We start from the raw sequence: 72,089 nt of genomic DNA on the forward strand, positions 1-72,089 counted from the left end.
TTTTTTTATATACAGTAAATTAAATGATAATGGAAATGTACAAAAAAAATGCCACCTACATAAAGTACAGCTCGTCCCACAAAAAAATGTCTCATAGAGCTCATACATCGAATAAAAAAGTTATGAGCGCCGAAATGAAAAAAAGAAGAAAAAAAACAGTTGTTCTGTCCCCAAGGCCAAAATTGGCCTGGTCCTTAAAGAGGCTCTGTCACCATATTATAAGTGCCCTATCTCCTACATAATCTGATCGGTGCTGTAATGTAGCACAATCTTGCGAGATCATGCTGTGCTGAGCACAAATGGACATGAATGGTGAGAAGTGTATGACGCTGATTGGTCAGCATCATACACTTCTCTTTACAACGCCCACTTGGTCAAAAAGTAAAACACGCCCAGTTGTCTATTAAGAAACAAATTAGCATAAATCTAAAATTGCTCATAACGTGCTAAAAAATTATCGTTTTTCAAAATAAAAACCACTGTTATTATCTACATTACAGCACCGATCAGATTATGTAGGAGATAGGGCATTTATAATGTGGGGACAGAGCCTCTTTAAGGGGTTAAACACTTCTGTCTAACTTCAAGCCACCTTTTGGTTAGCTTATTTAAGACAACTTTTTTGCATTAGAATTTTGACACAATATGGTGCATCTGAAGTCACATTCCCTTTTCATTTGATCACTTCCCCTTTCCGGCTAAAGAATGTCCCCTTGTCGGGTAAGTCATAAAAAGTGTCTAAAAAACACTTTATAAATGTGGCGCGTGGCATGTGCGCCAGAATTCTGGCTCAATTTAAGATAGAATTCTAGCACATTTTTATTAGTAAATCTGCCTTAAAGTATATTTGAAAGTTGCAGGACTTTTTAATATAAGATTGATACACTTTATTTACATAAAACCGGAACACTAATTATATCGTGATAGAGATAGAGATATGTCACCATATACTGTATGTAGTTACATTTATGGTTTGAACAGCTGAAAAAGCTGTATGACAAGTGCTGTTACACAGGTTGAAAAAAGACAGAGGTCCATTAAGTTCAACTCTTCTCTTAAATGTCATTTATTGCTTGATTAATTATAGCCTTCAATGCCATTCATCAGTACATAAGCATCTAGACTTTTTTTTAAAATGCTGACATATCTGCTATTACTTCCTCTTGGGGTAGGGCATTACATAGTTTGACTACTCTAACTGTAAAGAACCCTTTCCTATATTGATATCTGAAACGCCTTTCTTCCACATGCAATGAATGTCCCCTGACAGAAGGAACAGATCATGTGCTAGTTCTTTGTATTGACCACACATCTACATATTAATAAGATCACCATTAAGAAGGTGTCTCTTTTTTCCAAGCTGAACAAGCCGAATTTCTGTAGCATTTCATTGTAAGGGACATCTCCCATCCCATTTAATAATCTATTACCCCCCTTTAAACCCTCTCTAGTTCTCCTATATAATTTTTACAATGTGGCCTTACAAGGGATTTATAGAGGGGTAATATTACATTTGAATCAAAGGTTTTTATCTCTCCTTTTATACACCCTAGCAGCTTGACATTGAGTGCTGCTGCTTAGCTTATTTGTAACCAGAATACCCAGGTCCATCTCTTGCTCCATTATCCCCAGTTTTATTCAATTTAATGTATATGCATTAATACTATGACTGCGTCCGAGGTACATTACTTTACAATTATTGACATTCATTTTCATCTGCCATGTTTTTGCCTATGCTACCAGCTGATCTATGTCTTACTGTAATATTTTATAGTCAAGCTGGGTTTTAAGAATCCTACAAAGTTTTGTATTGTCACCAAAACTGAAACCTTGCTATCAATCCCATCCACAAGGTCATTAATAAAGAGATTAAAAAGAATTGGGCCTAACATTGATCCCTGTGATACCCCATTCCTGCAAAATTCAGACATACATCAATCACATGACCAACTTCCAAATTTGCGCTAACCTCCTCATAGAAACCGAGCATGTTGGTTAGGCATGACCTGTTTTTTCATGAATCCATGCTGGTTATCAGTTATTAGACTTTTCTTCACTATATACGTTTGCAGTTCATCTCTTAGAACACCCTCAAATATTTTACATATCACAGATGTCAAACTTACTGGACGGTAGTTACTCGGTTCTCCCTTCTTACACTTCTTAAATATTGGTACAACATCAGCTGTCCTCCAATCCTGTGTCTCTGATCCTGTTACAAGAGTGTCTAAGAAGATGAGATACAATGGTCTGTCCAATACTGAGCTCAATTCCCTTAACCCCTTAAAGAACAAGCCAATTTTAGTTTTTCATTTTAGTTTTTTCCTCCCTGCGTTCCAAAAGCCATAACTCTTCTATTTCTTTGTCAACATAGCCATATGAGGGCTTGTTTTACGCGGGACAAGTTGTAGTTTTTCATGGCACCATTTATAGTACCGCATAATGTACTGGAATCTGAAGAAAAAAAAAAATTGTGGATTTAAATTGATTATATATCTGTATATTCAATCCGTTTTGGTAAACAGTTAAAATGCCAAAACTTGTGTCACTGTCCAAATAATTCTGAACCTAACTGTATATATGTAACTGCCTATTTAGCTTCAGTATCCCTATTTACCATTAAATTTTTAGTCAACAAGACTAAGTGATTCACTCAGTTGATTGAGTTTTTCTTTCCTAAAAGTCCAGGTTTTTGTAGCTCCCCTGGGCCCTGGTGTCTAAGGAGGCCAAAAACCACACAGAAAAAGACACCAATATTATAAATGCCCCATGGTAGATGTGAACCCTGTTACAGATTTTGCATTGGGGCCCAACCTCTTACTACTGTGTAGCTAAGATGTGGCTGTAGCACAATTTTCTGTTCAGTGATCAAGCAGACAATCATCACAACTTTAAAAAATCATATTTACAGAACAAGCTGGTGACTGTATGCGGAAGTGTGTGTGAGTCTATCAAAATATTTCACAAAGCTGCAGGCTGTGTTCAGTGATCTCCAAACATAAGATACTCACACACAGCAGCAGCCATAAAGGGTAAAGAGACATCAAGGATACAACTATATTTCCCCTGCCCTCTCTGTCTATGGACATACATAAATAAACGTCAGGCAGCCTGCTTGTTTACATCTTAAAGGGAATGTGTTGCCAGAAAAACATGTTGTTTTTTTTTTAATTAAACATTTAGTGTATAGGTGATTAAACATTGTTCAAATTTTTTTTATTTTTTTTCACGAGTCAGGAAATATTATAAATTAATTCTAATTTATAATATTTCCCATTGCTGGTCACTAGATGGAGCTATTCCCAAAATTGCAGCATTGCAAAATTGGGTAAAAAGCCCTCGCTCTAGTGAGCTCTCAGCATCCCCCCCCTCCTTTATCCTGGCTAGTGCCGGGATAAACGAGGGGTTTGAACGGTCTAACCTCCTACACTGTGTGTCGCCATTTTTTGAGCTAACACACAGTGTAGTAGGTTTACATACAGTAGTAAACGTACACAAACACGAACATACATTGAAATCTCTTACCTGCTCCTGCCGCCGCGGCTCCCTTCGGCCCGTCCGCTCCGTCTGCTGCCGCTGGTCCAAGTGCACAAGTCCGGAAGCCTCGACCGGAAGTAGTAATATTACTGTCCGGCCGCGACTTCCGGTCCACAGGAAAATGGCACCGGACGGCGCCAATTTCAAATTGAACTGTGTGGGAGCGGCGCATGCGCAGTTCCCACACAGACAGCGTACACAGAAGTGGATGGGACGGGACCCGTTCGCAGTCCCTATGGGACTGTGGCTGCCGTATTCCATGTCTGTATGTGTCGTTAATCGACACATACAGAAATGGAACAAAAAATGGCAGCCCCCATAGGGAAGAAAAAGTGTAAAAATAAGAAAAAGTAAAACACAAACACACAAATAAATATAAACGTTTTTAATAAAGCACTAACATCTTTAACATATTAAAAAAAAAATTGTGATGACACTGTTCCTTTAAGCAGCCCCAGAGTGATGAAGCAAAAGCAGATCTGGAAAATTAGTGGGTTTTGTCATATGTATTGTAATGGTCGCGGTTGCGGACCACCGGCATCACTTACCCTCCAGCGGCCGAAACTGCACAACAGTGAACTCTAGCCGGCGTCTCCCTCTTCAGAGACGCCAGCACACACTGCTCCTCCTGCTGTGACTCATACTGTGCACACCTGCAACTTAGTCCCTGTCCAATCCCTACACACCGGGACTTTAAAAAGGACTATGCCCACTTCCTCCTTGCTTGAGCATTGTTGTGTCTTCCCATGTTTGTTTGCAAATGGTTCCTTAGTTGTATCCTGTGTTTCTGTATCCTGTGTCCCGTATCCAGTAATAGTGTTTGTTCCAGTGCGAAGTCTAGTGTCGGATTTGAGTTCATCCTCTGTGCCATGTGTCATGTGTCATCTGTGCCAAGTGTCATCTGTGCCAAGTGTCTGCCACGCCAAATGACTGCTATGCCAAGTGTCTGCCAAATCTTCTATCCTTCTCCTCTTGTCCTAAAGACTTTCATTGACTCTTGTTTGGCCAGCTGCTACACCGCTACAGCGGAGCGGCCTAGTGGGCCCACATACCCCACAGCCTTGACATGTATGATTACTATTAAATGTTTTTTTCCTAGAACAGAGAGAACACTTTAGTTTACAGCCAAGCTCTCATCACACAAATATTTTACCCCTCTGTCCTAGAAACTAGATACTTATAGACTCTTATACCTTGAAATCACATTTAGATCCACTAAACCTTGTTCCATAAGTCAAATGTAATATTTTGACCTGCAGATACATTATTTTGCTCCTCAGTGATGATGTGGTACCATTCATTTAATTAGTATGGTTAGAGATCCCATAAAAGATCATTTAGTTGAAGTGTCTGTTCACCTTCAAATATTATTTTACAGTGTACATATAGAATTAATGTAAAATAAATGTATTGTATTGTATTATTGATCCTGATTTGCAGCTTGTGTTATAGTCTAGAGCTGCAATAACAATTCTGCTGGCTTCAGAGTTGAAATGTCCTGGAATTCTTTACTGATTTGATGTCTTCACACAGCTTATTCAGGCATTCTGGATTTCATTATACCAGGCACTGTACAGTAATCTAATGTGGGGGGAAAAAACCTCTCCAATTGATCTATAGGAGCGCAACTTAGATCAGCCGCCAGAAGAGCTATAGCTACACAAGTTGTAACTCAGGACCAGCTCAAAACAGTAATACACTGAATAAACGTCTGGAGTTACTCTTTCGAATATTATATCTATATTTATAATGTTATCTGGTGTTCAAATGTGACCATACTCTTTATTCATCAGTTGATTGATTGATTGATTGATTGATTGATTGATTTGATTGATTGATTGATTTATTGAGGATTGATAGATATACACTACATTTGAAATTTTATATAGAGAACAAAAAATTGGGAGGTGTATATCTAGGTGAATCATGTAAAAGTACAAGGGACTATGCATTATGCACACTAGTCATCCATACCAGTCAACAGTGCCGTCCATCCATGAAGGTGGAGGTTTATGCAAATTTGCAAAATAACAAATGTGTCTAGGCTGTTTTGGGGTGGTATGGTGGTCTCTCACTACTAATTCTTCATGCAATTGAATAAAAATATTTGTCAAGGTCTGCAGCAGATACAATCCAGTGGCTGAAACTGTCTGGCAGGGGGTGATAATAGAAAGAGTAGTCAAGTAATAGCCTAGGTTTGGCACACAGATAAGCAACAGGTCATAGCATAAGGCAGAGACGTGGTCAGGAAACTATATAAGTTCCGTACGTAGATAAGCCACAATAGGTTGTAGCGTGAGGCAGATGGGGGGTCAGGAAATATTTCAAGTTCGGTACACAGATGAACAGTACCAGTTTGTAGAGTAAGGCAGAAAGCAACTAGATTACAGGTAGGAAGCTGAAAAGTCTGGTAAGGAGAAAGAGCAAGAGTCAGACGTTTATAGTTAGCGAAAAAGGGTGAGACCAATCAAGCAATCAATGCAAGGAATCTACGGGGGCAAAAGTCATTCCACTACAAATACTCAAAAACTACATTTTTGTTCAACATTATCCTTTGGGACTGAGTGCTGTCGCTAACTTTAGCATTGGAACGCTCAGCAGTGGAGATGTCTGGCCGCAGTGGTTCAGTGACAAGGGCTGCTACCTGGGATGCAGTACCCCCTTTGTTTAAATCCTGACAATGTTATTTTACTGGACCTTTTTAACCCTTTACCCTAGATTATAAACTTAAGTGTGGTTGGAGCCTAAATGTGTGTGCACTGTTATATCCAAGGGCTCAGTTGTGCTATGAATTTTCCTCCAACTTTTCTATAAAAAGTTGAAAGGAATAGACTCGACCCCTGGACCTATATGAATGCACCTGGAAACTGTTCTATACTAAAGTAAACTAAGCATTTACACCACCTTTTTCAGTGAAATACTGATCTTGATGTCCCATGACTTCCACATAGTTTAGTTTCCTGAATACTATTCAGTATATGATCTAAACTCATATCTGTCTTATAGTATTTGTATTAACAGGTTCCCGACCGCTGGCCGTAAATATACGGCCAGCGGCCAGGGTCTCTAAAGTCCGGCGTATAGTATATATACGGCCGCACTTCAGAGACTGTGCACGCGCGATCGCGTGCACACAGCTCTATGCCCTGGCTGTTGCTAACAGCCATGGGCACTGGGCAGAATGTCAGGGGTCAATCTTTTGGCCCCTGAACATGTGATCGCTGTGACAACCAATCACAGCGATCACATGCATTTCTGCATAGAAAACAGTGTGCACGCGATCGCGTGCACACAGCCCTGTGCCCACGCTGTTACCAACAGCTCTGGGCACTGGGCAGAGTATCAGGGACCAATCTGATGGTCCCTGATCATGTGGTCGCTGTGAAAACCTATCACAGCGACCACATTTGTTTTATTTTGACTTTTCTGGCAGTAAATCTCCTGCCTCTTTTCTTCTCCTCAAACATTGTTTCAGTTTGAGGAGAAGAAGAGACTCGGGAGAATTGCTGCCAGAAGAATACAGTGAAAAAAAATACAGTTACACTAAAACATTCTCTGTATAGATAGATTTCTATCTATCTATACAATCTATCTATCCATCTATCTTTTTTTCTATCTATCTACCTTTCTTTCTTTTATTCTATTAGAATAGGCAGGTAGGGAGTATATGATTATATATATATCCACATATATATAATATATATAGCAATAGCGGTTTATTTTTTTGTTAGCGGTAGTGTAGATATATATAGCAGTTAGTTTGTGTGTTTTATAAAAAAAAAAAAAAAAAAAAAAAATTTGTTTAGTTAGTGTTAGTGTTAGTTACGTTATGGCGAGGAAGTTGTTTAGCGCCGAGGAGGCATACGCCATGCTGTGGTCTGAGTCGGAGACCGCATCAGAGATGGCGTCCGAGATGGAACCTGTTTTAGGTAGTGACGATGACAGCGTCACTTCAGGTTCATCTTCAGGGGACGTTGTCCCTGATGCAGTCGAAACTGCAGAACATGAAAGTGCAGGGCCAAGTAGCGCTGTAGCACGGGACAGCCTGGTCCCTCCAGTCCAGGCTCTTGTATGGGCACCTGCCCCATCTTTTGGGCCTAGAATCCACGGATTTACGGCCACTCCTGGCATAACCGTGGACAATACAAATTTTGTCCAAATGGATTACTTCCATTTATTTATAACGGACGACATCCTAAATCAGATTGTCCACGAAACAAATTTATATGCCACGCAATATATAAGGCAGAAACCTTCATCCACCCATGCCAGAGATTGGACGCCCACCAATTTGCAGGAATTAAAAAATTTTTTGGGGCTCACCCTAAATATGGGTATTGTCAAAAAGCCCTCCATTAGGTCTTACTGGTCAACAAGACCCGCCCAAGCCACCCCAGTATATTCTGCAGTAATGCCCAGGTCTCGTTATGAGACAATAATGAGGTTCCTCCACTTCAATGACAACGCACAGGCCCCCCCAAGTACCGATGCAAACCGGGATCGGTTGTTCAAAATAAGACCGCTAATAAATTCCCTGAATAATTTATTTCTGCAACTCTACACCCCTGAGCAGAATGTAAGTGTGGACGAATCCCTCCTCAACTTCCATGGCAGACTTAGCTTTCGCCAATATCTACCTTCAAAAAGGGCAAGATATGGCGTTAAGCTCTACAAATTGTGTGAAAGCGGGTCAGGATATACCACCGCCTTCAGGATTTATGAAGGGCGGGACCGCACAATAAATGTTCCTGGATGCCCCCCTGATCTTTCCACCAGCAGTAAGATCGTGTGGGAGATAATGCAGCCTCTGCTTCACAAGGGGTACCACCTGTACTGTGATAATTTTTATTCCAGTGTGCCCCTGTTTAGGCATTTGCATGCTGCAAGGACTGGGGCATGTGGTACCATGCGCAAAAACAGAATTGGTTTTCCACAGCAATTAGTGGGGAAGCGCATGGTAAAGGGGGACTCCTGTGCTTATGCATCTGAGGAATTGCTGGCGGTCAAGTTCAGGGATCGCAAAGATGTGTATGTGCTAAGCACGATTCATACCGCAGGAACAGTGGCAGTGAGGGAAAGAGGGGCAACATCGGACAAGCACAAACCAGTGAGCGTGTCCGAATATAACAAGTACATGGGGGGGGTGGATTTAAGCGACCAGGTTTTACAGCCCTATTTAGTAAAACGCAAAACTAAAACCTGGTACAAAAAGGTGGCCATTTATTTGTTACAGGTGGCCATCCACAACTCATTTGTGCTCTATAAAAAAAACAGAGGCAGAGACACATACCTGGATTTCCAGGAGAAAATTATTGAAGGCCTCATTTTTGATGTTCAGGACACCCGAGAATGCCCCCAGTCTGAGGATGTCACGCGACTGACTGAAAGACACTTCGTCAGTCGGATTCCCCCAACAGCAACCAGAAGCAACCCCCAGAAAAAGTGCCGCGTCTGCAGAAAAGACGGGCACCGCAAAGATTCCCGATATTTCTGTCCCTCATGTCCCTCGCAACCAGGCCTGTGCATTGAGCCATGTTTTAAAAAATACCACACTGTTCTGAATTATTAGATTTTAGTTAATTTGTTGAAAATATATTTGCCCTACATTACGTTTTTATTTTTCCCCTGATTTTACTCCAAGGGTGAGGGAGGGAATGGGTGGGGGGTGGATGTCATGTTTGATGTTTTCTAAAGTTCATCTGCTGGAGAGCTCCATTTGCATTAACCTGAAATTTCTTATTTTAGAAAACCCCAAAAAATAAATTCCCATTATACCCCTAGATGAATATTTTGGGATCTCTGCTTCGAGAGCAGATATTTTGGAAGTGTTATAGAAACTCTGTTGAGTTTTGTAAAACCAGCTTTGAAAAAAAGCGATTTGTGAAATAATCTTCTTCTATCGTCCGCCCTCCTACATCTCTATGTGATAAATAAGGCCCACATATTTGGTATCCCCATGCACGGGAGAAGTGGCAGAATGTGAACGGAGATTAATTTTGACCGTGGTCTATACCGTGTGTGAAAAATGCTGGTATAAACTGACGCATTTGCTAAAAAATTGCTAATTTTATTTTGATCCATCTTATTCAAGAAACTTTCAGAAGAAAACGGGACTGTCTAAAAATATGATAAACCCCTTGAAGGAAACCTTGTGGGGTCTACTTGTGTGAATGAAGTCATTTATGGGGTGTTTCTAATGTTTCAGCAGCATTAGGCCCCCCAGAAAACAGTATGCTGCTATAAAATCAAGTGCAGAATTCCTGGACCGAAAAGGCCAAAAAGCCTCCTTTTATGCCAAGCCCTGGCACATGCCCGTGAATAAAGCACACATATTTGGTATCCCCATGCACGGGAGAAGTGGAAGAATGTGAAATGCGATGAATTTTGTCCGTGGTCCATTTTGTGTGTGAAAAAGCTAGCATAAACTGGCGCAATTGTTAAAAAAAAAAGGTAATTTTATTTTGTTCCATCTTATTCAAGAAACTTTCAGAAGAAAACTGGACTGTCTAAAAATATGATAAACCCCTTGAAGGAAACCTTGTGGGGTCTACTTGTGTGAATTAAGTCATTTATGGGGTGATTCTAATGTTTCAGCAGCATTACACCCCCCAGAAAACAGTATGCTGCTATAAAATCAAATGCAAAATTCCTGGACCAAAAAGCCTCCTTTTATGCCAAGCCCTGGCACATGCCCGCACAGCGAATAAGGCACACATATTTGGTATCCCCATGCACGGGAGAAGTGGAAGAACGTGAAAGGAGATGAATTTTGGCCGTGGTCTATACCGTGTGTGAAAAATACTAGCCTAAACTGACGCATTTGCTAAAAAAGTGCTGATTTTATTTTGTTCCATCTTATTCAAGAAACTTTCAGAAGATAACTGGACTTGCTAAAAATATGATAAACCCCTTGAAGGAAACCTTGTGGGGTCTACTTGTGTGAATGAAGTCATTTATGGGGTGTTTCTAATGTTTCAGCAGCATTAGGCCCCCCAGAAAACAGTATGCGGCTCTAAAATCAAATGCAAAATTCCTGGACCGAAAATGCCAAAAAGCCTCCTTTTATGCCAAGCCCTGGCACATGCCCGCACAGCGAATAAGGCACACATATTTGGTATCCCCATGCACGGGAGAAGTGGAAGAACGTGAAAGGAGATGAATTTTGGCCGTGGTCTATACCGTGTGTGAAAAATACTAGCCTAAACTGACGCATTTGCTAAAAAAGTGCTGATTTTATTTTGTTCCATCTTATTCAAGAAACTTTCAGAAGAAAACTGGACTTGCTAAAAATATGATAAACCCCTTGAAGGAAACCTTGTGGGGTCTACTTGTGCGAATGAAGTCATTTATGGGGTGATTCTAATGTTTCAGCAGCATTACACCCCCCAGAAAACAGTATGCGGCTATAAAATCAAATGCAAAATTCCTGGACCGAAAAGGCCAAAAAGCCTCCTTTTATGCCAAGCCCTGGCACATGCCCGCACAGTGAATAAGGCTCACATATTTGGTATCCCCATGCACGGGAGAAGTGGAAGAATGTGAAAGGAGATGAATTTTGTCCGTGGTCTATACCGTGTGTGAAAAATACTAGCCTAAACTGACGCATTTGCTAAAAAAGTGCTGATTTTATTTTGTTCCATCTTATTCAAGAAACTTTCAGAAGATAACTGGACTTGCTAAAAATATGATAAACCCCTTGAAGGAAACCTTGTGGGGTCTACTTGTGTGAATGAAGTCATTTATGGGGTGTTTCTAATGTTTCAGCAGCATTAGGCCCCCCAGAAAACAGTATGCGGCTCTAAAATCAAATGCAAAATTCCTGGACCGAAAATGCCAAAAAGCCTCCTTTTATGCCAAGCCCTGGCACATGCCCGCACAGCGAATAAGGCACACATATTTGGTATCCCCATGCACGGGAGAAGTGGAAGAACGTGAAAGGAGATGAATTTTGGCCGTGGTCTATACCGTGTGTGAAAAATACTAGCCTAAACTGACGCATTTGCTAAAAAAGTGCTGATTTTATTTTGTTCCATCTTATTCAAGAAACTTTCAGAAGAAAACTGGACTTGCTAAAAATATGATAAACCCCTTGAAGGAAACCTTGTGGGGTCTACTTGTGCGAATGAAGTCATTTATGGGGTGATTCTAATGTTTCAGCAGCATTACACCCCCCAGAAAACAGTATGCGGCTATAAAATCAAATGCAAAATTCCTGGACCGAAAAGGCCAAAAAGCCTCCTTTTATGCCAAGCCCTGGCACATGCCCGCACAGTGAATAAGGCTCACATATTTGGTATCCCCATGCACGGGAGAAGTGGAAGAATGTGAAAGGAGATTAATTTTGGCCGTGGTTCATACCGTGTGTGAAAAATGCTAGCATAAACCGACGCAATTGTTAAATTCTTGCATTTTTTTCCAATTTTGCCCACTTTAGTGAAAAAAAAAAAAATGATATATACTGACAAATGCCACTAAAACAAAGCCCTATCTGTCCTTTAAAAAGAGTGTAAAATTCAAAGATGAACTTTATTCACCTGCTGAGTTATAGTCATGTAAAGAAGCGCATAGCAAAATTGTGAAATTTGCTCTGGTCATTTAGCTGTAAAACAGCCTAGTCCTTAACCGGTTAAACTTTACCTCCAACTTCACATCCCCTTATGAACAAAAGGAAAGCAAAATGGTATTGATAAAACACTATATTCTGCGAGCTGGTGACCGTTTGAGAATTTTAACTTATTAGTTCACGCAATTTTTTTTATGAACTTTAAAAAATAAAAGAAACAAGGATTTCTGCATACATTTAGTCCTGTTTTTTCAATGCTTTGAACTCTACACAGACACATTAGAATGCTGTTTTATATGATTTATGGTTTTTATAACTGGTTGCGGATGCTTTATACACTGGCTTGAACTTCAATAACTAGATTAATTTATTGAACGTTCACTTAGAAATAAGAATTGTGTTACTTGGCTCTCACGTCTGTGCAGCACTGGTTCACACCGTCAGCTGACAGCACTTACAAACAGATTTGTGACACCTGAGACATAGCAGATTTGTGTGACATGTGTGAAAGGGAGAGAAGAGATACTTGAGAAGTGTATACAGATAGCTTTCAATATAATATATGTCTGTGTGAATCATTGAAAATATGATGTTTATGTATAAGATCATTTCATTTTAAGTACAGTGCTTTATAGGAATGTTCGGACAGCGGACCAAAATTAACACTTTGCTAATATAGAAATACCTACTAGAGTATTAAAATAGGTGCTCCTGGCTCACTCCTTACTGAGGCTCATTTACATTAGTATATGTGAGGCAATTACTTGATAATGTGTCCTTACTGGTGATCGACTTGTTCTTCACTCTTCACATGCATTAATAAGCCTTTAATTTAACTCCAGTGATGTCATAATCTAGAATTTGGGGGTGGTCCATTTACACATACTTCTAGTAATGTTGTAATCTAGGAAATGTTTGTGGCTTATTTACATGCACTTCCTGTGATGTCATGATATAGGCATAACTTGTTATGAGATCATTACATAAGGCCTATAAATATGGCTTTCTAACCTTGACAAATGTGTCAGTCTTTTTTTGTTTCTCAATATGTTGGCATGCTGGGGGATGAGATGGTTCAGAATAGAGAAGTCCTGCACCAGCAGCTGTCAGTAAAATCTTCTGAGTTATTTAACTACTCATATTTAAAATCCAAACAGGATAACAGGACATAATGCAAAATATCGCTTACGCATTTCAGACATGCAGAGTGCCCTCAGTCATAGTATAGTTTAGTTAAGCAAACGTGGTATATTTAAATGTTCAAGCAGCCAATAGGAAGGCTGATGTATGGCTATTAAACAGATGTTCAGCATGATAATACACAACAAAGGACAACACGAGATTCAAAAATACAAGCGAGCATAATATAACAGGCATTGGAACAAATTTACAAGGCATTATTACATTACATATTTAACAAAATTAATAATTACATTATGACTGTTACCAAAAGAAAAGAGGAAAATGGAAATACTGAAATATTACAGAGGAAAATGGAACTGTGAGGGTATATTAGTACACAGAAGATTTGTCACAGATTATCGAGCGACTGAAAATCAGATCCATTTGTCCAAAGGGTGTTATATGGCAGTAGACAAGATTTTCAGGACCCAATTCCAAGGAGTTGGACAAATGCAGAAACTTTTGCAATAAATCTGCCTCATGTGAACACAGCCTGATAATGTTAAATTAGATCATGTCTCTTGTTTTAACCATATGGTATACAAGTGGCTAATAGACACATTCAGTAAAACTCACGATTGAGTAGTAACAGCCTGTGAATGCCACCACAAAATGGTCTGTATATTTTTCTCACTGCTTGAAAAGTAAAGGAGGAAACATCACTATTATGTTTCTCCATAACCCCTTCCCTCCATAGCCATTTTTTGGATTTTTATTTTCTTTTTTCCTCTCCAACTTCCAAAAGCCATCATTTTGTTTTATGTTTCCGCTGACAAAGCGGTATGATGGCTTGATTTTTGCTGGACGAGTTGAAGTTTTTCATGGCACCATATAATGTACTAGGAAATTGGAAAAACAATCTTTGTGGGGTGGAGAGGGAAAAAACAGTGATACCTCCATGTATTACTACTTTTAAAAGGAAGTAACTAATTGTTAAAATAAAATTTGCTTTGTGTCGCCATATTCTGAGAGCCATAACTTTTTTATTTTTCCGTCAATTGAGTGGTATGTAGGCTTTTCTTTTTTGAGGGGTAAGCTGTAGTTTGTATCGGTATCATTTTGGGGTGCATTAGACTTTTTGATCTTGTTCCATATTTTGTGGTAAATCAGATGACCAAAAAAACAGAGATTTTTTTTTGGGCGTTTGAATTATTTTTTCTTTTTACGCCATTGACTGTGTGGGTTAAATAATGTTATATTGTAATAGTTCAGATGTTAACTAGTCCCCCTAGGAGACTTGATCGCTTACACAATATACTGCAATACTAATGCTGCTATGACGACCATCGGTACCTTGCGATCGCCTCATTCTAATGGCTTAGATGCCACGGTCGCTTTCGACAGCGGCATCAAAGGGGTTAAACTAGCGGGATCCCGCTCAAATGCGATTCCGCTCATTACACTGAAGTATCAACTGTAGAACACAGCCGACACCCTCGTTCTATAGACGAGCACGCTCCATACTCCCCCACCCGACCACCGCCGTTATCGAAGTAGTCCTCGAATCCAACGTAGTCCAACAACCAAACCTGTAAAAAAAAAAAGACAAGCACACAAAAATAAACATTAGTAACACATGTGGTAGGCTAAAATACAAGGCCCATGTGTGATACTGTCTGTTGAGCCCTGTATCTAAGCCTACAATGTGTTAGGCTTAGCTACAGGGCCCCAGCAGACAGTAATCTAATACAGTATAAGATTACCGTATGCTGGGGCCCTGTATCTAAGTCTACTATGTGGTAGGCTTAGATACAGGACCCTTCAAACAGGATCAGACATGGGCCATGTATCTACGGCTGCAATGTGTGATCCTGTCTGCTGGGCCCTGTATCTAAGCTTACCACATTGCAGGCTTAGATACATTGCCCATGTGTGATCCTGCCTGCTGGGCCCTGTATCTAAGCCTACCACATGGTAGGCTTAAATACAGGGCCACAGCAGACAGTAACATCATACTTATCCATCTCTTCAGCTCTGGTTGCAGTGGAGGTCCTGACGCCATTCAGCGTTGTGACGTTGTGCACGGCGCACAGCATCGTGACGTCATGAGGTAGGAAGACGTCAGGACCTCCGCTGTGCTCGGTAACGAGAATGGTAAGTATACTGTCAGTCACTATAGTAACAGGGGCCCGTGTATTTTATTACATAGGCCCCAGTTACTACAGTAACTTTTTATAGATGTGGTGTGGGGGGCCGTGGGCTCCGGTCACAATAGCAACTGCTGTGACCCCTACAGCTAATGTGGCTATCATCCGGGGGACCGATTCAAAAGTCTGGCGCTTGGGCCCCGAAAGCCCGGTGCTAGCGACGCCATTGATGGAATATATTAGTATTTACTATAACAGACATGTCAGGAGAGGTCACAGCTCCTCTATAAATCCAGTGACTCATAGGTGATGTCTTTCATTTCCTTCTCCATCTGGCCCATACCTCTATGACAACTTCTCCTGACGACTGCAGTTTGCTTCTGCAGCCATCCCCAACCTCTATAACAACACACAGAAATTCAGATCCTAGACAAGATACCTAAATAAACTGAAAATCCAAACCCCTAAATTATTCCAGACCCCAGACCAGACAGCTAAATTATTCCATACCCCAGACCAGACACCTAAATAAATTAAAATCCCAGACACCTAAATAAATTCAGTCCTCAAATCAGCCCCCTTTATTAATGCAGACTCCAGACCAGACCCCTATATTCAGACCCCAGACCCTAGAATAATTACAGTTTCCAGACCAAACCACAAAATAAATAAAGACCCAGGAATAAATACCGACCTCAGACCACCTAAGCTATTACATTGCCGAGACCAGACCCCCATAAACAAATACAGTCCCCAGAACAGACACTCTAAATAAGTTCAGAACTCAGACCAGACCCTCTAAATACAGATCCCAGACCTATCCCCCTAAACTATTACAGACCCCCAGACCAAAACCCCTAAATACAGACCCCAAACCAGAACACCTAAACTAATACAGACAACCTAAATATATAAACCAGAAAAGGCCCCTAAATCCAGAAACCTTAAATACAGAGCCCTAATCTGACCCTCATACACTAACACCACAGCTTACACTCTCCTGCTCTGTGGAGCTTTGCTTCTCTGCCCTCTGGTTTCAGGACATGTACAGATTTAGTCATGTGACCTAAAATGTGCAGATCGTTCTGCAGGTCCTGCACATATTTGTTTCAGGGATAATTGCACGAATCAGTCTTGTTGTTGTTTTTGCCAACTAATTGCAACATAACGCGCATAAACCACCCATATTATAAACCAAAACCATGGGTGAAATTAAGGGTGGGTATTTTCTTGACTTTCTTGATCTCCATCCTTAACTGCAAATATTAGATAGAACGCTAGATTACTGTAATCACAAGGGTATGCATAATTGCTATTGAGAACTACTGGTTTAGGGTGACCGTACATGCTGTGGCCCAGCTGTGATAGTTGCTGCATTGCAAAACTGCGGTAATTCACTGTAAAACCACGTGCAGTTTTGTGGCTTGGTACTAGGCCGCGGGGAAACTACGGCAGCTCGGCAGCAGCATATAGGTGTACCCTTACACTGAAATGGAACATAGTATTGCCTGGACCTAGAAAGAATTTTCTACTTTCCTCTGCAGCCTATTTTAATGTATTTATTTTTTTATTCAGGATGTTGATCTACAAAGTAAAATTCTAAATTACAGGCGAACAATTGTGTTTAGGTTGTAACTTTTAAAACTGGTAATTTATGATTTTGATTTATATGGTGAAAGTAACTAGATTTTACCTCGTGCACACTGTATTTCTGAAGATTATGTTATATAATAACTCTTTCTGGACCAGGGCTATATTGGCCTAAATGACCAGGCATTTTTTTGTAATTTTTTCATCATCGTTTTCCTAGTCTTAACTTTTTTACTTTTCTGTCAACATAGCCATATAGGAGCTTGTTTTTTGCAAATGAATTATTTTTTGGAACATGTTGAATTTTTCAAAGTCACTATATTTGGATACATATAATAAATTTACATTGTTCCCAATGCAGTTTAAATAAAATGTTACCTTTATTCTATAGGTTGGTACGACTTTGGCAATACCAAATATGTATAGTTTTTTTATGTTTTACTACTTTTGCTCAATAAAGACATTTTGAAACAGAAAGCTAGAACGGGGTTTAGGGGCCCCCGTTCTAGAGATAGGTGCGGGTCCCAGAGGTGATAAGGAGAACAGGGGAGCGAAACTCACCCAGAGCGCTAGATGAGAAGCCTGAAATTCCGGGTTCTGTGTCCGGCTTATCTGTTCCGCAGCTCCATAGAGATCAATGGAGAGCCGCTCGCGCATGCGCAGAAGAATCCCATTATTCTCTATGAAGCTGCCAGACACAGAACACGGAAGTCACAGCTTCTCATACAGCGCTCTTGGTAACTTTCAGTCGCCGTCCTCCTTATCGGTCACACGTATCCCCTATCCTGCGGATAGAGGATACATGTGTTTTATGGCACAAGCCCTTTAAACTGCCAGGAACAGAGACATTGCTTTTCCTGGCCATGATAGCAGCGTGTCAGAAGCTGACACCTGCAGTGTATGGAGCGGGCTCAGTGCGTGTGCTCGCTCCATATATCACCGCCCCCCCTCCACTCCATGATGTGCCGGCACGTCATGGGTCGGGAAGGGGTTAAGTAATGACGATGCCGGGTCCTTTGACTGCGGACTATAAGACGAAGGGACTTTTTAGCAAGATTTATTCTTCTAAAAACTGCGTCTTATAGTCCGAAAAATGCGGTATTTGTTTTTGCATCCCCATATTCCTAAAGCCATACTTTGGTATTTTTCAGTTGATATAGCCATATGTGAACTTTTTAATTTTCATTGGTACCATTTTGGGGTACATGGGACTTAATAATTAACTTTTATTACATTTTTTTGTGGAAAAATAAATAAAAAAGCAATTTTGCCATTGTTTTTTCTGTTTTATTTGTACAATGCTTTAACTGTATTGCTCTTGCGGTTATAATAGTGAGGATACAATATATGTGTATTTTTTTTTTTACACTTTTACAGAATCAAACCACTTTTTATAGAAAAATGGTTTCATTTTATTTTTCCAATAAAAAAATGTTCTCTTTTTTTTTTAATAAACTTTATTTCACTGTATTTAATAATTTTTTTTAGTAACACAAAGTGTCTTCACAATGCGATATTCTGATCGCTGACATAATGGTTTGGTACACTCAGTATACCAATTCATTACTGCATGTCAGTGTAAAACTAGTAGGCAGTGTATCAGGACATTAGGGCACGGCCTGATAGGCACACAGACATGGCAGGCCTGGAGGCCTTTGTTAGGCCCCCGGCTGCCATGGCATTCCTGCGGCGGCCAGCAATTGCATTAGCGAGCATCGATAAGTGACAGAGGCAGCCCCCTCCCTCTGTCAAACCATGCCGGGGGCATTTAAGGGGTTAATCAGCCAACATTAACGATCGTTAATGTATGAAGACGAAGGCTCGTCATACGAACACTCATTTGCCCTATTGTTGGCCCGTGTAAAAGGGCCTTAATACTGATCAAATCTAAGTTCATCAGTATTTGGGTTAAATTGTGTGTCAAAGGCACACAGGATCTGTTGTCAGCAGAGCTCACTGATGAATTCGTCAAAGAGCGATGTTATGGATACATAGAAGCTGCAGCACTGAAACGGTACAACATTTTTAATAACATTAATTTAATGTTACAACAGTGCCTATAATCACAATATACATACAGTACAATAAAATGTAACATTTTATAAAAGTTTTACATGCCCTTTATATATAAGTCCTGTGTTATTAGCATGTATTATGTATTATGTTGAATCCCTTACTGCCTTAAATTCTCATGGATATAGACAAGTGCTCATAGAATAGTGAGGAACAAATTGGAGAAGTGAAAAGGTGATAATTAAAAGTCAGTTGATATTATTTATGCAGATTCACAGAATGCACTTGCAACCAACCATATAATGATTAATTAACTGGTAACTAAGGAATGACTTAATAATGGCACTTTAGTAGCTTGTACGTTATAATAAATTTTATTAACTTAAAATAATTAAAGGACTAAAAAAAAAGTATAAAAATTGACATATGCTGTATCCTCAGGCAGTAAATCAATAATTAGCAAGTATTAGCTTTTTGTATTATGCTATTTGATGGGTCCTCATACTATATAGTTGTTTTAGCTATTCCTGTGGCATGGTGGAAACAATGTTATCTGTGATTTTATTTCCCTAAATAAAAAAATAGATTAAAAGAGTGTGTTGTTGCTATTATTATTAATATTATTATTATTATTATTATTATTAATAATAATAATAATAATGATAATCTTTATTCATATAGAGGCAAGCTATTCCATAGCTCTCTACAATTGGGGAAGTAACAAGCAAGTAAAATAACAAATAATGAAACAAATGAACAATGAGACAAAAGGAGAGAGGCTAATTAGACAGACACAATAGTATTGACACAATTGGTACATGGTTCATATTTTTTCAAGTGGAATATAAATAAAACTTGAGGTACCATGCAACTAGACAGTATCTAAGCCAACATGAAAATAAAGTGCAGATTGATGGGACAAGCATAGCTTGTTGAGGACAGAGTGGGGTGGAGATACAGTATCTGTGACCCGGTTGTAGATGGGCCTTTTTTTTTCTTCCTAAAGTCACCTCGGGTGGAGTGTCTCAGGGGTAAAACAAAATATGATGTTTAGAGATGCATTTTGAATTGTAAAATTATTCTAAAAAAAAAAGAAACAATTGTGTATGGACTATGGCTATGTGACATAGACGGTCTTGAAGAATTTTTTTTTTTAAAAGCACGGTTTTAACCGTTAATCGGAATGTTAATCGCTGAACACCATTTAACAGTTTATTTATAGAATTAATCTACATGAAAAGTTGAGTATGGATTTAATTACAATGTTGCATGCTCCACATTACTCAAGACATGCACGTTAATTGAGAAATACAATATAGTATTAGCAAATGTACCTTACTTTCATACATTTTATTCTCCGGTTGATAAGAAGCCAGTGACGGGACTGGCAAAAAGGAGCAGCCGAGAAAGTTGGAGGGGTAAATTAGAGTAATATAAACTAGAAATTTGGCCCTAAAGGTAAGAGCTAGCATTCTGTGTCTGACTGATTCAATGCAAAATATCAGGTAATAAAGGCGCTCTGTACCATCACCACTAGGTAAGGCTCTACTCACATTTGCACTGAAGACCTCCGTCACAAATTCTATCTAACTTGTTATTTTTTTCTCAAATCACTTTTTATTCAAAAGTCCACATATTACTGTGTCACAAATAAAACTTGTAAAAGCATTAGAGTAGGACGCTGCTCTAATTCTGTCTAATTTGACATGATTAATAGCACTGCATGCAGAACTATTCTTCTAATTATTACAAAGGAAAGATGTCAACAGATCCCATTATAAGCCAATGGGGTCTGCCAGGCGACAATGGTATCCGTCGCACAACGAATCTGGCTCTAAATGATGTTTTCCTTTATAAATAGAAGCCATGACGCAGATGTGAACAGAGCCTAACTAAGTCTAGAGGGGTGTTGTTAGTTTCCAGCCCTTGAATGTATTTCATTTACATGATTATTGTAAATGGATCGTTCTTTAGCAAACAGACAGATATCAAAGTCTTATCTGAAAGTTAATAACCAACGGCACTCTCATAGAATTACACTGTAATTTATTCTACAAATAAAGTTATTTTTATTATACTTACCAACAAGAACATTTTAACAGTGTAAACCAAACCACTCCATATGGGTCAGTCAATGCCCAACTCAAGTTTTACCTTCTTGCCTTTTTTCTGAGACTTTCCTCTGTGAAATCTGTTTTAAATATAAAAATTAAATATTAAAACTATCTATTCAAAAATAAACTAAACAAAGAAGTAATAATGTTACAAACAGAATGAAAGAACCCATTGAATATTATTGAACAGGTAATTCAACTGTGTAATCATAATCCGCTGTGGAAGAAATTCTTGAGCTATATCTGACTTCTTAGATTAAGAAAAAAATCTTAACTCTAGCACCTTCTTTATTAGATGAAGGAATATCCTGTAGACTCATGAATATAAATTAGGTTGATACCATACCCATCAGCAATAGAAAAATACTGAACTATTGTTAAAATAAATATTCCTCTACAAATTTAAAAATCTTGTTTTAGAACTTTCCTCCGTCATTCTGATAGCTTTTCATAGCTTTGGTTAGACTTAGAATTAGTTAAAAGAAACCTTTTTCCTTCATTTAAAGTTGGTGATGACTGATATGTTTCTTTAAAAAAATATTGAATTAGAATTGTCCATCCAGAAACGGAACTTTTACTTGTGAACAAAAGCAATTCACAAAACATTCCCATTTTGTAGTAGAAAGGCCTCATGGACATGGAGGCACATGGAGGCACATGTACTGCAATTCAAATCCACAATAAAATCCCATATGGCACTTTGTATGGAAGCTTGTGGTGCTTGTGTGTACCACCCTGTGCCTAAGTTTTCTCCCCTAGAAGAAAGGCTTCCAGAAGAGAATATGCTGTATGAAGCCGCATGAGATTGATTATTCTACAAGTTTTTCTTTATGGCTTTGTGATTTAAAAAAATTATATAATAATATAAAGTAAATAATGGTAAAGAGGTAAAGCATGGTTTTATAAGTTATTAATGGCTGCTTATTCAAGATCAGTACAACACAGGTGCCGAATAAACTCATATGCATGAGTTTCAAATCTATTTTATTGCAGAGTTGTGTCTGTTTTTTCTCTTTAATGTTGTTAATACAATAGAGGATTAAAATAATATCTCTGGATATTTATGATTATACCAGTTACAAAAGACGATACATACCTACTTGATGAAGAATCATCTTCATGGTAGAGGGGTTCCTTATTCTAATCAATATTTGATTTCTACTACTTGAAGAGTGCTTAGTTGTAAAAAATTATTGTTAGCCCACTTTCATGCACCACTATTTTGGTCAGTATTTTGCATATGATTTCAGAAGCCAAAACCAGGAGTACATCCAACACACTCAAGAGGTATAAATCCTTCCATTATACTATTTATTTGAGGGTTCCACTCCTGGTTTTGACTTCCAAATACTGAAGCAAAATACTGACCAAAATGCCGCCGTGTAAAAGTGACCTAAGTCTGTATATTGAATAGAAAATTAAGACAAGCACACATTAAGAGTGCAGTCACACGCGACAGATTTTGTTGCACAAATTTTCTGCGACTGAAACTCAGTTCTATTCAACTGAATGGGATTGTTTCCAGAGCTGGTGTATGGAATTTTGTAAGTTTCATACAGATGAATGGAAACTATTTTCTGTTGTGAAAATATCTGCAATAAAATATGTCCTGTGTGACTGCACTATAGGGGTCCATTGACGCATTACGGTTGATGTGCAGTTAAAACCGCATTTTAAAAAAATGCATCCGAAAGCTGCATGCGTATTTACTGTGATTTGGTGCATTTTTCAAAAATGCATCGAAAAGTCGCACCAAAGCGCTGTAAAAACGGATTCAGTTTCTGGATGCGGTTTTCGAATGCGGTTCTAACTGCATCTCAACCGCAATGCGTAAATGGACACTAAGGGATTCAGTTTTTATTAGAAAAGCCTCAGATAGAAAAGTAGAACTACAAACCACTGTTTCTTGCCCGTCAGCATGGTACATTCAGATAGTACATACAGGTGGAGTAAATAGTTATTTGTAGTTATATTTTCCTTTTTGTGACTTTTTTCCTTAATGTAGATTATGGATTTATTATTGCAACCGTTTCCTGCATTTGAACAATATTATTACAGCCTTTCTGCAATTGGATATAAAAGTACGTCTAGTAAATGCCACAGCAGCTGTGCCCATGCCATAAGCAGTGGGTTCCTTGCTGTAATATACTATCGACAATCCGTTGCAACAGCTAGGATCGGAGATAACATTGGTCCCAGCAGTTTATCCCCTTAAATGGCCTGGTCAAAGGTGACCGCGGCATCTAAGTGGTTAGACAAAGGGAGGACGCGGTCATGGGTTGCCATGGCAGCCAGGGCTTAAACAAAGACTTACAGGCTTGCAGTGGCTATATACTTATTATACTGTGTCAAAGGTAAAGCCTAATAGATTTACTGACAGGCAATAATAGCGGAATTGCCTATATTTGCATTTCCTCCCATGAAAAAAATTAAAAAATGTAATCGTGCCATTTAAAATATGACTCATCCTACAAAAACAAGCCCTCATACAGCTTCATCGACAGCAGCATAAAAACAACTTTATTCCATAAAGCGTGCTATTCAAAAGTAGTAAAACATAAAAAAAGTACACAATTTTGCTATCACCGTAAGGCTGGATTCACACGACTATGTTACGTCCGTAATGGACGGAACGTATTTCGGCCGGAAGACCCGGACCGAACACACTGCAGGGAGCCGGGCTCCTAGCATCATAGTTATGTACGATGCTAGGAGTCCCTGCCTCTCCGTGGAACTAGTGTCCCGTACTGAAAACATGATTACAGTACGAGACAGTTGTCCTGCAGCGAGGCAGGGACTCCTAGCATCGTACATAACTATGATGCTAGGAGCCCGGCTCCCTGCAGTGTGTTCGGTCCGGGTCTTCCGGCCGAAATACGTTCCGTCCATTACGGACGTAACATGGTCGTGTGAACCCAGCCTAAGTGTACCAACCCATAGAATACATTTAACATGTTATTTATGTTGCACAATAAACGGTGTGTAAAAAAAATAAAAAAAAATTGCAGAATTGCTGCTTTTTCAATTCCCCAAAAAGTTGAGAAATAAGTTATATGTATCTCAAAATGCCCACAAAAACAAGCCCTCAAACAGCTACGCTGATGGAAAAATTGAATGCAGCCGAAAGAGTCCTGTGGTCTTTAATGCTAAAATTGCCTCAGTGATTTAGGGGTAAAAGTACTTCTTGGCTGTAGCAAAAATTTATAATTTCAATTTAGATTTTACAATTTTAACCTTGATTTTATTCAGCTAGATATGTATAATAGCTTTAAGGCCGACACTGATAATAAAAGTGAATTAATAAAGTAGAAGTTGTTTTTCTTATGCAACTTTTTCAATTTAAAAAATGTGATTCACATGCTTTGATTTATAAAATAAAAGAGATTAGTTCCATGCTAAACTATTTAGTCTAAAAAGTAAAAGCATGAAAAACAGTACTAAAATTAACATATACATAACATATAATTAACATCTACATACAATCTGGTCTTATACAATAGTATAAATTGCTCTACCTATAGTACATTATCATACAATAGACCTTTTAAATATTGTTTTATGGGATTTGCTTTTACAGTGTTCACCATTCGGTATAAATAACATGATCATTTTATTCTGTGGGTTGATAATATTATGTCAATACCAAATTGGTGCCTTTTTAAAAATATTTTAATACTTTTGCACAAGAAGAACACATTTTTTTTAGAAAGATATTTTTTTTTTATCTGTCACCGGATTCTGAGAGCCATAACATCTTTATTTTCCTGTCGAGGAAGCTTCATGAGGGCCTTTTTAATTTACAGGACAAACAGTAGTTTTCAGTGGTACCATTTTTACCATTTTGGGGTACATACAACTTTTTGATCAATTTTTAATTCCTTTTTTTCGGTGGAAAAAAAAAATTCTGTTTTTTTTATAGCATTCACCGTGGGGGATAAAGATATGATCATTTTACTTATACAGGTCATTACGGATGCAGCGATTCTGTATATATATTTTTTTCTTTCCTAATAAAGCATTTAGTAAGTGGGGAAAAAAGTTTGTTTTTTTACTTGGGATTTTATTTTTTATTTTTTTTCTTAATATATCTACTTTGGAGTAATTTGCCATTGAGGGCCACAGGCAAAAAATGCAGCGAAAAACGCTCTCTCTGCTTTCCATTGATCTCAATGGGAGGTCAGAGGTGGAACCGTGGCAAGAAAGAACATGCCGCTTTTCTTACCTCCGAAAAAACCGCCTCTACCTCAAATTGAAATCAATGGGGGCGGTTTCGGCAGTTTTTTGGCACAGATTCCAATTTTGTGAATGACACATTGAAACATAGGAACAGGTGGGAGAATGGAGCTCATTGGAGAAAACAAGTCAGGAGGACTATTAGGATATTTAGTAGCAGGGTTTTTAAATACTCGCACAAACATAGATATTAAACGATAATATCTTTGCAACCACTTTAAATATCACAACTATTTTTACTTTCTTTTTTTGCAAGACTTATGAGGCTTTCATTTTCTAGATAAGTTTAATTAATTCCATGTTTATTATGAGCAGACAAATGACAACCCGACCACCTGACCGTTTTTTCACCGACATTTGCCATCCATTTTTCATGGACGTTTAAAAAATGGATGGATTTTATTTGTTAGGGTTATTTTTGTAGCAGCCACCTGAAAACACCACAGTGCCCATGTAGATAGTTTCGCAATACCACTGTAGATAATGCCACATTGCCCACTGTAGATAGTGCCAGTGCCTACATAGGTAGTGCCCACTGTAAATAGTGCCACAGTGCCTACACAGTGCCACAGTTCCCACTGTAGATAGTGCCCACATAGTGCCACACACAGTGTCCATGTAGATATTGCCACAGTGTCCCTTGTAGGTAATGCCCATATAATGCCACGGTGCCCATATAAATAGTGCCACACCCCCTGTATATAGCACCCCCTGTAGACAGCACACCACCTCCTGTAGATAGTGCCCCCTTCTGCAGATAGCTCCATCCCCTGTAGATAGCACCATCCCCCCTGCAGACAGTGCCACTCCCCTGCAGATAGCACCTCACCCTGCAGATTGCACCATCCCTCTGTAAATAGTGCCACCCCCTGTAGATAGCGCAACCCCCCTGTAGATAGCAACATTCACTCTGTAAATAGTGCTACCCCCTGCAGATAGCGCCACTTCCCCTGTAGATAGTGCCACTCTCCTGCAGATTGCACATCCCCCTGCAGATAGTGCCACCTCCCTGTAGATAGCGCAACCCCCCCCCTGTAGATAGCAACAACCCCTCTGTAGATAGTGCCACCCCCTGCAGATAGCACCACTTCCCCTGTAGATAGTGCCACTCCCCCTGTATGTATCAGCACCCCCCCCCCCCCCGTAATAGGCACCCCATTCCTGTAAATAGCACCACTGTAGCTCCCTGTAGGAGCGGAATCCATTTGGCCGGGGATTCCACTCCTAGAGGGAGCCCCTGATGTCTCTGATCATATATGAGCAGGGACGTTAGGGGCTAACTCCCAGCTTTGGCATCGCTGTGGCCGGGGATTCCACTCCAGGATTAGCTCCTGACGTCATTGTCCATATATGGATAGTGAAGCCAGGTGCTTCTCCAGTAGTGGAATATTCGGCACAGAGCAAACGGACACCGGGAATTCCGCTCCTAGAGAGAGCGGCTGACGTCACTGTACATATATGAATAGTGACGCCAGGGACTTCTTCAGTAGCGGAATTCCAGGCACAGAGCGATCTGACACCAGGGATTCAACTCCTAGAGAGAGCCTCTTATGTCACTGTCCAAATGGACAGTGACTTCAGGGGCAATCTCTAGAAGCGGAATCCCGTCACAGAGCTATCTGATACCGGAGATTCCACTCCTAGAGAGAGCCGCTGACATCACTCTCCATATATGGATAGTGACGCCAGGGGCTTCTCCAGTAGCGGAATCCCCGGTCAGAGTGTCGCCCGGGGATTCCACTCCTAGAGAGAGCCCCTGACGGTGGAAGTGATGTCAGGGGCTCTCTCTAGTAGCATAATCCAAGGCACAGAGCAATCCGACACATTGGGAGTTTAGGTGGCGCTATCTACAGGGGGGGTTTATATCTACAGGGGGGGCACTATTTACAGCGGAGATGGAGAGACGTCAGGGGCTTCCTATAGGAGGGGAATCCCTGGCCAGAGAGCTGGCCGGGAATGCCGCTCCTAGAGGAAGCTTAGGTAGCGCTATCTACAGGGGGTTGTGTGTGGTGCTATCTACAGTGAGGGGTGTAGTCCGGGGCTCTTAAATCCTGGCAGACATGAGAGTGCAGCACTGCTCACACTGAATCAGCACTGCACTCATTAAACCCCGTTCAAGGCTGTCAACGTTTATACACATGGCAACTGCACGGGGCATCGGCAGTTGGAATGTATATAGCCGTATGGCAGTCGTGAAGGGGTTAAATCTGCATTATGGTACATACCTAACATGCCCTGGTAGAAGCCAGAAGGGTGAAACCCAGAGCCAGGCAATGGTTATTTGGCGTGCCACATGCTTTTTATCTATTGATATGCTTGCAATTTTTTATATTTTGTAAGTATGGAATAAAAACACTGTGGAGTGAAGTACACTACCTTTCAAAAGTTTGGGGTCACACAGACAATTTTGTGTTTTCCATGAAAACTCACACTTATATTTATCAAATGAGTTGCAAAATGACTAGAAAATAAAGTCAAGACATTGACAAGGTTAGAAATAATGATTTTTATTTGAAATAATAATTTTCTCCTTCAAACTTTGCTTTCGTCAAAGAATGCTCCATTTGCAGCAATTACGGCATTGCAGACCTTTGGCATTCTAGCTGTTAATTTGCTGAGGTAATCGGGAGAAATTTCACCCCATGCTTGCAGAAGCCCCTCCCTCAAGTTGGATTGGCTTGATGGGCACTTCTTGCGTATCATACGGTCAAGCTGCTCCCACAACAGCTCTATGGGGTTGAGATCTGGTGACTGTGCTGGCCACTCCATTACAGATAGAATACCAGCTGCCTGCTTCTTCCCTAAATAGTTCTTGCATAATTTGGAGGTGTGCTTTGGGTCATTGTCCTGTTGTAGGATGAAATTGGCTCTAATCAAGCGCTGTCCACAGGGTATGGCATGGCGTTGCAAAATGGACTGATAGCCTTCCTTATTCAAAATCCCTTTTACCTTGTACAAATCTCCCACTTTACCAGCACCAAAGCAACCCCAGACCATCACTTTACCTCCACCATGCTTGACAGATGGCATCAGGCACTCTTCCAGCATCTTTTCAGTTGTTCTGCGTCTCACAAATGTTCTTCTGTGTGATCCAAACACCTCAAACTTTGATTCGTCTGTCCATAACACTTTTTTCCAATCTTCCTCTGTCCAATGTCTGTGTGCTTTTGCCCATATTAATCTTTTCCTTTTATTAGCCAGTCTCAGATATGGCTTTTTCTTTGCCACTCTGCCCTGAAGGCCAGCATCCCAGAGTCGCCTCTTGATTGTAGACGTTGACACTGGCGTTTTGCTGGTACTATTTAATGAAGCTGCCAGTTGAGGACCTGTGAGGCGTCTATTTCTCAAACTAGAGACTCTAATGTACTTGTCTTGTTGCTCAGTTGTGCAGCGGGGCCTCCCACTTCTCTTTCTACTCTGGTTAGAGCCTGTTTGTGCTGTCTTCTGAAGGGAGTAGTACACACCGTTGTAGGAAATCTTCAGTTTCTTGGCAATTTCTCGCATGGAATAGCCTTCATTTCTAAGAACAAGAATAGACTGTCGAGTTTCACATGAAAGCTCTCTTTTTCTAGCCATTTTGAGAGTTTAATCGAACCCACAAATGTAATGCTCCAGATTCTCAACTAGCTCAAAGGAAGGTCAGTTTTATAGCTCCTCTAAACAGAAAAACTGTTTACAGCGGTGCTAACATAATTGCACAAGGGTTTTCGAGTGTTTTCTAATCATCCATTAGCCTTCTAACACAGTTAGCAAACACAATGTACCATTAGAACACTGGAGTGATGGTTGCTGGAAATGGGCCCCTATACACCTATGTAGATATTGCATTAAAAAACAGACGTTTGCAGCTAGAATAGTCATTTAGCACATTAACAATGTATAGAGTGTATTTCTGATTAATTTAATGTTATCTTCATTGAAAAAAACTGTGCTTTTCTTGCAAAAATAAGGAAATTTCTAAGTAACCCTAAACTTTTGAACGGTAGTGTATATTCGAGACATGTTGCACTATAGTTTATTTTTATCTTTAAGGTAGAGAACTACAATTTTGTGCCACTATCGGAGAGGGAGCCGCCTTCTCTCTAGGACTACAAGTCCCAGGAGAATTCAGACACAATTTGGGATTGTGATCACTTACTGCATACGGGCTGGGGGAAGTGTTATCCTCCGAAGACATTATGAGTGGTAAAAAAAATCTGTGTTTTGCACTCATTTTGGTGTTGTGGATTTCACCTCTTTTCACCTGCTCCGGTTTGGACATTTGAGAAGTGTGCAAAAGTACACTTGTAGTTTATCAAGTAGATTCAGTAACCATCTCGTGCCATCTGAAGATTGTTCCCCTTTTACAAACCCCACCTGGTCTATGTGGATAAGAAAAAGTAGCATTTAATTGTTCCTTTAGGCAAGTATTTTGGCTAGCGATGAGCAGACTCTCTGATGCCTTCTAGGACTGTATTCAAATGGGATACAGCCCTAGAAAACATTAGGGGGGCAAAAAATTGCAATCAAGGCACTTGCGATTCCAAAAAAAAAAACCATGCTCACTACCTCCCCTGGTGTCTCTGCCGGAAGCTGCTTGCCAGCAGCCACCATTTTGACAATTTGTGCAAACCCCAAAAGTTTTTTATTTTGGCGAATTTTAAACTCTTGGGAATTTCGCACCGAATTTAATTTGTGAGAAATCGGTTCGCTCATCTCCAATTGTGGCATATAACTTAAGGCTACTGTTCAGTAGTGAAATGGGTCTTAAGTTTCCCGGTTGATGGGGGACTTTGCCTGGCTTAAAGGAACAGTGTCACGAAAAAAATTTTTTTTACATCAGTTTGATTTTAGTGTTTTATAAAAAAAATGTATATTTATTTGTGTGTTTGTGTTTTACTTTTTTTTATTTTTTCACTTTTTCTTCCCTATGGGGGCTGCAATTTTTTTTTCCATTTCTGTATGTGTCGATTAACGACACATACAGACATGGAATACGGCAGCTACAGTCCCATAGTGAATGCGAACGGGGCCCGTTCCATCCACTATGCTGTACGCCGTCTGTGTGGGAACGGCGCATGCGCCGCTCCCACACAGTCCAAGTTGAACTGTGCGCCGTTCGGCGCTATTTTCCTGTATACCGGAAGTCGCGGCCGGACAGTAAGATTACTACTTCCGGTCGCGGCTTCCGGACTTGTGCACTTGGAGCGGCGGTAGCAGACGGAGCGGACGGACCGGAGGGAGCGGCGGCGACTGGAGCAGGTAAGTTATTTCTGTGTATGTAAGTGTTTTACTGTGTGTTTACTAGTGTATGTAAACCTACTACACTGTGTGTTAGCTCAAAAAATGGCGACACACAGTGTAGGAGGTTTGACCGTTCAATCCCCTCGTTTCTCCCGGCACTAGCCAGGATAAAGGAGGGGGGATTCTGAGAGCTCACTAGAGCGAGTGAGTTTTCTAAAATTTTGCAGCATAAAGCAATGTGGTTGCTTTACTACATGCAATGCTGCAATTTTGGGAATTGCTCCATCTAGTGACCAGCACTGGGAAATATTATAAATTAGAATCTAATTTATAATATTTCCTAACTCGTGAAAAAAATTAAAAAAATGAGAACAATGTTTAATCACCTATACACTAATTGTTTAACTAAAAAAAAAATACATTTTTTACTAGCGTCACATTCCCTTTAAGTAATGAAACCACTATGGCTTTTAACATTTCTTTTTGAAATTCGCATGATGAAGCTGCCAGATTAAAAAGTTTACATAACCTAGAAATCAGAATAGGATGGATTTTTTTCAGATACTCGTTTAAGAGGTCGTCAGGAGCAGGGGATTTGTTACTATTGGCGGATTTAATAGCTTTAGTTATCTCTCATATGTTAATGGGTCCATTAAAGGGGTTTTCCAGTCACTAAAAATTGACTGTCACTAAAAATTGATGGCCCTACGATTCACAGTGAGCAAGTAGAAAGTAAGGGAAAGCAGCAATTGTATGAGCATTGCACCCTCTTTAAAATAGCTGATCGGCGAGAATCTCCGGGAGCCGGACCCCGACCCATCAGCTATTGATGGCCTATCCTGAGGATAGGCCATCAATTTTTAGTGACTGGAAAACCCCTTTAAAGTTTGAAGTTCGTACATAAACACAGAAAGGAGGGAGATGGATTCCAAAAACTTCTTAATATCACTGGGTTGGGGCATAGTTGTATCTGCAGATAAATTATAAAGATTGGAATAGAAACGTACAAAGGTATTTGCAATGTAATTTGAGTTCTAACTCCAATTTTAACTGGTCACTTTATTGTAGCACATTCAAAATTAGAAGGATGCCCAGGGTGAAGTCCATCTGATATGGTACGAAAAATGGAAACATGATCTGACCATTCTATTTAACCAATGCTCGTTGAGGGTACATGAGCAGCAGTATCAGGTAAAATCTTTTTCTGTGGGATGAAGATATCTCCAGACGTTATCAAAAGATTCATCTTTTATCAATGCCGACATAGATACCTTATACATATATGAAGCTTGGGCGAAGGTGAACATTCTGCCTCCAGATGCATAGTCATGTTAAAGTATCCCAAAACTATAATTCTGCCCTCTTTCATTTTAGAAAACACTTTAAAAGTAGGTAGAACAATTTGCAATTAATGTGTATTTGGAGTATGTACGCACATTAAGGAATCTGAGATATTGTAAATAAAACAGAACACAATGAAAAACTCATTCTTGGGGTCTACCCATGTTTTTGTACAAGAGAAAGCAACTGTATCTCTAATTGCCAATAACACGCCTCTAGACTTAGAATTATGAGAGGCATAAAAAAGCATATGGGAAGCTAACATCCACTGTTGATGACTGGAGCTTAAAGGAATAGTGTCGCCAGAAAAACATGTTGGTTTTTTTTTAATTAAACATTTAGTGTGTAGGTGATTAAACATTGTTCAAATTTATTTATTTTTTTTCACGAGTCAGGAAATATTATAAATTGGATTCAATTGGATTCAAATTTATAGTATTTACCATTTCTGGTCACTAGATGGAGCCATTCCCAAAATTGCAGCATTGCATGTGGTAAAGCAACCACATAGCTTTACTGCTGCAAAATTGGGTAAAAAGCCCTCGCTCTAGTGAGCTCTCAGCATCCCCCCCTCCTTTATCCTGGCTAGTGCCGGGATAAACGAGGGGTTTGAACGGTCTAACCTCCTACACTGTGTGTCGCCATTTTTTGAGCTAACACACAGTGTAGTAGGTTTACATACAGTATTAAACGTACACAAACACGAACATACATTGAAATCTCTTACCTGCTCCTGCCGCCGCGGCTCCCTCCGGCACCTCCGCTCCGTCTGCTGCCGCTGGTCCAAGTGCACAAGTCCGGAAGCCGCGACCGGAAGTAGTAATCTTACTGTCCGGCCGCGACTTCCGGTCCACAGGAAAATGGCGCCGGACGGCGCCAATTTCAAATTGGACTGTGTGGGAACGGCGCATGCGCAGTTCCCACACAGACGGCGTACACAGAAGTGGATGGGACGGGAGCCGTTCGCAGTCCCTATGGGACTGTGGCTGCCGTATTCCATGTCTGTATGTGTCGTTAATCGACACACACAGAAATGGAACAAAAAATGGCAGCCCCCATAGGGAAGAAAAAGTGTAAAAATAAGAAAAAGTAAAACACAAACACACAAATAAATATAAACGTTTTTAATAAAGCACTAACATCTTTAACATATGAAAAACATTTTTGTGATGACACTGTTCCTTTAACTTCTAAGCCTTCACCATCACAGCGCCGTACATATAAGATGCAAGGCGGGAAGATTTTATAACATAATGGTCTAGTTGAGCTGTGGAGATATCTTTCATTATGTATGGTTGTTGTTTTTTTTTACTTAACTGATATGTATATCTATACACACCTTGTAGTGGCTGTGGATTTTCAATTTGAATTTGTGGGTGGAATATCTGCTGCGTATTACTAATGCCAAATGGTGCGTTTCTTTCTGTGGAATAGATGCGGAAAAATATTTCCACTCTAACATAAAAAAAAGACCATACTCACCTCTGCTGGCGCTCCCATAGCAATGCGTCCCTACTTCCCTGATTTGTCTTCAATCACAGGCTGCAGTAGTAACATGGGACAAAAATTCATCCCAGGAAGACGGCTACACAGAAACCATGCCGGGGAGTAAGGACATGCCATTAGGGGAGTGGCAGGAGAGGTACTGTATATTTTATGCTTTTTTCTTATTTTATACCCTCCACTGTTCCCTGGAGCGGTAAATCCGGCCAAAAATCTTTACCAAATAAAACACGATTTGGTGCGGACTCTTGGCCAGAATTCCCTGCAGAAACTAGGTCGGATTTGCTGTGAAATTTTCCACACCAAATCCGACTTGTGTGAATCCACCTTAAAGGGGCTGTCTGCTTTGGACAATCTAGAGATAAGCTGTGATGTGTGAAGGAACTTGGTAGTAAGTTTTCAAATCCCCTCCAGCGCTACCACAGGGGAAATTAAAGGGGTTATCAGGTTGTTGAAAAAATAAATGTTAAAAAAAAACAGTTCCCCGCTGATCCCATGTAGATGCTCCGGCGATCCTCCGCCGGTCTTTGTTTATATGCTGCCATCGATGACGTGCTATGGCATCTTGAAAACAAAGATCATAGGGGGACTGCTGGAGCATCTGCACTGGATTTGCGGGGGACTGTAGAGGTGAGTAAAGTTTTTATGTTATGTTATCACATTTGCGGCTCTTTTTTTCAACAACCAGACAACATCTATAAGAATTACACACCTCCCAATCAAATAAATAGGTTATCTGTGTAATGCTCCGGGTGCTTCGTAACCCAGGGTGGACACTGAACAACAATGGTGTGCATGGCAGGATTACAAGGAGAAAGCCGCTGCTCTCCAAAAAGAACATTCTGCCTGCAGTTTGCTAAAGATCACCTGGACACGCCAGAATGTCCTGACCTTAATCCAATAGAAATGTTTTGAAAGGACCTGAAGCGAGAAGTTCATGTGAAGAAACCTACCAGCATAACAGCGTTGAAGCTGTTTTACACGGAGGAACGGGCTAAAATTCTACAAGTCGATGTGCAGGACTAATCAACAATTAGCGGAAATGTTTAGATGCAGTTATTGCTGCACAAGGGCCTCACACCAGATACTAGAAAGCAAAGGTTAGCATACTTTTGCCACTCACAGATATGTTATATTGGATCATTTTCCTCAATAAATAAATGACCACATCTAATATTTTTGACTCATTTGTTTGATTTGGTTCTATTTACTTGTAAAAATTTGTGTGAAAATCTGATGTAGTTTGAGGTCAAATTTATGCAGAAATATAGAAAATTCTGAAGGGCTCACAAACGTTCAAGCTCCACTGTAGATAAGGGTCCTAAATTTTTGACTCCAGTCTATTAACTCATACTTCACTAATAGGGTACATAAAACCAAGCAACCCCTTTAACCATACAATCATAACATTCATAAACTCAAATTAAATAATATAAAAATGTTGTCAGCCTGATTTAATTAACTTAAAAAATATATGCAAAGATATTTCCATAGTAGGCTTATACATAGGAAACTTTACTCATATAACTTCTCATGGAAATCATGCCACACTATTTGCCTCAAATCAAACTAAACTAACTAACCTGTCTGGAAAAATTGTTAATATCTAGACAACTATATTAGCAGGAAACCAGTAAGACCATGGGGGCTCTTTTAAGTTAAAAAAAACCTTTTGTTTTGCTATGATGTACTGAGAAGGAAGACCCTAAGTAAACTTATAACAAAAATGGACCAGTACTGGGAGTTGCTGTATAGATATTCAAATAGGGTTTACGATTGGTATTGTTTTGAAATCATTACCATCCCAATACTTATAACAATACCTTCTTTTGGTTTTGTTTCCTCTACATTTGACTTAGTGAATAGCAAGCATGCATAACTACAATTTCCTGTATCCTGTTCAGCAAAGTTTAAAAAAATTGACATAAAATGCTTAGCTTTAATTAAATTAAAAGCATGCTTTTATAATAAAGATCACAGGTACTTAATAAAAAAGAAAGGTAATATATAGTATAGCCTCTTTGTGAACTATAAACATTAGGCAGTTATATTCTGTAAGGTAAGTTAAAGCGACCATCCAGTCACAAGAAAAAAAACAAAACTATAAACTGTAGATTCACTGAAAAATTGATAATGAATGTCGTTCCAATATTGTTAAATATAGTTCACCGCCTGAAAGAACGATTAAAATGTAAAGTTTATTAATAGTATTTATAAAATTGTGGCTCAACCAGCCACTGATACCAGACCAGGCATAAGCAAGCGATTAGCGACAAGAGAAAATGGTTCAGAGTGAATGATGTATCTCACACCTAAATAGCACTTCCCCTGCTAATAGTATAAATTCCGCTAAGTCCTTGCCAAAAATCACTATCTATACAGATCCTACGCGTTTCCTCATCACACTTAAGGTGATGTTTCCTCAGGGATTCATAGATATAAATTGTAGTTAAATTCTAAAGTGTTTCAATGGTTGCAATGTTACAGCACTGGATAGCACTGTTCATGTGCTGATTATTAGCCTCCAGGCGCATGCACGGCTCTAATACACTGTCCGTACACGCGCCGAAAAGACCCATGGTTTAAAAGGCTGAGAGCCCACCCTCAAAAGGTCGTCCCCGGGGGAAGCCACCAATCCGCGTCCTACACGACAGCCTGTGACGTGCCGGAGGCGGCTCCCCCGGACCTAGCAACCAGTGAGGGTTCCTGAACGCCGAACGCGTCCATAGTAACTAGGGGACGCTAGACGCGGCTCCTGAACTGTCAGTCGACAGCAATACACATACGAATACAGTTAATGTAATACACGGCAGTGTAAAAGAACCAGGCCGTGTAAGTACATTGGGAGAGGTGAGTCCTCATGAGAGCCGTCTTAGTAGGAGACAACGCTCTCGAACGTGACACAGTTAGTGTCCTATTATCCCAGACGTCAGCCAGGGATCACAGATACATCCAGACAGCGTATATAGCATCGCCGAAAAGGTATGCTAGGTACAAGTTATGGGGGATCCACAATGTTAATCATCCCGTCCCAGTTTACCTTAGAAGATCGCACGCACAGGCACAACTCGCGCCCACTGACCAGTGGTACACAGGAAGAATCAACTGGTAGCATACTCAAGTGGTATCAAAATCAGAAGTAGGAGTATACTGGGTCAGAAGAGCCGGGAGAGCTAGAACATGTGAGAAACGCGGAAAAACGCGTTCAAAAACGCATGGTGTGCATGGAGGACAAGGGCCAATTGATCCACAAATACCCAGGAGTGGCATATATTGTAAATATGGAAGACTCCCTACATGACCCAGCAAGCCATAGGGTCACATTATGTGATTAAAGGAAACAAGAATAAGAGATTTGTTCGTTAATGCCATGAGGGTTAATTGTCTGCATTCTAAAAATCCATTCTGCCTCTTTTTGTAATATCTTCTTATCCAGGTCCCCACCTCTCAGGAGGGGTCTCACATGTTCTATTCCCTGGAAGACAAGGGCAGTAGCATCCCCATCATGGCAGGACCACACGTGTCTTGATACCGGGGTGTCCACTTTCCTTCTGACATCCCCAATGTGGTCCCGAATCCTTCTCCTAAATTCCCTTTTGGTCTTACCCACATATTGTAGGCCACACTTACAGGTAATCAAGTAAACAATGCCCTTTGTTTTGCAGTTTATGAATGACCTGTTGTCAAAGGTTTTACCAGTTTGGGTGCTCGTGAAGTTCTTACTACATAATATGGACACACAGGCTTTGCATGTTCCACATCTGTATGTCCCTTTGGTACTGTTAACCAGCCAGGTACTACACGGTGTCATCGGTTGTAAATGGCTATGGACCAGTCGGTCCCTGAGATTACGTCCCCTTCTATAGGTAATGAGCGGGGCATCCCCAACAATGGCCCCCACATCTGGATCTGCCTTAAGAATGCCCCAGAAGCGTTTGAGCACTTCCCTGACCTCTCTGTTGGCCGAGTCAAAAGTACCAATGACCCTGATTTGTTCTTCATTTGTTTCCCTCGGTTTTGGGTTAAGCAGGTCCTCTCTATTGCACCCAAGTGCATTCTGATATGCCCCTCTCAACACATCCCTGGGGTATCCCCTATGTCTAAATCTGTTCTCTAGATCACGTGCGGATATCCTAAAATCGGTAATAGTAGAGCAATTCCTCCGTGCCCTGAGGTATTGGCCCTTTGGTATCCCTCTCTTTAGGTTAGAAGGGTGCCAGCTTTCCCACCGTAGTAGGCTATTGGTCGCCGTCTCCTTGCGATACATATTGGTCTCCAGAATCCCCATGTCCGTCTTAGAGATCGTAATGTCCAGAAAGGTGATCCTAGTGTCTTGAATCTCAGATGTAAAGAAAAGACCTAATTCATTGGCATTCAAGATCTCCACAAATTCCTTAAATTCCTCCCTGGTCCCTGTCCAAAGGATAAGGACATCATCTATAAATCTCAGCCAGAGCAAGATAGATGATGACCATTTGTCCATCAACTCACTGAACACAACCTCTTTTTCCCACCAACCCAGATATAGGTTGGCAAAGGTGGGTGCACATGGACTACCCATAGCTACTCCTCTGAGTTGATGGTAGATCTTCTGATCAAATAAAAAGAAGTTGTGTTCTAGGACAAACCTGAGTAGTTCAATCACAAATTTATTGTGGGCCTGGTATTGTATCCCTTTATCCATCAGGAAGTGTTCAATAGCTCTACACCCCTGATTATGTGGAATGGAGCTATAAAGTGACTCAACGTCAAGAGATGCCAATAGAGTCTCACCATCGCAGCGTATACCCTCAAGCTTTCTCAGCACATCCATTGTGTCCCTCACATAAGATGGCAGGGACACAACGAACGGCCTAAGCACCTGATCAAGGTACAGGCTAGCGTTTTGTGTGAGGCTCTCAATCCCCGATACAATGGGACGACCCTTCAACGGGTTCACCCCCTTATGTACCTTAGGTAAGCTATAAAACGTTGCCGTTTGTGGGTACTCTGTTAGAATGAATTTCATTTCCCTATCATTGATAAGGTTATCCGATTTCGCCGGACCAAGGATGTCCTTTAATTTCTCTTTGAAGGTGGTCATCGGGTTACTGGTAAGGACCCCATAGCAGTTATGATCATCCAAAATATCGTGGCACATCCTGCTATATTGTGATCGATTCATCACCACTATATTCCCCCCTTTGTCAGAGGGTTTTATAATGATATTGTCATCCCTCTCTAGAGATAACAGAGCTGCCATCTCTCTAGTGGAAAAGTTAGAGCCATGCTCCTTTTGATTGATTAATTTAAGTTGGTCCTCCACTACCTTAACAAAAACATCAATGGGGGTGTTGTCACTAAGGGGTGCATATTTGGTTGACGGGACCCTTAGCTCTGTAAATGGGCCCTTGCCCTCCTCCCTGTGACCCTCCTCCCATAGATCCTCCAGCAGTCTAAAATGTGGGAGATCTTCTTCCATGATTCCTAATTCAAGGCATTGCCGTTTATTATGCATCTTGAAAAACTTTTTCCACTTAAGTTTCCTGGCAAAGAGGTTGAGGTCCTTAACCCACGTGAAAAGATTGAATTTATTGGTTGGGACAAATGAGAGGCCCTTGCTGAGTACCTCCACCTCCTCTCCTGTGAGATTACGTGTGGAGAGGTTCACTATCTGGAGTCTATCACTGTTCCCTACTGAAGTTCCTATAGCTCCCTTCTGTCTCGCAAAAGGTAGTCTGAGATCGGGTGGTTCTTGGCTAAAAAACCACCACGATGCTGACTCTTTCCTCTGCCTCTGCCTCTAAAGTTTTGACGGGTCTGGTATCTACCAGTTTCGTTCCCTCCCTGACCTCTTCTGGGTGGATTTCTACCAAACTCTGAGTCCGATTGTTCCTGCTCAGATGAGGAAGGATCGGTATCAGGCTCATGCGACAAACCAGTCCTAGCACTATAGTCAAAGATTCTTCCTTCTTTGAAGTCCACAGTGTCACGTACAAATTGGAAATGTTTCCTTTCTTTAATGTGACACGTGAACTTCTCAACTGTTTGTTGTAGAACAGCCTCCTTTCTTTCGTATTCTGAGTTGTTGTTAAATTTTTTAACTGCAGTAATACACTCTTTTAGTTCTTGACTACTACGTGCCAGGCTGATATGTTCCTCCTCTAACAAAATTCCCATAAACCTCAATGAGGATTCGATCGATTCTTTCTCCCACTTTTTTAAAAGCTCAGGGGAGCGAACCCTCACTGCAGGGATAAGGGAAATTCTCAGGCCCCTTGGAACAATTTTGTTTTTAATGTACGTTTCTAGAGTTTGAATTTCCCACCAGGATCTAATGTGGTCTTTATATACTTTAGTTAGTTGTCGAAAAGAAGCAGTAATGCTTAAATTATGAGACTGCGGTATCAGTTCTTTGTCTGAGAAAACCTCCCTCGCATCTGTAAACCATTTGTCGGTATTGATGTCACTCGTCAGGAATCCTGCCATCCCCACTAAATGATATCGTTAAATAGTAGATTCACTGAAAAATTGATAATGAATGTCGTTCCAATATTGTTAAATATAGTTCACCGCCTGAAAGAACGATTAAAATGTAAAGTTTATTAATAGTATTTATAAAATTGTGGCTCAACCAGCCACTGATACCAGACCAGGCATAAGCAAGCGATTAGCGACAAGAGAAAATGGTTCAGAGTGAATGATGTATCTCACACCTAAATAGCACTTCCCCTGCTAATAGTATAAATTCCGCTAAGTCCTTGCCAAAAATCACTATCTATACAGATCCTACGCGTTTCCTCATCACACTTAAGGTGATGTTTCCTCAGGGATTCATAGATATAAATTGTAGTTAAATTCTAAAGTGTTTCAATGGTTGCAATGTTACAGCACTGGATAGCACTGTTCATGTGCTGATTATTAGCCTCCAGGCGCATGCACGGCTCTAATACACTGTCCGTACACGCGCCGAAAAGACCCATGGTTTAAAAGGCTGAGAGCCCACCCTCAAAAGGTCGTCCCCGGGGGAAGCCACCAATCCGCGTCCTACACGACAGCCTGTGACGTGCCGGAGGCGGCTCCCCCGGACCTAGCAACCAGTGAGGGTTCCTGAACGCCGAACGCGTCCATAGTAACTAGGGGACGCTAGACGCGGCTCCTGAACTGTCAGTCGACAGCAATACACATACGAATACAGTTAATGTAATACACGGCAGTGTAAAAGAACCAGGCCGTGTAAGTACATTGGGAGAGGTGAGTCCTCATGAGAGCCGTCTTAGTAGGAGACAACGCTCTCGAACGTGACACAGTTAGTGTCCTATTATCCCAGACGTCAGCCAGGGATCACAGATACATCCAGACAGCGTATATAGCATCGCCGAAAAGGTATGCTAGGTACAAGTTATGGGGGATCCACAATGTTAATCATCCCGTCCCAGTTTACCTTAGAAGATCGCACGCACAGGCACAACTCGCGCCCACTGACCAGTGGTACACAGGAAGAATCAACTGGTAGCATACTCAAGTGGTATCAAAATCAGAAGTAGGAGTATACTGGGTCAGAAGAGCCGGGAGAGCTAGAACATGTGAGAAACGCGGAAAAACGCGTTCAAAAACGCATGGTGTGCATGGAGGACAAGGGCCAATTGATCCACAAATACCCAGGAGTGGCATATATTGTAAATATGGAAGACTCCCTACATGACCCAGCAAGCCATAGGGTCACATTATGTGATTAAAGGAAACAAGAATAAGAGATTTGTTCGTTAATGCCATGAGGGTTAATTGTCTGCATTCTAAAAATCCATTCTGCCTCTTTTTGTAATATCTTCTTATCCAGGTCCCCACCTCTCAGGAGGGGTCTCACATGTTCTATTCCCTGGAAGACAAGGGCAGTAGCATCCCCATCATGGCAGGACCACACGTGTCTTGATACCGGGGTGTCCACTTTCCTTCTGACATCCCCAATGTGGTCCCGAATCCTTCTCCTAAATTCCCTTTTGGTCTTACCCACATATTGTAGGCCACACTTACAGGTAATCAAGTAAACAATGCCCTTTGTTTTGCAGTTTATGAATGACCTGTTGTCAAAGGTTTTACCAGTTTGGGTGCTCGTGAAGTTCTTACTACATAATATGGACACACAGGCTTTGCATGTTCCACATCTGTATGTCCCTTTGGTACTGTTAACCAGCCAGGTACTACACGGTGTCATCGGTTGTAAATGGCTATGGACCAGTCGGTCCCTGAGATTACGTCCCCTTCTATAGGTAATGAGCGGGGCATCCCCAACAATGGCCCCCACATCTGGATCTGCCTTAAGAATGCCCCAGAAGCGTTTGAGCACTTCCCTGACCTCTCTGTTGGCCGAGTCAAAAGTACCAATGACCCTGATTTGTTCTTCATTTGTTTCCCTCGGTTTTGGGTTAAGCAGGTCCTCTCTATTGCACCCAAGTGCATTCTGATATGCCCCTCTCAACACATCCCTGGGGTATCCCCTATGTCTAAATCTGTTCTCTAGATCACGTGCGGATATCCTAAAATCGGTAATAGGAGTGGAGGACCAACTTAAATTAATCAATCAAAAGGAGCATGGCTCTAACTTTTCCACTAGAGAGATGGCAGCTCTGTTATCTCTAGAGAGGGATGACAATATCATTATAAAACCCTCTGACAAAGGGGGGAATATAGTGGTGATGAATCGATCACAATATAGCAGGATGTGCCACGATATTTTGGATGATCATAACTGCTATGGGGTCCTTACCAGTAACCCGATGACCACCTTCAAAGAGAAATTAAAGGACATCCTTGGTCCGGCGAAATCGGATAACCTTATCAATGATAGGGAAATGAAATTCATTCTAACAGAGTACCCACAAACGGCAACGTTTTATAGCTTACCTAAGGTACATAAGGGGGTGAACCCGTTGAAGGGTCGTCCCATTGTATCGGGGATTGAGAGCCTCACACAAAACGCTAGCCTGTACCTTGATCAGGTGCTTAGGCCGTTCGTTGTGTCCCTGCCATCTTATGTGAGGGACACAATGGATGTGCTGAGAAAGCTTGAGGGTATACGCTGCGATGGTGAGACTCTATTGGCATCTCTTGACGTTGAGTCACTTTATAGCTCCATTCCACATAATCAGGGGTGTAGAGCTATTGAACACTTCCTGATGGATAAAGGGATACAATACCAGGCCCACAATAAATTTGTGATTGAACTACTCAGGTTTGTCCTAGAACACAACTTCTTTTTATTTGATCAGAAGATCTACCATCAACTCAGAGGAGTAGCTATGGGTAGTCCATGTGCACCCACCTTTGCCAACCTATATCTGGGTTGGTGGGAAAAAGAGGTTGTGTTCAGTGAGTTGATGGACAAATGGTCATCATCTATCTTGCTCTGGCTGAGATTTATAGATGATGTCCTTATCCTTTGGACAGGGACCAGGGAGGAATTTAAGGAATTTGTGGAGATCTTGAATGCCAATGAATTAGGTCTTTTCTTTACATCTGAGATTCAAGACACTAGGATCACCTTTCTGGACATTACGATCTCTAAGACGGACATGGGGATTCTGGAGACCAATATGTATCGCAAGGAGACGGCGACCAATAGCCTACTACGGTGGGAAAGCTGGCACCCTTCTAACCTAAAGAGAGGGATACCAAAGGGCCAATACCTCAGGGCACGGAGGAATTGCTCTACTATTACCGATTTTAGGATATCCGCACGTGATCTAGAGAACAGATTTAGACATAGGGGATACCCCAGGGATGTGTTGAGAGGGGCATATCAGAATGCACTTGGGTGCAATAGAGAGGACCTGCTTAACCCAAAACCGAGGGAAACAAATGAAGAACAAATCAGGGTCATTGGCACTTTTGACTCGGCCAACAGAGAGGTCAGGGAAGTGCTCAAACGCTTCTGGGGCATTCTTAAGGCAGATCCAGATGTGGGGGCCATTGTTGGGGATGCCCCGCTCATTACCTATAGAAGGGGACGTAATCTCAGGGACCGACTGGTCCATAGCCATTTACAACCGATGACACCGTGTAGTACCTGGCTGGTTAACAGTACCAAAGGGACATACAGATGTGGAACATGCAAAGCCTGTGTGTCCATATTATGTAGTAAGAACTTCACGAGCACCCAAACTGGTAAAACCTTTGACAACAGGTCATTCATAAACTGCAAAACAAAGGGCATTGTTTACTTGATTACCTGTAAGTGTGGCCTACAATATGTGGGTAAGACCAAAAGGGAATTTAGGAGAAGGATTCGGGACCACATTGGGGATGTCAGAAGGAAAGTGGACACCCCGGTATCAAGACACGTGTGGTCCTGCCATGATGGGGATGCTACTGCCCTTGTCTTCCAGGGAATAGAACATGTGAGACCCCTCCTGAGAGGTGGGGACCTGGATAAGAAGATATTACAAAAAGAGGCAGAATGGATTTTTAGAATGCAGACAATTAACCCTCATGGCATTAACGAACAAATCTCTTATTCTTGTTTCCTTTAATCACATAATGTGACCCTATGGCTTGCTGGGTCATGTAGGGAGTCTTCCATATTTACAATATATGCCACTCCTGGGTATTTGTGGATCAATTGGCCCTTGTCCTCCATGCACACCATGCGTTTTTGAACGCGTTTTTCCGCGTTTCTCACATGTTCTAGCTCTCCCGGCTCTTCTGACCCAGTATACTCCTACTTCTGATTTTGATACCACTTGAGTATGCTACCAGTTGATTCTTCCTGTGTACCACTGGTCAGTGGGCGCGAGTTGTGCCTGTGCGTGCGATCTTCTAAGGTAAACTGGGACGGGATGATTAACATTGTGGATCCCCCATAACTTGTACCTAGCATACCTTTTCGGCGATGCTATATACGCTGTCTGGATGTATCTGTGATCCCTGGCTGACGTCTGGGATAATAGGACACTAACTGTGTCACGTTCGAGAGCGTTGTCTCCTACTAAGACGGCTCTCATGAGGACTCACCTCTCCCAATGTACTTACACGGCCTGGTTCTTTTACACTGCCGTGTATTACATTAACTGTATTCGTATGTGTATTGCTGTCGACTGACAGTTCAGGAGCCGCGTCTAGCGTCCCCTAGTTACTATGGACGCGTTCGGCGTTCAGGAACCCTCACTGGTTGCTAGGTCCGGGGGAGCCGCCTCCGGCACGTCACAGGCTGTCGTGTAGGACGCGGATTGGTGGCTTCCCCCGGGGACGACCTTTTGAGGGTGGGCTCTCAGCCTTTTAAACCATGGGTCTTTTCGGCGCGTGTACGGACAGTGTATTAGAGCCGTGCATGCGCCTGGAGGCTAATAATCAGCACATGAACAGTGCTATCCAGTGCTGTAACATTGCAACCATTGAAACACTTTAGAATTTAACTACAATTTATATCTATGAATCCCTGAGGAAACATCACCTTAAGTGTGATGAGGAAACGCGTAGGATCTGTATAGATAGTGATTTTTGGCAAGGACTTAGCGGAATTTATACTATTAGCAGGGGAAGTGCTATTTAGGTGTGAGATACATCATTCACTCTGAACCATTTTCTCTTGTCGCTAATCGCTTGCTTATGCCTGGTCTGGTATCAGTGGCTGGTTGAGCCACAATTTTATAAATACTATTAATAAACTTTACATTTTAATCGTTCTTTCAGGCGGTGAACTATATTTAACAATATTGGAACGACATTCATTATCAATTTTTCAGTGAATCTACTATTTAACGATATCATTTAGTGGGGATGGCAGGATTCCTGACGAGTGACATCAATACCGACAAATGGTTTACAGATGCGAGGGAGGTTTTCTCAGACAAAGAACTGATACCGCAGTCTCATAATTTAAGCATTACTGCTTCTTTTCGACAACTAACTAAAGTATATAAAGACCACATTAGATCCTGGTGGGAAATTCAAACTCTAGAAACGTACATTAAAAACAAAATTGTTCCAAGGGGCCTGAGAATTTCCCTTATCCCTGCAGTGAGGGTTCGCTCCCCTGAGCTTTTAAAAAAGTGGGAGAAAGAATCGATCGAATCCTCATTGAGGTTTATGGGAATTTTGTTAGAGGAGGAACATATCAGCCTGGCACGTAGTAGTCAAGAACTAAAAGAGTGTATTACTGCAGTTAAAAAATTTAACAACAACTCAGAATACGAAAGAAAGGAGGCTGTTCTACAACAAACAGTTGAGAAGTTCACGTGTCACATTAAAGAAAGGAAACATTTCCAATTTGTACGTGACACTGTGGACTTCAAAGAAGGAAGAATCTTTGACTATAGTGCTAGGACTGGTTTGTCGCATGAGCCTGATACCGATCCTTCCTCATCTGAGCAGGAACAATCGGACTCAGAGTTTGGTAGAAATCCACCCAGAAGAGGTCAGGGAGGGAACGAAACTGGTAGATACCAGACCCGTCAAAACTTTAGAGGCAGAGGCAGAGGAAAGAGTCAGCATCGTGGTGGTTTTTTAGCCAAGAACCACCCGATCTCAGACTACCTTTTGCGAGACAGAAGGGAGCTATAGGAACTTCAGTAGGGAACAGTGATAGACTCCAGATAGTGAACCTCTCCACACGTAATCTCACAGGAGAGGAGGTGGAGGTACTCAGCAAGGGCCTCTCATTTGTCCCAACCAATAAATTCAATCTTTTCACGTGGGTTAAGGACCTCAACCTCTTTGCCAGGAAACTTAAGTGGAAAAAGTTTTTCAAGATGCATAATAAACGGCAATGCCTTGAATTAGGAATCATGGAAGAAGATCTCCCACATTTTAGACTGCTGGAGGATCTATGGGAGGAGGGTCACAGGGAGGAGGGCAAGGGCCCATTTACAGAGCTAAGGGTCCCGTCAACCAAATATGCACCCCTTAGTGACAACACCCCCATTGATGTTTTTGTTAAGGTAGTGGAGGACCAACTTAAATTAATCAATCAAAAGGAGCATGGCTCTAACTTTTCCACTAGAGAGATGGCAGCTCTGTTATCTCTAGAGAGGGATGACAATATCATTATAAAACCCTCTGACAAAGGGGGGAATATAGTGGTGATGAATCGATCACAATATAGCAGGATGTGCCACGATATTTTGGATGATCATAACTGCTATGGGGTCCTTACCAGTAACCCGATGACCACCTTCAAAGAGAAATTAAAGGACATCCTTGGTCCGGCGAAATCGGATAACCTTATCAATGATAGGGAAATGAAATTCATTCTAACAGAGTACCCACAAACGGCAACGTTTTATAGCTTACCTAAGGTACATAAGGGGGTGAACCCGTTGAAGGGTCGTCCCATTGTATCGGGGATTGAGAGCCTCACACAAAACGCTAGCCTGTACCTTGATCAGGTGCTTAGGCCGTTCGTTGTGTCCCTGCCATCTTATGTGAGGGACACAATGGATGTGCTGAGAAAGCTTGAGGGTATACGCTGCGATGGTGAGACTCTATTGGCATCTCTTGACGTTGAGTCACTTTATAGCTCCATTCCACATAATCAGGGGTGTAGAGCTATTGAACACTTCCTGATGGATAAAGGGATACAATACCAGGCCCACAATAAATTTGTGATTGAACTACTCAGGTTTGTCCTAGAACACAACTTCTTTTTATTTGATCAGAAGATCTACCATCAACTCAGAGGAGTAGCTATGGGTAGTCCATGTGCACCCACCTTTGCCAACCTATATCTGGGTTGGTGGGAAAAAGAGGTTGTGTTCAGTGAGTTGATGGACAAATGGTCATCATCTATCTTGCTCTGGCTGAGATTTATAGATGATGTCCTTATCCTTTGGACAGGGACCAGGGAGGAATTTAAGGAATTTGTGGAGATCTTGAATGCCAATGAATTAGGTCTTTTCTTTACATCTGAGATTCAAGACACTAGGATCACCTTTCTGGACATTACGATCTCTAAGACGGACATGGGGATTCTGGAGACCAATATGTATCGCAAGGAGACGGCGACCAATAGCCTACTACGGTGGGAAAGCTGGCACCCTTCTAACCTAAAGAGAGGGATACCAAAGGGCCAATACCTCAGGGCACGGAGGAATTGCTCTACTATTACCGATTTTAGGATATCCGCACGTGATCTAGAGAACAGATTTAGACATAGGGGATACCCCAGGGATGTGTTGAGAGGGGCATATCAGAATGCACTTGGGTGCAATAGAGAGGACCTGCTTAACCCAAAACCGAGGGAAACAAATGAAGAACAAATCAGGGTCATTGGTACTTTTGACTCGGCCAACAGAGAGGTCAGGGAAGTGCTCAAACGCTTCTGGGGCATTCTTAAGGCAGATCCAGATGTGGGGGCCATTGTTGGGGATGCCCCGCTCATTACCTATAGAAGGGGACGTAATCTCAGGGACCGACTGGTCCATAGCCATTTACAACCGATGACACCGTGTAGTACCTGGCTGGTTAACAGTACCAAAGGGACATACAGATGTGGAACATGCAAAGCCTGTGTGTCCATATTATGTAGTAAGAACTTCACGAGCACCCAAACTGGTAAAACCTTTGACAACAGGTCATTCATAAACTGCAAAACAAAGGGCATTGTTTACTTGATTACCTGTAAGTGTGGCCTACAATATGTGGGTAAGACCAAAAGGGAATTTAGGAGAAGGATTCGGGACCACATTGGGGATGTCAGAAGGAAAGTGGACACCCGGTATCAAGACACGTGTGGTCCTGCCATGATGGGGATGCTACTGCCCTTGTCTTCCAGGGAATAGAACATGTGAGACCCCTCCTGAGAGGTGGGGACCTGGATAAGAAGATATTACAAAAAGAGGCAGAATGGATTTTTAGAATGCAGACAATTAACCCTCATGGCATTAACGAACAAATCTCTTATTCTTGTTTCCTTTAATCACATAATGTGACCCTATGGCTTGCTGGGTCATGTAGGGAGTCTTCCATATTTACAATATATGCCACTCCTGGGTATTTGTGGATCAATTGGCCCTTGTCCTCCATGCACACCATGCGTTTTTGAACGCGTTTTTCCGCGTTTCTCACATGTTCTAGCTCTCCCGGCTCTTCTGACCCAGTATACTCCTACTTCTGATTTTGATACCACTTGAGTATGCTACCAGTTGATTCTTCCTGTGTACCACTGGTCAGTGGGCGCGAGTTGTGCCTGTGCGTGCGATCTTCTAAGGTAAACTGGGACGGGATGATTAACATTGTGGATCCCCCATAACTTGTACCTAGCATACCTTTTCGGCGATGCTATATACGCTGTCTGGATGTATCTGTGATCCCTGGCTGACGTCTGGGATAATAGGACACTAACTGTGTCACGTTCGAGAGCGTTGTCTCCTACTAAGACGGCTCTCATGAGGACTCACCTCTCCCAATGTACTTACACGGCCTGGTTCTTTTACACTGCCGTGTATTACATTAACTGTATTCGTATGTGTATTGCTGTCGACTGACAGTTCAGGAGCCGCGTCTAGCGTCCCCTAGTTACTATGGACGCGTTCGGCGTTCAGGAACCCTCACTGGTTGCTAGGTCCGGGGGAGCCGCCTCCGGCACGTCACAGGCTGTCGTGTAGGACGCGGATTGGTGGCTTCCCCCGGGGACGACCTTTTGAGGGTGGGCTCTCAGCCTTTTAAACCATGGGTCTTTTCGGCGCGTGTACGGACAGTGTATTAGAGCCGTGCATGCGCCTGGAGGCTAATAATCAGCACATGAACAGTGCTATCCAGTGCTGTAACATTGCAACCATTGAAACACTTTAGAATTTAACTACAATTTATATCTATGAATCCCTGAGGAAACATCACCTTAAGTGTGATGAGGAAACGCGTAGGATCTGTATAGATAGTGATTTTTGGCAAGGACTTAGCGGAATTTATACTATTAGCAGGGGAAGTGCTATTTAGGTGTGAGATACATCATTCACTCTGAACCATTTTCTCTTGTCGCTAATCGCTTGCTTATGCCTGGTCTGGTATCAGTGGCTGGTTGAGCCACAATTTTATAAATACTATTAATAAACTTTACATTTTAATCGTTCTTTCAGGCGGTGAACTAAAACTATAAACTGGCCTTCTCCTGTTTGCTCCTGGCTCCATTCCTGCGTTCCAGTCCCTGTTGCCTGGTATCCAAGAAGGCCCCAGCTATCTCAGACTTGCATATGGAGAGCGTTGTCTGCAAGTCTGAGACACGCCCCCCACCACCACCACTGTCCTCAGATGGACCAGTGCTGATGACGTCAGCCAGTGGCGGATCATCATATGGGCGGTTCGGGTGAACCACACATAATTTTAAGAGTCACTGAGACAACTATGCAGCATGCTAGCGCCGCTAATGGCCGCAGTGCACTGTGGCCATTAGCGGTGCTAGGACGCTGCATTGTTCTCTCAGAGAGAGCAATAGCAGGGGCGGGCTGGGACAGAATAGACCCGCTGATGAGGGGGAGGGACAGCAATTGTAGGGGCGGGATAGGGCTAGCAGGCATGCATCACGATAGCCATGCCTGCTAGTGGTAGAAGTTAGAACACCCCCCTCTGACGATGCACGCACCGCCAGAGAGGAACAGGGGTGCAGGGCGGTGGTCACGCGGAGAGGTTACTCGCCTCCTGCCCCAGCCAACTTTCAAATGATCGACTGATGCAAGGGGGGGGGATTAATTATCAGCAAGGTGCTGGGGTGGTCCATCTAACTCACCTCAGAGGGCTCTATGGGGGATAATCATTTCCCCCCATAGAGCAGTCAGACGCTCAATCCCGCCCCCTGCTGTATAATAAACACTGAGGGCTCTATGGGGATAGGGGGATTATTCCCCCTTCATAGAGTCCTCTGCAGTCATTTATATGGTTAGACCCCCTTTCAGTATAATCCCCCCCTCCCATAGAGCCCTCAGTAGTTACTAATATATAGCAACAGGAGGTCAGATGGTCTCACTGACTGCTGGAGTCTGAGCGACTTACTGCTGAGGTCTCTGTGGGAGGGATATCCCCCCACAGAGACGTCAGAGTCAGACACTCAGACCCCCCTATAGAGCCCCCAGCAGTTAGTCAGACAATCTGACTTCCCCTTGCAATATAATCCTCCCCATACAGCTCTCAGTAGTTATTTTACTACAAGGGTAGGGGTGTCTGACTACTTAAAGAGGTTTCTCCATGAGGGACATTTATGACATATCCATAAGGAGGGGGCCCAAGTTGTGTCAAAAGCCCAGGGCCCTTTGTATTCTTAATCCGCCACGGACGTCAGTGCTGTGTCCTTCCAGGGCAGTGGAGGGGGTGGGGGCATGTATCCCACCTCTGCGACCCACACCTATCTCTAGAACGGGGTTCCCTAAATACTTTTCTACCTCTTTCTGCTCTCGCTGCCTCCCGGCCACTTCCTGACTTCATGGTTGGGAGTTACGAAAACTGCATAGCTCACTGGGCTATGCTGTTTCTGTAAGTCACATAGAGCTGAATAGTAGTTACGGAAACAGCGGAACTTGCATGCCATTGTTTACTGCAACTTTCTAAATACTTTTTTATTAAAAATGATTTTTACTTTTTGAGATAAAGCTGCTTTGTATTCTGTATACAGAGCAGTTGTATCTAGTGCTAAAACCTGAATCCGTCAGATTAGTGGCACTGACGGGTACAATTTCAGCAGGTTGGGGGGGTTGAATTGCGTGTGAGGGGGGCTCAAGTTGTGTCAAAAGCCCAGGGCCCATGGTACACTTAATCCGCCACTGACGTCAGCAATGTGTCCATCCAAGGGCAGTGGAGGGGGTGGGGGCATGTGTCCAAGGGAGAACTGCACACACTCCCACTGATAAAATGTCCACTTCCAGAACAAAAGATTTGGGATCTGGTCTATGGAGAACTGGGGCAGAGGAGAAGGCTTGTTTTAAACTGAGGAAAGCTGAGTTAGCCTCCGGAGTCCAATCTTTAGCATTAAACGCCTTATTAGTAAGATTGGAGATGGGTGCCACCAAAGAAGAAAAATGAGGAATGACTTGCCGATAATAATTTGCAAATCCTAAAAATCGCTGTATGGCTAGGCCACATGAGTACTGCAGATAATTTATCTGGATCTAGTTGAAGTCCTTGATCAGAAAATAGATATAACCTACGAAAGCTAATCTGGATCTTTAAAAAAATACACTTTTCCAGCTTGCCATAAAGATGTTTCTCCCTGTGTAGCTGCAAGACAAGTCACACTTGTTTGCTATGACTGTTGACATCTGGGGAGAAAACGAGAGTATCAAAATACAGAACAACACAACTATAAAGGAGATCTTAGAAAACTTCATTAAAGGAACAGTGTCATCACCCCAAAAAATTTTCATATGTTCAAGATGTTAGTGCTTTATTAAAAACGTTTTTATTTATTTGTGTGTTTGTGTTTTACTTTTTCTTATTTTTACACTTTTTCTTCCCTATGGGGGCTGCCATTTTTTGTTCCATTTCTGTGTGTGTCGATTAACGACACATACAGACATGGAATACGGCAGCCACAGTCCCATAGGGACTGCGAACGGCTCCCGTCCCATTGACTGCAGTGTACGGCGTCTGTGTGGGAACTGCGCATGCGCCGCTCCCACACAGTCCTATTCGAAATTGGCGCCATCCGGCGCCATTTTCCTGTGGACCGGAAGTCGCGGCCGGACAGTAATATTACTACTTCCGGTCGCGGCTTCCGGATTTGTGCACTTGCACCAGCGGCAGCAAACGGAGCGGACGGGCCGGAGGGAGCCGCGGCGGCAGGAGCAGGTAAGAGATTTCAATGTATGTTCGTGTTTGTGTGTGTTTACTACTGTATGTAAACCTACTACACTGTGGGTTAGCTCAAAAAATGGCGACACACAGTGTAGGAGGTTACATCGTTCAAACCCCTCGTTTATCCCGGCACTAGCCAGGATAAAGGAGGGGGGAATGCTGAGAGCTCACTAGAGCGAGGGCTTTTAACCCAACGTTGCAATGCTGCAATTTTGGGAACAGCTCCATCTAGTGACCAAAAATGGGTAGTATTATAAATTAGAAATAATTATAATATTTCCTGGACTCGTGCAAAAAAATAAAAAAAATTTGAACAATGTTTAATCACCCACACACTAAATGTTTAATTTTTTTTAAAAAAACATGTTTTTCTGGCAACACATTCCCTTTAAGGCTGTGTTCACAACCTGTGTTCGGCTTTCCGTTGTTCTGCTAACCCAGAGGATAAAAACATCATAAAAACCGGAAGAGCCAGTTCTGTTGCACGACATCTACTGGCGGACGACAGAACCCATTTTCTTTAATGGGTTCCATCAGGTTGTCTGTGATTTTACTGGAAACAATAGCACAGCATACTGCGCTATTGTTTCCGGTATTGTTGGCTGTATGTGTGACGGAGGCCCCTAACGGAGCCTCCAACACAGATGTGAATGAGGCCTTACAAATTCTTGAAAGACGGCTGGAGCATTATTTAGACCGAAAGGCATGACCAAGTACTCAAAGTGTTAATCTCTAGTATTAAATGCAGTTTTCCATTCAAACCTCTTCTAAATTTAAATTAAATTGTATGTGTCACATAAATCAAGCTCAGTAAAAATCTTTGCTTCCTGCAGTCGGTCAAAAAGCTCAGAAATTAATGGCAGATGATATTTGTTCCTTATCATGATTTCAATGAGCCCATGATAGTCAATATTGTATTTTTTCTCAACGAAAATGAAGCCATCTCTAGCAGGGAATGATTATTTGCAAATAAATCCCCACTTCAGGTTTTCTTTGATATAGTGTGAAATTTCTTCAGTCTCAGGAATGGACAATGGATACACCCTACTCCGAGGTGGTGTGGAATTGTGTATTGGGTAAGGTCTGTGAGGTGGATGAGTCTCTGCTTGGCGTTTACAGAAGAGATTATAAAAACTCCTATAAGGTTACAGCAAACCGTCCAAAACTTCATCCACAGGTCGAGGCCCAGGGGATGTATGATAGGCAGACATTGTTGGTAGCAAATTTTATACCATTGGGTAATCTTACCAGACATGGAATCCTTAACTGAAGAGGGAGAAGAGGACTGAGGGAATTACTCAAAACATAGAAGGAAATTTGTTTATAATGGAGTGCTCCCACGAGCATGGAGATGGGTTTAGTAATCTGGCAGATGATTTCTAGAAATAATTCCCCAAGCAAGACTATGGAACCTCAGGAATTAGCAAAGGGGGAGGATACCTTATGTACCCAGGAAAGTCGTGTCAATTGTCACACACTGGCCCTTTAAGAAAAGAAGAGTCAGCGCACGTGCACTAGTGGCCGTCAGAGTAGCAGGAGGAGAGTGGCGGCAGGGGTTAAGCCTCAAGCAGTGTAAACCAGGGGAGAGGTGCGGTGTTGGCCAAGAACCATAAGACTCAAAGGACTGATAAGTATATGGCGGCAAGAGTGAGAGGCAGTGGTCGAGGAAGGGGCCATAACAAATAGTATCTACCCAAAGGTATTCTCTATAGCTTGATTTTCCCATATGATTGGATGTTTTTAAAGTGTCGCATTAACAATCCAATGATAATGTAAAAACTGGCCAGGGGAATTCTGTTTCCAGATAGTGTCCTATAAAAGACTCTAACCTACAGTTTACCTCTGTTTTTCTCTTCACCAAAACAATTAGATTTTTTTTTATTGAATTCTACTGCTATAGTCAAAAACATTTTTCATTTTTACCCACGCCAATAGAGTAGTCTGTTTATTCTAAAGAAAAATGCATTTTGTAAAAATGTAAGTTTTTAATAAATAAAGACAATGTAAAATCATTGAGAAATTTTCAATTTATTTAAGAATTTGATGTTCACTGCATGTAATAGTCTATATTACTGAAGGTGATTTGAAGTTTGGGATGGTGGGGTTATGCTGGAACGTAGATACACTATATTTTACATGGAATATGTAATAAAAATGTTTAATAATTTTCACACTAGGCGATTATATTATATATAGTAAAGACAATAGTTTCGTTTCAAAGGCGCAAAATAAGCATATATAAAAAGTAAAAGATACCATTTTGAAAATATTCTCATTTCAATTATAACATCCTTTTTAGACACAGCTTTCATAATTCCATATAAGAGTTCTAAGAAAAGAAGTTCTAAATTTGTTATCTCATGGGGAATACCAGAATTGACTAGAATAGACATGTCAGGAGAGGTGACAGGCCCTCTTTAATGATACAATGATTGTTTTGCCGATAATACTTTTACAGAGACATGGTCGATCAAAACTAACGATAATTGACCGTTGTATCATTCATAGCTGTTCTTTTTTCTAATTTACAGTTATGATTATAATAGCTCGGAAACAAGCAAATCATAACAATAATTGGCTAGTGTAAACAGCCATTCGGCAATTATTAATGAACTAATCAATCAATTTCTGAAGCACAATAGAGATTTCAGCAGATGATATAGAGTTATATACATATAGTTTAAAGAGGCTCTGTCACCAGATTTTGCAACCCCTATCTGCTATTGCAGCAGATAGGCGCTGCAATGTAGATTACAGTAACGTTTTTATTTTTAAAAAACGAGCATTTTTGGCCAAGTTATGACCATTTTTGTATTTATGCAAATGAGGCTTGCAAAAGTACAACTGGGCGTGTTGAAAAGTAAAAGTACAACTGGGCGTGTATTATGTGCGTACATCGGGGCGTGTTTACTACTTTTACTAGCTGGGCGTTGTGTATAGAAGTATCATCCACTTCTCTTCACAACGCCCAGCTTCTGGCAGTGCAGATCTGTGACGTCACTCACAGGTCCTGCATCGTGTCGGCCACATCGGCACCAGAGGCTACAGTTGATTCTGCAGCAGCATCCACGTTTGCAGGTAAGTCGATGTAGCTACTTACCTGCAAACGCTGATGCTGCTGCAGAATCAACTGTAGCCTCTGGTGCCGATGTGGCCGACATGATGCAGGACCTGTGAGTGACGTCACAGATCTGCACTGCCAGAAGCTGGGCGTTGTGAAGAGAAGTGGATGATACTTCTATACACAACGCCCAGCTAGTAAAAGTAGTAAACACGCCCCGATGTACGCACATAATACACGCCCAGTTGTACTTTTACTTTTCAACACGCCCAGTTGTACTTTTGCAAGCCTCATTTGCATAAATACAAAAATGGTCATAACTTGGCCAAAAATGCTCGTTTTTTAAAAATAAAAACGTTACTGTAATCTCCATTGCAGCGCCTATCTGCTGCAATAGCAGATAGGGGTTGCAAAATCTGGTGACAGAGCCTCTTTAAGTAGATTTTATAGTTCATTTGGTTTTGCTGTTTCACTAGTATGGTTTTCATGGTAGAGCACTTCCTCAGTGATTCATGTGACATATGGTTTGGTTTCAATTATGTATACAATGAAGGCACCTAAAATGCTAAAAATGGTGAACTTTACAAAACAGCAGTTCAGTGTCATTTATGTGTTTAGTGTAACCACAAATTTGCATGAAATACTATAAAGCAGTCTCACTGGATGTTATTTAGCAGTTAGAGAAGTTAATGTTTTGGTGAATTTGCTAAATCCAACATCTATTTTTAACTCATAATCAGATAAGCAAATTTTATGGCAACTATCTTTCTTTACGATCTTAATACATTTCTCTATATGCTGATGTTGCAAAATAGATCCAGTTTTAGATTCAGTTCAAGTAGGTGATGACATGTTGCAAAGATGTAAAATATAGAATGACAGGCACAGTTGTGAAATAAAACTTGTAAGAAAAGTGGTGAAGGATGCATGCTTTTAAGATTACATGCTAACTTAACTAGACAAATAATGAGATCATGAATTTTCTGATAATATTACTGACATAGACCTGTAATTTAAATTGTTATAATTAAATAATAAAATAATGTAGCATTACCACAACTCAGAACCTTTATAAAGCCATGTGTAGCAAATAAATTGCCTTTATGTGTCCTGGTTTCTTGGTGTGTGCATTCTAGAGATATCATGTGGGGGTCTGAAGTGGAGATTCTTTCCAGGACAAGCAAAGGTATTACAACGTGATGCAGAGGGCACCCTATTTTGTCATTATGTAACATCTAAGTTATACATATCTACAATAGTATCACACCATGATAAAAGTCCTATTAGGGCACTCACTTATAAAGGGGTCTTTTCATAAGGACAACACTCTATTAATAACACTTTGGACAATCCCTACTAGAAGGGTCCTTTGACAATAAGGACCTCTTCACATCAGCATTGGTTTCCGTTGAGGGGTTCCGTCTGAGCTTTGCATCGGGGGGACCCCTCAACGGAAAGGCAAACGGAAACCATAGCTTCCGTTTGAACCACCATTGATCTTAATGGTGACGGATACTTTGCTGTTTGTCACCGTTGCAAAAGGTTTCCGTTTTTTTTGACGGAATCAATAGCACAGTCGAAAAAAACTGGACCCTTTCACAATGGTGACAAACAGAAACCATTACAACCATTAGCAAAGTATCTGTCACCATTGACATCAATGGTGTTTCAAACTAAAGCTATGGTTTCCGTTTGCCTTTCCGTTGAGAGGTTCCCCCAACGGAAAGCTTAGACGGAACCCCTCAACGGAAACCAACGCTGATGTGAACACAGGCTAAGCAGTTTACAATATGTCCCCCTACTGGGACCACCCAGTGATCAGCTTGTTGACGGGAAAATTGGCAGTAAGTTTTAAATTTCCTTGCAGCCCCACCACAGGGGAAACTAAGCATTACACAGTGCCCATTGAAATCAATGGGTTGTCTGTGTAATGCAGGACAGGAGAGGTCCTCCAGGACGAGAGATGCTCTATTATCTTAGAATTTCCTAATAGGGTATGTGAAAATAGGTTTTTAAAACTGAACACCCTCTAACCGTGTTCATATTCCCCATGTCTTCTGGAGAGCACAGTCAGACCTAAGTCCCTCCACAGAAAACACTGCAGCTGACCTGATTAATTGACTGGTATGTTTTTGGTTTTTTTTATCTGGGGAGGGGTGGGGGCAGAAGAAAAGACAAGCAAACAGAACAGGTCAGAAAAATATAAACTTCACTCAGCTTATTTTAAAAATTATTTTGAAGTTTTATAATAGAAGTTTTTGGAAAAGTTCTGTGACTTATCTATCCTTGTTGCACTATTTTAAATAAATTGTTACTATGTCATTGCAAACACAAGATTCAACATTGTAGCAAGAACACTTTTATGCACATTTACCAATGTGTAGCCATCTATTACTATGCTCCCAAAATACACTGGCTCATTTAATTATGCCTTCTATTTTCTGTACCAAATTCTGATATCTATATATTTACACCTCTCTCGTGAAGCCACCAAAATCATAAATCTGAAGAGATTGATAGTGTGCCAGCAGTTGTATATGCCCATTTTTTAACAATGTATTAATATACTTTAATGACATGGAAGCTCCCTTTGCCATCCATATTCCTCCTTGAGCAGATTGAGGAGCACAAATTCAAGGCACAAATTCAGGTAAAGTAATCCAGTAAAAAATTACTAATTTTAAGCCTAATTAGAAAACAGGAAGGAAAGGGCAAATCTGAGAAGCAGCAAACAGATAGAAATGACAAACTGAAGTCTTATTTCACTACATTTCACTTTTTGGTTACAATTGTGAGAAGTTCTGGTTTGCAGCCATTGAAGGAACTCCAATTTGAAATGGCAGTTTGTATTCTGCCAGTGCAATGTTTATGCAGGACGTTGTTATAATGCTCAATGTACTGCAATAACCTGCGTTTGCAGTACAGTGAGAGAATACAGTCTACTCAATACAGTCTACACTAAGGTTGGTAATTTGACAGGTCACCAGCAGGGAGAGGGGACAGTCCAAATTTACAGCCATCGTTTTACAGGTTGCTTTACTTGATGACATTCCCTTTAAGTGGAGTAATTCCAATAGGAACATTTAAATCAGTGATCTTATAACTAGACATTTTTGCAACATAAAATATGGGTTACAAATCACTCCTGGAAATTTTATAGAAATAATAGGAAAAATAAATAAGTATATATTATTTATCTGTAATCTTTATCTTTAAGAGATCATTACAATTTATTCACTCCATTTGGATTATGTTTTTGCCCTAAAATGATTATTTACTACAGCTTCATTGTCTGTAAAATCGAAACATATGTTTGCATACTGTAATTTCACTTCTGTAAGTTCAGAATGCGTATGTTTTTAATAAATTGGCTTGAAAAGTCCTGTGATCCTAAGGGAATTATAAAACGTTCGATGATGTGTGAATAATTGTAATCAATTAATTCACATTTTAGTAAATAACGGCCAATGTCTGTTGCAGATGGAGCAAACCATATGGGTTTGCTTTGTAAATAATTGCTCAGCAATAATTCATATTTAGTGATCCCATACGGCATTCAGTATGCTCTATAGAAAACAATATGTTATCTCATGTTAATGTGTTGAGTAGTTTCTACTTACTGCTGGCAAAGACAACTTGCTGATGACTCAATAATCAAGACTGAAGCAAATATTTTTACTGCAAACACCCTATTGCTTGTCAAAAACATAGATCAAATCTGTCCTTGTTTTTTTTTTTGTATGCAAACATAACAAAAATTTAGCAACAACTTTCTAACTACAATTAGACTGGATAAAGTGTTATGTATTATATACATACATACATACATACATACAAGGCCGGCGCAAGCACCCCGCGAACCAGGGAAAGTGCCGGGGTCCACTGCCCTTGGGGGGGGCCCACTCGGTTGCTGGGTGCTGTAGCTGCCATCGTCAGGGCATCACTGTCATTATATGGACTGTGATGTCAGGAGGAGAGAAGAAATCCCAGGCAGAGCGCTAGCGGCTCTGCTCTGGGACTCAGTCTCTGGGGAAGTCCCTGACGTCAATGTCCATATATGGACAGTGATGTCAGAGGGAGAGAAAGAGTCCCAGGCAGAGCGCTACAAGCGGCTCTGCTCCGGGACTCCGTCTCTGGGGAAGCCCCTGTCCATATATGGATAGCGTTGTCAAGAGCAGATCAGTGTCTTAGGCAGAGTGCTAATAGCGCTCTGTCCGGGACTTTGGCTCTGGGGTTGCCCCTGACATCACTAGCCGTATATGGACAGTGATGTCAGGGGCTTCCGTAGAGCTGGAGTACCGGAGCAGAGCCTTTACTAGCATTCTCTGCCTGGGACTTCAGCTCTGCTCTAGACATCACTATCCATATATGCAAAGCAGGAGTCTCAGGCAGACTGCTGGTAGTGCTCTTCCCGGGACTATGACACTGGGGTTGCCCCTGACAACAATGTCCATATATATGGACAGTGATAATCAGAAGTTTCTCCTGAAGCGGAATCCCCAGCCAGAGCATCGGCAATGCTCTGGCTGGGGATTCCACTCCTAGAGGGAACCCCAAAGGCGCTACCTATAGGGAGGGAGGCTGTGTGGCACTACCAAGGAGGGGGCTGTGTGGCACTACCAGGTAGGAGGGGGCTGTGTGGTACTACCAGGGAGGAGGGGCTGTGTGGCACTACCAGGGAGGAGGGGGCTGTGTGGCGCTACCAGGGAGGAGGGGGCTGTGTGGTGCTACCAGGCAAAGGGGCTGTGTGGCGCTACCTGGGATGGGGGCTGTGTGGCACTACCTGGGAGGGGGCTGTGTGGTGCTACATGGGCGGTGGGGGCTGCATGGCGCTACCTGGGAGGTGGGGGCCATGTGGCGCTACCTGGGAGGGGGGCTGTGTGGCACTACCAGGGAGGGGGCACTAAATTTATGGGGGTAAAAGCTGGGGGCCTAACTTCTACATGGGGCCATTAATAGGGCCTAAAGTCTATATGGGGGGCACAAAGTGACGTTTTCTGCCATTTTACTGGCGCTGTGCGTTCCCCTACAAAGGGGCCTGTCTGTGTCACCCAAGGACCCACATAAACCTGGAGCCGGCCCTGCATGCATACATACATACATACATACATACGTGCATACATGCATGCATTTATATATCAACTTTGTAATTTACTTATCCAAGCAAATTATGTGTGAAGTTACTGCTATTAGGTGTCTCACGTCCTGTTATTTGATGTTTACTCTTCTTGTCAAGCAAAATCCATCTCTAGTTACAGAGCAGAGGATACAGACTGCAGAAAGTGGGGGGGGGTGCCTCTTCACTGCCTGACCATAGAAGTTTATAGAGAGTGGAGGGGGAGCAGGAGGAGGGGGCAGGTAGAGAGGGAGACCCATACATACTGCCCATAGAAGTCTATGGAGAGGGGAGGGGAGCATGAGCAGAAGGAGAGAGAGACACAACAGAGACACTACCCATAAAACTCTATGGAGATGAAAGGGGGAAAGGAGATGGGAGCAGGGAGACAAGACACAGATGCTGCCCATAGAAGTTTATGGAAAGGGGATGGGGAGCAGAGATAGAGAGACACAGACACACTGCCCATAAAAGTCTATGGAGGTGGAAGGGGGGAAGCAGAGAGAGAGAATCACACATACATGCTCTCTATAGATGTCTATGGAGAGGGGAGGGGCAGCAGGAGCAATGAGCAGGAGTTGAAAGAGAGACACACAGATACTATTGTCATGTATTAAAAGAGGCATGGACTCGCGGGATAGGGATGTAATATTGCCACTTTACAAAGCATTAGTAAGGCCTCATATAGAATATGCAGTTCAGTTCTGGGCTCCAGTTCATAGAAAGGATGCCCTGGAGTTGGAAAAAATACAAAGAAGAGCAACGAAGCGAATAAGTGCCATGGAGAATCTAAGTTATGAGGAAAGATTAAAATAATTAAACCTATTTAGCCTTAAAAATAGATCACTAAGGGGGGGGAATTATTAATTTATATAAATATATTAATGGCACATACAAAAAATATGGTGAAATCCTGTTCCATTTAAAACCCCCTCAAAAAACAAGGGGGCGCTCCCTCCTTCTGGAGAAAAAAAGGTTCAACCTGCAGAGGCGACAAGCCTTCTTTACTGTGAGAACTGTGAATCTATAGAATAGTCTACCACAGGAGCTGGTCACAACAGGGACAGTAGATGGCCTTCTTCTAGAGCTTATCTTTTGGTGTCTATGTGTTTTCCTGTCCTATTGTTAGGGATCTGCCAGGTACTACGTCTAGGTATACTCCTGGGATTAATCAATCCACACCTGAGGCCAGACCTGTTCGACTGACACCATCTCCCACCAACCAGGGTGGCAGGCTCAGGAGTGGGAGAGCCTATCGCGGCCTGGTCAGTCGGAGTTAGCTCCGGCCCCTGTCCTTTATTACCTGCCGTGTTCTCTTCCTCAGTGCTTGTAATTCTTCTGGATTCCTGGCCTCACTGCTGCTTGCTCCAGCCTGCTTCTGCCGTGCTTCTGCCTTGCTGCAGTTCTGCTTAACCTGCTTTGCTTTGCCCCTGGCTTGCTTCCTTCTCCGTGCTCACTTTGGTATACTCCACTTCATCCTGGTCCTGACTACTCATTCTCCGCTCCGTTTCCTCGCGGCGTTCCGTGGCTACTGCCCCTTCCCTTGCGTGTTCCCTGTTTGTTCTCCCGTGCACTTAGACAGCGTAGGGACCGCCGCCCAGTTGTACCCCGTGGCCTAGGGCGGGTCGTTGCAAGTAGGCAGGGACAGGGCGGTGGGTAGATTAGGGCTCACTTTCCCTTCACCTCCTTCCTGCCATTACATAATTACAAGCCCCTACCTAGTCTACCATTTCTCCTACGCTGACGCTATCATGGACCCCCTTGAGACCCTGACCCAGCAGATGCAGGGCCTCTCCCTACAGGTCCAGGCCCTGGCCCAGAGGGTCAACCAGGGTGACGCTGCCTTAGTAGTACCCCTCACCTCACCTCTAGAACCCGACCTCAAGTTACCTGACCGGTTCTCAGGGGACCGTAAGACGTTTCTCTCCTTCCGGGAGAGTTGCAGACTGTATTTCCGCCTAAAACCCCACTCCTCAGGTTCCGAGAACCAGCGGGTGGGTATCATCATATCCCGACTCCAGGAAGGGCCCCAAGAGTGGGCCTTCTCCTTGGCTCCTGACGCCCCTGAACTTTCCTCTGTTGATCGTTTTTTCTCTGCCCTCGGACTCATTTACGACGAGACTGACAGGACTGCTTTAGCCGAGAGTCAGCTGGTGACCTTACGTCAGGGTAGGAGACCGGTTGAGGAATACTGTTCTGATTTTAGAAAGTGGTGCGTAGCTTCTCGGTGAAACGATCCGGCCCTAAGGTGCCAGTTTAGGTTAGGATTATCTGACGCCCTGAAGGATCTGCTGGTTAGCTACCCCTCTTCGGACTCCCTTGACCAGGTTATGGCCCTAGCAGTACGACTTGACCGACGTCTCAGGGAACGTCAGCTTGAACGCTTCAATGTGCTCCCCTCTGACTTTTCTGCGATCCCCCCGAGGTCCCGTCTCCTCGCCCCTCCACGGAGGACTCGGAGGTACCTATGCAACTCGGGGCCTCCATGTCCCCTCGACAACGTAGGGAGTTTCGCAGAATGAATGGTCTCTGCTTCTACTGTGGGGACGACAAGCATCTACTGAACACCTGTCCCAGGCGCAGGAATAAGAAGCCGGAAAACTTCCGCGCCTAAGTGATCATCGGGGAGGTCACTTGGGCGCACAGGTATTTCCCGTTAATGTGAAACGCAATAAAATTTTGCTTCCCTTTCAGGTCTCGTTTGCTGGCCGGTCTGCCACGGGCAGTGCTTTCGTGGATTCTGGCTCATCTGCTAATATCATGTCTGTGGAATTTGCTATGTCTCTAAAGATGCCTTTTATTGATTTACCTTATCCTATCCCTGTAGTAGGTATCGACTCAACTCCCCTTGCTAATGGTTATTTTACTCAGCATACTCCTGTTTTTGAACTCCTGGTTGGCTCCATGCATTTGGAGCAGTGCTCTGTACTGGTGATGCAGGGATTATCGTCTGATCTGGTATTAGGTCTTCCCTGGTTGCAGTTGCATAATCCCACGTTTGATTGGAATACTGGGGATCTCACCAAATGGGGTAGTGAATGTCTTATGTCATGTCTTTCTGTTAACTCTATTTCTCCCCGGGAGGAGGTAAACACGCTTCCTGAGTTTGTTCAGGACTTCGCCGATGTGTTTTCTAAGGAGGCCTCCGAGGTGTTGCCCCCCCATAGAGATTACGATTGCGCCATCGATTTGGTGCCTGGTGCCAAGCTTCCTAAGGGTAGGATATTTAATCTTTCATGTCCTGAACGTGAAGCTATGAGGGTGTATATCCAAGAGTGCCTGGCCAAGGGTTTCATTCGCCCCTCGACTTCTCCTGTAGGTGCTGGCTTCTTCTTCGTGGGGAAGAAGGATGGTGGTCTTAGGCCGTGCATTGATTATCGTAACCTGAATAAGGTCACCGTAAGGAACCAGTACCCACTTCCTTTGATTCCGGGTCTTTTTAATCAGGTTCAGGGAGCCCAATGGTTTTCTAAGTTCGATCTACGGGGGGCATATAACCTTATCCGCATCAAAGAGGGGGATGAGTGGAAAACTGCGTTCAACACACCCGAGGGTCATTTCGAATACCTGGTCATGCCCTTTGGGTTGTGTAATGCCCCTGCTGTCTTCCAGAATTTTATTAATGAAATCCTGAGAGATTACCTGGGTAATTTTCTTGTTGTGTACCTTGATGACATACTGGTGTTTTCCAAGGACTGGTCCTCCCACGTGGAGCATGTCAGGAAGGTGCTCCAGGTCCTTCGGGAGAATAATCTGTTTGCTAAGACTGAAAAATGTGTCTTTGGTGTACAGGAGATACCATTTTTGGGTCAAATCCTCACTCCTCATGAATTCCGCATGGACCCTGCCAAGGTTCAGGCTGTGGCGGAATGGGTCCAACCTGCCTCCCTTAAGGCGTTACAGTGTTTTTTAGGGTTCGCCAACTATTACAGGAGATTTATTGCCAACTTCTCGGTCGTCGCTAAACCTCTTACGGACCTTACTCGCAAGGGTGCTGATGTCCTCCATTGGCCCCTTGAGGCCGTCCAGGCCTTTGAGACCCTCAAGAAGTGCTTTATCTCGGCCCCCGTGCTGATTCAGCCCAACCAATAGGAGCCATTTATTGTGGAGGTTGACGCATCCGAGGTGGGAGTGGGGGCCGTCTTGTCCCAGGGTACCAGCTCCCTCACCCATCTCCGCCCCTGTGCTTACTTCTCTAGGAAGTTTTCGCCCACGGAGAGTAACTATGATATTGGCAACCGCGAACTTCTAGCCATTAAATGGGCTTTTGAAGAGTGGCGGCACTTCCTGGAGGGGGCCAGACACCAGGTAACGGTCCTTACGGATCACAAGAATCTGGTTTTCCTAGAATCGGCCCGGAGGCTTAATCCTAGACAAGCTCGGTGGGCACTATTCTTTACCAGATTTAATTTCTTCGTTACCTATAGGGCTGGGTCCAAGAATATTAAGGCTGATGCTCTGTCACGTAGTTTCATGGCCAATCCTCCTTCCGAGAAGGATCCTGCTTGTATTTTAACCCCTGGTATAATCGTTTCTGCCACGGATTCTGATTTAGCTTCTGATATCGTGGCTGATCAGGGTGCAGCTCCCGGGAACGTCCCTGGGGACAAACTGTTTGTTCCCCTGCAATACCGGCTAAGGGTACTCAGGGAAAACCATGACTCCACTCTATCTGGTCATCCTGGCATCTTGGGCACCAAACACCTCATTACCAGAAACTATTGGTGGCCTGGGTTGCCTAAAGACGTTAGGGCTTACGTCGCCGATTGTGAGGTTTGCGCTAGGTCCAAGACCCCTAGGTCCCAACCTGCGGGCCTACTACGTTCCTTGCCCATTCCCCAGAGACCTTGGACCCATATCTCCATGGATTTTATCACCGATTTGCCTCCATCTCAGGGCAAGTCGGTGGTGTGGGTGGTAGTAGACCGCTTCAGCAAGATGTGCCACTTTGTGCCCCTTAAGAAGCTACCTAACGCCAAGACGTTAGCTTCTTTGTTTGTGAAACACATCCTGCATCTCCATGGGGCCCCAGTCAATATCCTTTCTGACAGAGGGGTACAATTTGTTTCCTTATTTTGGAGAGCTTTTTGTAAAAAGTTGGAGATTGATCTGTCCTTCTCCTCCGCCTTCCATCCCGAAACTAATGGCCAAACGGAAAGGACGAACCAATCCCTGGAACAATATTTAAGGTGTTTCATCTCTGACTGTCAATTCGATTGGGTCTCATTCCTTCCCCTTGCTGAATTTTCCCTGAATAACCGGGTCAGTAACTCGTCAGGGGTCTCCCCGTTTTTCTGTAATTTCGGTTTTAACCCAAGGTTCTCCTCCGTTTCCCCTGGTTGTTCCAATAATCCTGAGGTAGAGGATGTTCATCGGGAACTGTGCACTGTCTGGGCCCAGGTTCAGAAGAACCTAGAGGCGTCCCAGAGCGCACAAAAGATTCAGGCGGATAGTAGACGTTCTGCTAACCCCCGGTTTGTCGTCGGGGATTTGTTCTGGTTGTCGTCCAGGAACTTGCGCCTTAAGGTCCCGTCCAGGAAGTTTGCTCCCCGATTTATTGGACCTTATAAGATCATTGAAGTCCTCAACCCTGTATCCTTCCGTCTGGAGCTGCCCCCATCCTTTCGCATACATGACGTCTTCCATGCCTCCCTCCTTAAACGCTGCTCCCCGTCCTGGTCCCCCTCGAGGAAACCTCCTGTTCCCGTTCTCACCCCTGAGGGGGTGGAATTCGAGGTGGCCATGATTATGGACAGTAGGATGGTCCAGGGCTCCCTCCAGTACCTGGTCCATTGGAGAGGATACGGGCCGGAGGAGAGGACTTGGGTACCTGCCCGTGATGTTCACGCTGGGGTATTGATCAGGAGGTTCCACCTTCTCTTCCCTACTAAACCGGGTCCTCTTAGTAAGGGTCCGGTGGCCCCTCATAAAAGGGGGAGTACTGTTAGGGATCTGCCAGGTACTACGTCTAGGTATACTCCTGGGATTAATCAATCCACACCTGAGGCCAGACCTGTTCGACTGACACCATCTCCCACCAACCAGGGTGGCAGGCTCAGGAGTGGGAGAGCCTATCGCGGCCTGGTCAGTCGGAGTTAGCTCCGCCCCCTGTCCTTTATTACCTGCCGTGTTCTCTTCCTCAGTGCTTGTAATTCTTCTGGATTCCTGGCCTCACTGCTGCTTGCTCCAGCCTGCTTCTGCCGTGCTTCTGCCTTGCTGCAGTTCCGCTTAACCTGCTTTGCTTTGCCCCTGGCTTGCTTCCTTCTCCGTGCTCACTTTGGTATACTCCACTTCATCCTGGTCCTGACTACTCATTCTCCGCTCCGTTTCCTCGCGGCGTTCCGTGGCTACTGCCCCTTCCCTTGCGTGTTCCCTGTTTGTTCTCCCGTGCACTTAGACAGCGTAGGGACTGCCGCCCAGTTGTACCCCGTCGCCTAGGGCGGGTCGTTGCAAGTAGGCAGGGACAGGGCAGTGGGTAGATTAGAGCTCACTTTCCCTTCACCTCCTTCCTACCATTACACCTATGTTCAACTCATATACAGGTGTTTGATTTGAATTCTCGATTTTATCATTTTTATTTTGTATTGTCCAATAAAGTTTGTACTTTTTCTATGCCTGTGGCATTAAAAACCAAAATAGTATACGACTCCTTTTTTTCTTTTTGTTTCAAACTCTGCTAGGGGCATGGAAAAAATTACATCGAGCACCATTGTAGCCTTTAATTGATTAGAAAAGCAGTTCTAGTTAGTATCCTGCATGCACTGAAAAAGCACAGCATTCTGTAAAACACCCAAAAAACTGACTTTAAAATGCTGTGTAAATGGAAAAAATAGATTTTAACCAGGGTCACCACGAAAATTGAGAGCTTATTTTGCTTATTTTGCTCATCATTTGCAGCTGTATGGCACTATAATTTGGACATTGTCTGACACTGCTATTTGTGTACATTATTTTTACGTGGTTTGGTTATGTAATATTTAAACTGCTCATTTAGGAAAACTAGTGCAAAAGACCTCATGTAGTTGGCCCTGTTAAGGGAACACTGATGTGTTAGTTTTATATATGCATTGTATGCAGGGGCGTAACTAGGAAAGACTGGGCCCCATAGCAAACTTTTGACTGGGGCCCCCCTCCCCTGGGTGTCACACAACCCCCCCCCCCCCCTTGTAGATAGTGCCTTTTCTACAGCCCCCCTGTAGATAACGCCATACAGTCCCCCCTGTAGATAACGCCATACAGCGCCCCCCTGTAGATAACGCCACACAGTCCCCCCTGTAGACTGTATGGCGTTATCTACAGAGGGGGACTGTGTGGCGTTATCTACAGGGGGGACTGTATGGCGTTATCTACAGGGGGACTGTGTGGCGTTATCTACAGAGGGGGACTGTATGGCGTTATCTACAGGGGGGACTGTGTGGCGTTATCTACAGGGGGGACTGTGTAGCGTTATCTACAGGGGGGACTTTGTGGCGTTATCTACAGGGGGACTGTGTGGAGTTATCTACAGGGGGGACTGTGTGGCGTTATCTACATGGGGGACGGTGTGGCGTTATCTACAGGGGGGACGGTGTGGCGTTATCTACAGGGGGGACTGTGTGGCGTTATCTACAGGGGGGACGGTGTGGCGTTATCTACAGGGGGGACTGTGTGGCGTTATCTACAGGGGGGACTGTGTGGCGTTATCTACAGAGGGGGACTGTATGGCGTTATCTACAGGGGGGACTGTGTGGCGTTATCTACAGGGGGGACTGTGTGGCGTTATCTACAGGGGGGACTTTGTGGCGTTATCTACAGGGGGACTGTGTGGAGTTATCTACAGGGGGGACTGTGTGGTGTTATCTACAGGGGGGCTGTGTGGCGTTATCTACAGGGGGACTGTATGGCGTTATCTACAGGGGGACTGTATGGCGTTATCTACAGAGGGGGCTGTATGGCGCTAACGCCATACAGCCCCCACTGTAGAGAACGCCATACAGCCCCCCTGTAGAGAACGCCATACAGCCCCCCCAACCGTTGGGAACGCCATACAGCGCCCCCCCCTGCAGGGAACGCCATACAGCGCCCCCCCTGTAGGGAACGCCATACAGTGCCCCCCCCCTGTAGGGAAAGCCATACAGCCCCCCCCCAAAAAAAATGCGACCTACTGTGTGTCCTACAAAAGACATGTATCCCCTATCCACAGGATAGGGGATACATGTGTGATCGCTGGCAGCGATAGGGAGAACGGGGGACTGAAAGTCCCCTGAAGTTCTCCATGAATAACCTCTGCGTCTGCGCAGCTCAATAAAAATGAAAGGCGCGCTGGTTACGCATGTGCACAAGCGCGACCAGCGCTCCATTCATTTCTACGGAGCTGCCGACACAGACCCCGGAAGTCCGAGGTTTGTGATGGAGAACTTCAGGGGACTTTCAGTCCCCCGTTCTCCCTATCAATGCCAGCGATCACACATGTATCCCCTGTCCTGTGGATAGGGGATACATGTCTTTTGTTTAATGGCAGAGTGGGGAGATACCTCCCTGCTCTGCCGTAGTGTTCAGTGGCGTCCCGCTGTAGCAGCCATAGCGGCTGCTAGCAGAGCCTCCGGCCATGGTGGGGGTCCGTGCCGGCAGGCGACACGGGCCCCCTCATGCCGCGGGCCCCGTAGCAGTCGCTACTGCTGCTACGGTGGTAGTTACGCCACTGATTGTATGTTGGTATTATGTGGAATTGGCAGTGTTATTTGGGCAGTATATGGCACTATAATTCCATATGGTGTAATTATTTAAGAACTTTATGGTGCTAGTATTTTGGTATATATTTAAAAACATCTAACATTTCAAATGATTTAGGAAAAAGTAATAAAAAGAGGATACATTGTAATGGAAAGGGCTTTGTTTTTTCTAAAACAGATGGGGGTGGCCAGCAAAAGCCATACCTCAGTTACAGTAATTAGGATATTGCTTGCTGCCAGATTTGCTTGAAATGTTGTGCAATTGGCATGCGCTGCACGGTTGTCCACTACTATGGACCTTTTTGTCACAGACACCTGTTACTTGGCTGTAAATGCAGTGCAAATATATATATATATATATATATATATATATATATATATATATATATATATATAGTAACTCCTTCAAAAATACGAGACAGCACACCTTGATAGTGAAAAAGTGGATTTATTCACCACATGAGACGTTTCAGCCCTACTCCATGGGGCCTTTCTCAAGCATAGTATCAAGGTGTGCTGTCTCGTATTTTTGAAGGAGTTACTTGGTATCTGGGACATTGGTCATATGTCCAAACGAGACTTTGCACCCTGGCTGCACGTATTTTGATGAACGGTGCTGCTTGTTTATCCTTTGTTTATATATATACAGTGAAGGAAATAAGTATTTGATCCCTTGCTGATTTTGTAAGTTTGCCCACTATCAAAGACATGAACAGTCTAGAATTTTTAGGCTAGGTTAATTTTACCAGTGAGAGATAGATTATATGGAGAAAAAAAACAGAAAATCACATTGTCAAAATTATATATATGTATTTGCATTGTGCACAGAGAAATAAGTATTTGATCCCTTTGGCAAACAAGACTTAATACTTGGTGGCAAACCCCTTGTTGGCAAGCACAGCAGTCAGACGTTTTTTGTAGTTGATGATGAGGTTTGCACACATGTTAGATGGCATTTTGGCCCACTCCTCTTTGCAGATCATCTGTAAATCATTAAGCTTTCGAGGCTGTCGCTTGGCAACTCGGATCTTCAGCTCCCTCCATAAGTTTTCGATGGGATTAAGGTCTGGAGACTGGCTAGGCCACTCCATAACCTTAATGTGCTTCTTTTTGAGCCACTCCTTTGTTGCCTTGGCTGTATGTTTCGGGTCATTGTCGTGCTGGAAGACCCAGCCACGAGCCATTTTTAATGTCCTGGTGGAGGGAAGGAGGTTGTCACTCAGGATTTGACGGTACATGGCTCCATCCATTCTCCCATTGATGCGGTGAAGTAGTCCTGTGCCCTTAGCAGAGAAACACCCCCAAAACATAATGTTTCCACCTCCATGCTTGACAGTAGGGATGGTGTTCTTTGGGTCATAGGCAGCATTTCTCTTCCTCCAAACACGGCGAGTTGAGTTAATGCTAAAGAGCTAAATTTTAGTCTCATCTGACCACAGCACCTTTTCCCAATCACTCTCAGAATCATCCAGATGTTCATTTGCAAACTTCAGACGGGCCTGTACATGTGCCTTCTTGAGCAGGGGGACCTTGCGGGCACTGCAGGATTTTAATCCATTACGGCGTAATGTGTTACCAATGGTTTTCTTGGTGACTGTGGTCCCAGCTGCCATGAGATCATTAACAAGTTCCCCCCCGTGTAGTTTTCGGCTGAACTCTCACCTTCCTCCGGATCAAGGATACCCCACGAGGTGAGATTTTGCATGGAGCCCCAGATCGATGTCGATTGACAGTCATTTTGTATGTCTTCCATTTTCTTACTATTGCACCAACAGTTGTCTCCTTCTCACCCAGCGTCTTACTTATGGTTTTGTAGCCCATTCCAGCCTTGTGCAGGTCTATGATCTTGTCCCTGACATCCTTAGAAAGCTCTTTGGTCTTGCCCTTGTTGTAGAGGTTAGAGTCAGACTGATTAATTGAGTCTGTTGACAGGAGTCTTTTATAAAGGTGACCATGTAAGACAGCTGTCTTTAATGCAGGCACCAAGTTGATTTGGAGCGTGTAACTGGTCTGGAGGAGGCTGAACTCTTAATGGTTGGTAGGGGATCAAATACTTATTTCTCTGTGCACAATGCAAATAAATATATATAATTTTGACTATGTGATTTTTTTATTTTATTTTATATAATCTATCTTTCACTGGTAAAATTAACCTAGCCTAAAAATTCTACACTGTTCATGACTTTGACAGTGGGCAAACTTACAAAATCAGCAAGGGATCAAATACTTATTTCCTTCACTGTATATATATATATATATATATATATATATATATATATATATATATATATATATATATATATATATATATATATATGTGATATACATGGGTCCTTAAATTCACTCATAAGATGAAAATAAGACATTTAAAAATGTTTATTTCCTCTGAGCTTAGTTTTGCTAACACAATACCCATTGCATAATTTAAAGTTCTACATTTTAAAAAGGCTACGCCTATTTCAGTTTATGGTTCTCCTTGTCAGGAAACCATCCCCCATCAGCTGCTTGGAGGAGGGCAACCCTGATGTTAAAACATGACAGGGCACCAACTTTACCAACAGACATCAATAAATGCCTAGGTAATGTTTGCCATCCTACCAAAAACTATCATGAATGTAGTACTCAGCTCTAGCTAATTCTGTATGGGGGTTCCCTTTAGTAAACCCCTTTCTCCTATCTGAAACTTCCCTAAAAAGTCATTCAAGCAGAGGTTGCTTCATAGAAGATAATCCAAAGAGGTCAGTAGTAACTTTAAACCAGATTAAATACAAATTAATTTGCTATAATCCATGCTTTTAAACATGTAAATCACTTTTAAACAACTCAACACTTTCTCACGTTACAGTCACCAGAATCTATCATTTATATGACTAGAAAATTCACTTCTTAATTTTACTTCATAGATTTATGGATTGAATCACAACCTTTTTCTTAAGAATACTTTGTTTGTACTTGAGTATATTTTAAAGCTAAATTTTTGAGTTGGCAGTAAAGTTTGTAAAACAAACAAGAATATGGTGTTAGGATCTAGAGCACCAGTTGTTAACAAGTGGCTTGTTAGT

Source organism: Rhinoderma darwinii, chromosome 5, assembly GCF_050947455.1.
Source record: "Rhinoderma darwinii isolate aRhiDar2 chromosome 5, aRhiDar2.hap1, whole genome shotgun sequence".
Lineage (NCBI taxonomy): Eukaryota > Metazoa > Chordata > Amphibia > Anura > Rhinodermatidae > Rhinoderma > Rhinoderma darwinii.